Source organism: Chiloscyllium plagiosum, unplaced genomic scaffold, assembly GCF_037043375.1.
Source record: "Chiloscyllium plagiosum isolate Xiang-an unplaced genomic scaffold, Cpla_swu_hap1 HiC_scaffold_35, whole genome shotgun sequence".
Taxonomy (NCBI): Eukaryota; Metazoa; Chordata; class Chondrichthyes; order Orectolobiformes; family Hemiscylliidae; genus Chiloscyllium; species Chiloscyllium plagiosum.
In genome coordinates this window covers 41,054,864-41,126,952 of record NW_028270173.1, presented here as the reverse complement: position 1 = coordinate 41,126,952, position 72,089 = coordinate 41,054,864, and the positions used below count along the sequence as shown (strand labels likewise).

At 39.1% G+C, this 72,089-nt stretch overlaps 1 protein-coding gene and 1 pseudogene across 1 annotated transcript; both read right to left on the bottom strand.

Moving 5' to 3' along the window:
• Positions 1 to 37,386: 37,386 nt before the first annotated feature.
• LOC148140700 (putative G protein-coupled receptor 139) lies at positions 37,387 to 41,986 on the bottom strand. Its single transcript, XM_087979010.1, has 2 exons — positions 41,917 to 41,986; positions 37,387 to 38,333 (listed from the first exon to the last, which is right to left on the bottom strand). Exons 1-2 carry the CDS (start codon positions 41,984 to 41,986, stop codon positions 37,387 to 37,389), a joined length of 1,017 nt encoding a protein of 338 aa, XP_087835136.1.
• Positions 41,987 to 63,042: 21,056 nt separating this feature from the next.
• On the bottom strand, positions 63,043 to 64,258 carry LOC148140699 (putative G protein-coupled receptor 139; annotated as a pseudogene).
• Between the last annotated feature and the right edge of the window lie 7,831 nt (positions 64,259 to 72,089).

Here is a 72,089-nt window from a genome sequence, read left to right as displayed (position 1 = left end):
ATGGCCACAACATCATAGCACCAGGTACTGATCCATGCTCTAAGTTCATCACTTTTATTCTTGATACTCCTTGCGTTAAAGCAAACACAGTTTAACTGATACCTTGGTTCCTTGCCTGGAAAATCCTTCCCACTAGTTGGTCTCCCTCTTGCTATTGCCTCATCTGCATACAGCTCAGGTTTCCACCCCCCGTGCCGTACTAGTTTAAACCCTCTCAAACTGCTCGAGCAAACCGTCCACCCAGGACATTGGTCCCCTTCCAGTTCAGATGCAACCAGTCCTTCTTTTACATGTCCCACCTTCCCCGGAAGGCATCTCAATTATCGACATATCTGAAGCCCTCCCTCCGACACCAGCTGCACAGCCACATATTAAGCTGCGCCCGCTCCCTGTTCCTCGCCTCGCTATCTCGTGGCACCGGTAGTAAACTAGATAACACTACTCTGTTCGTCCTGCTTTGCAGCTTCCATCCTAACTCCCTGAAATCACTTTTTATATCTTCGATACTTTTCCTGGCTATATCACTCGTGCCAATATGAAACAAGATTTCTGGCTGTTCGCCCTCCCCTTTTCGAACCTTATTCACCCGATTGGAGACGTCCCGGACCCTCGGACCAGGGAGGCAACATACCTTCCGGGAATCCCGATCCTGACCACAAAATCTCCTGTCGATTCCCCTAACTATCGAGTCCCCTACCACTCGTACTTTTCTAATCTGCCTCCTTCCCTTCTTTGCCACAGTGTCAGGCTCAGTGCCAGAGAACTGACAGCGATGGCTTTCCTCTGGTAGGTCATCCTCCCCAGCAGTATCCAAAACGGTATACTTATTGCTGAGGAGAATGTCCACAGGGGATCTCTGCACTGTCTGACTGTCCCCTTTCCTCCCCGAACTGTAACCCATTTATCCTTGTCCTGAGCCTTAGGTGTGACCAACTCCCGGTAACTCGTCTCAATTACCCCCTCAGCCTCCCGAATGATCCGTAGTTCATCCAGTTCCTGCTCCAATTCCCTAACACGGTTTTCAAGGAGCTGGAGTTGGGTGCACTTCCCACAGATGTAGCCAGCGGAGAGGTGTGCCATGTCTTTCACCTGCCACATTCTGCAGGAGGACCAAGCAACTGCCCTAGCATCCATACCCGACTTATCTGAACACGCACTCAGTACTAAAGTAGAAAGCTTAGTTCAAGTTGCTATAAAATCAATAACAAACTTGTATTCAATAGAGGAAGTTTAGAATGAACATTACCTTATTAACTAGGTTACAGGAGGAGGGCGGGTGGGAGACTCTACAGTTGTCGAGTCTTGGGTTTCGCCGCCTTGCTGATATATATGGTCACTGCTTTCCTTCCCGGCTGCCGCTCTGGTCCTCGTCACTTCCTCCGCCGCTCCCGCTCCTTCTGTGAAAGGGAAAACACTGCTGTCCGCTACAGGTAAGTAATTTTAAAAGAAAACTGCCTTACCTTAGATGCAGTCTTCCGGGTTCGTCTGTTTTTAATAATAGAATTTTTTCACCAAATCACCATTGCACTTTCGAAATGTTTGAATTTTAAAAATACGCATTTGATAATCTAATGACAGATGTAATCAAACCACATCACAAGAATTTTACCTGGATTTCTCAGCAATATATACCAACGCTATCGTGTACATTGAGACATAACATTTCATTGAACCTTGACCTTATTCGCGTTGGATTTCTAATGTTCTCGCCTTGGAACTCCCTCAAAAATCTTGAAACTCGAACTGCCTCAAAGCCTGTTCTCATCAAAGTGAATTGATTTTGAAACCTGAACGTCCACTTGACTTGGTCAATAAAACATGCACTGAATGATTACCAGTTGTTTGAGAAACAAAAGTTGCCAACTGGTTTCTCTTCCAAATGTTGGTCACATCGATCCACATATGTTTAGTTACAGAAGAATTCTTCTCAGCCTCAGAGTATTGAAACAATGCCAACGCTTCTCCGAATGTATTCATACTCAGAGAAGCATCATATAGAAACATAGAATATTGAGCAAGGGTACACGATTGAACAATGAGACCGGCTATGACAGATCAGCTAAGCTTGAAGGATTTCTCGGCACGAGAACTGCCCAGAAGCTTCGAACAACAATAATGTTGCATATTGGATCACCTTTACCAGCTCTCGAGAACATCTGGTCACATTGATTTCCTTTCTGTCCCACATCCTACCACCACTTATCAACCAGAACCCCACAGCAAGACTTGTCGCTACATTACGTAGGGTAGAAGACAGCTTATCTTTGACCTCAGAGCTACCCAACAAATACACCGAAATACAGCAATTAAAATAGTGGGCGGCACGGTGGCACAGTGGTTAGCACTGCTGCCTCGCAGCGCCGGAGACCCGGGTTCAATTCCCGACTCAAGCGACTGACTGTGTGGAGTTTGCACGTTCTCCCCGTGTCTGCGTGGGTTTCCTCCGGGGCTCCGGTTTCCTCCCACAGTCCAAAGATGTGCAAGTCAGGTGAATTGGCCATGCTAAATTGCCCGTAGTGTTAGGTAAAGGGGTAAATGTTGGGGTATGGGTGGGTTACGCTTCGGCGGGTCGGTGTGGACTTGTTGGGCCGAAGGGCCTGTTTCCACACTGTAAGTAATCTAATCTAAAATGCTGTAAAACTCGTCACAAGTACAGACTGCAGTCTCATCGATGTAAAAGTAATGAAGCATCTCCAACAAAATGTTCCTTTGTGATTTCTGTGTACTGAAGTGACATGCACTAACTTCGAAAGGTGTGGTACTGGAAAAGCACATCAGGTCAGGAAACATCCTAGGAGCAGGAGAGTCGACTTTTTGGCCATAAACCCTTGATCCGGAATGAATGGTTCGTCAGAATAGTGGGATTATGGGACACTTTATGCATAAATGTTAAAAAGGACTGCGCATGTACGAGCTCAGTGGATCACATTGTTCGAAAAATAGAATGTGCATTTAAGAATTAACAGGGGAGAGTTTTTCAATGGAAGTGCTGTGCAGTTTTCCCATCCGCAAACCATGGCAATGCACGTGCACCAATATTTTGCTAGTAATTAAGAAAAAAAACATAGCCAGTTTATTTCATTTCACGTTTAATATGTGGTTAGTGGTGTAGTGCAAGAATCAGAATGGTTTCAATTACTTACAATATCTACAAATAAATTGCTGGTTTGTAATTATTATTTCGTAGTCACCTTTGGTGAACATACAGAGGACGATAACAAAGGAAGGTTTTAGACGGCTACAAAATGTTGCCAAAGAGATTGAAAATGCAAAGTGATTTGTTATATTGTGGTAAATGGTATATATTGGAATATGTCAGTTTATCTATCTGAGCAGGAAGAATAGTAAGGATGCAAGATGGCAAGTTTTGTCGACCCACGGCACTAATTTACAAGATTCTAAATCTTTTCATTTAGTTCAATGAGGAATTTAACTTACGTAAATGTGTTACAACAGTAAAGGGATGAATGATCATTAGTTTGAGCTCATTTCTGAATTTCCGCTGGAAAACTACATATATAAAGGTGTTTGTGCAGCAGCTCAATGTTCTGAGAATATATCCTGATTGTTCCAGAATAATAAATGGGTCGTTGTAATTTGTTACTAAAAATTCAGCATTCGTAAATTGTACAGAAATATAAGATGCAAAGGATGCACTCCATAAAAGTATAAAATTGGCAGATATGGCCAGCAATATAATCATTGATTTTCTTCTGCTCTCCACCTCCGGATCGTCCAGGTTCTCACCATTGTTCTTTCGTTGCAGTCCTCTTCTGATGGTGTTTGCCTGCATTATATGTCTGATAGTTACAGCATTTAACAGTAATATCAAAACAAAGGGAAGAAATGGGGTTAAAAGCGTTTCCAACCACCAATACGCTATCCATATTGGTAGGATGTGAAAGCTTGTTTTCACAGCACAGGACCACGGTAAATTATCAATTATTTCACGAGGTTTGAATATAAAATACAGTGGAATAGTCTGCAAGATGCTCAAAATAATTATCACTGCTATAACTGCATTTGCACTTTTAACATTACAATAGCTTTTTCGGAGCTTTTGACAGCAAATAGCAACACATCGATCAAAGGTGAATGCGACAGTAAACCAAACAGACAAGTCAATGGAAACCAAACACAGAGTGATGTTAAGGCTGCAAATTGGGGTGTAGTTAAGGAATGAATATGGAAAATAAGAATCCTTAATCTCATAGAGTATTGCGTTAAATAGCAGCAATGATAAATCAGCTGTTGACATGCAGACCAGGTATCGAGTGACACATTTGGAGAGGTCACAACGACCACGCGAAAGAATTAGAATTGTTAGCACATTAGCTGAAACGAAACAAAGACAAAAATGGTCATTCTTAACATAGTGAGTTATTGGTCAGTAAACGTAATTTGTTTGAAATCGAGTGTGGTTAGTCCTGGTGCATACATTTCTTTGAGACCTTCAAAACAATGAAATCAAGTGAAATAGTTTAGTTCTCTGCTAAGACGATTCCCATGAACTTATACAACTAAACAGGCCAACGTGTAAATTTTGATCTATAATGTGTCTAAAGCCATGGATGTTCAATGATTTCTAATTGCATTGTATTGCTCTGGTAAAGGTACCTGGCGCTCGATCATTTGTTTCTGAGTTTATTGAAATTGTTTCGATTTCCATTGTTGAACGTGGAATATATAAAATAATCTAGAAGCTTTTCCATTTAAAAAAAAAAGTGTTTCTAAGCGACTCAACAAACAAACCAGTCTTCGGAATCAGAACTGCCCCACTTTCAGGTTTTGAGAAAGAGATACGCAATTTTGATGATATGCCTTAAAAAAGATAGATTGGAAAACTTGAAAAACGTAAAGGCATTTAATCGACCTGAAGACACGCCATAAAAACGGTAAATGAAAACCATTACTTTATACGTGTGATTTAGCGCACAATGTTCGGATTAAGTGAGCTAAAATTTTCCTTTTTATTCTGAAATTCTACACCAGACTTTTCAGGATTCTCCAGATATATAAGAGACCCCAGTGAAAACTGAAGACCTGACTGTGTAAAATCGTAAAACAGACAGCTATTTTCTGCGCAACATTGGAGCAGCTGCTTATCAGACAAATAGAATTCATTTCGAACCTATCTATACGGCGTAACAGACAGATTTGGTTGTTGTTGTAGTACAGAGCTCGCTGAAGAACTCTTAATTATAAAAATGCACTGAAGTATACGTGGCCTCATTTCAGCAGGGCTGAAATAAATAGAAAAACGTTAGATCGAAATTATACAATGTTTCGTTCAGGCTACAATTGAATGGCTGTCAATACACCCGCCAAACTGTATAGGTTACACCTGCAGTCAGATTTTCTAACATAGTATTAGACCCCTACTTCTAAGTCAGTTCATAACATTTTAATTTCACCTGTACCTGAGGTGCGTGTTAACATGATCAAAAGATTAATTGAAAGCAAAACTATTAAGTTCAAACAGGTTTCAAGATTGTGGCTTTTATTTATAAGTTCCAAAAGTGACACCAGAATGGAATGCTCATACCTTTAGAAAGCATTAAGCAAGCTGTTTACAATTTGATCAGAAAAAAATAATACAGATGCGCCATCCCTTAGGATCTATAAGACAACTAAGTAATCAAAATCGTCCAAATACAAGACACATAACAAACTGTGCCTGAGACAAAGTGTGCACCTTAAAATTTACAGTCAAAAATAAATTAAATGCGAAGCTATGAGAAGTATTGTTACCAGAGACGACTGCATATATAAATTGAACTTGTCCCAGAAAATCAGCTAAAGCGAATAGCAACGATTCATTCAAGGTGAAAATGTGTAAATACGTCGCTGACCAAAGTGGAATTTGTGAATCTCATCCTTCTGGTCATGTGCTCGAAATATGTGGTGCATTTCTTATAAAATGTGCATTTTTTAAAAAAATCACAGCACCACTTGCAGCTTCTCTGAGGAGTGGATCAAAATTCAGATATCTGACAATTGCTCTTTTAATCCTTCTCCCCTGGCACATACTTAAGGGCACACTGAGTATTCGTAGCAGGCTAAAGGTTTCATTTCCACTTCAAAAATTCAAGGTATATTGGATGCGGCAACTTCTGTCTGCAACCAAAAATATACTGCAGGTGTCATACGAACATTTCAATGGTTATATTGCTTGTCAAACCATTCTACTGAGAAAAATTCAGAGCAAAGTGGTTGCTGCTGTTTGATGGATGATTGAATTAATTATTTTCTGCAAATTGAGCATCTTAAGAATGGAACATTTGACCGTTAGCAAGAGCTGTGATCACATTAATAGAATTTACAATTATTAATTGATTTTCAGAAACATACCTGGGATGCCAACGGCTGCAAGAATAGGGTAGTAAATACGTTCTATGTGTATGATAATCGGCTGTTCCATGTTTGCACAGGAAGTAGCTGTCGCTTTATGATTCTACGCAGGCATGTCTTCAGTTTACACTAGGGTCTCTAATATGTCTGGAGAATCCTCAAAGGACAACTGATTGACATTAGTTTCTGTGTTTTGTATAATCGTTGTTAGCATGAGTCATTTTTAATTCTTGGGACTATTTACTTCATCATATCACCTTCAAATGCGAGAAATTATAATATTATTTTTGTTGTATTTTTAATGTATTGCATTTTAATTCCTGCGCTTGAAAACCTGTGTTAGAGAGGTTTCGATCTGAAAATTAGTTTGATATTAAAGCACGACAAAATGTCGGAAAAACATGGAGGGCCGAACGGCCTGGACTGTACTGTTATATGTTCTAAGTTGAATAACATTTTCATGTGCTTACTTGACGAAATAAGCATTAGATTTATGTAGGGTGAGCGGAAATTGGATGCATAAATATAATGAGGATATTCTGTTCAATTAAATACGAAATAAATCAATTTGAGGAGATAAGAGTCGGATGTGAGATCAAGGCTTCCAGATCAATAGACAAAGGGTACTATACAGTCTTTAAACAGTGTGACAAAGGTGAACTGCCATATTGAAATATTCCAGACGTTGACAAGTTGAAGTGTAGGACGTGGTCGACAATTATGAATGTTCCAGACAATTACTATTAGATTGGAATATTAGATTTAAGAAACTCCTGGAAACCTCGACAGATCTTTGGTAACTTCCATAATTGCCAAATAAATTTGATGAGAACACTATGTACGTCCTTGAAGCTATGTGATCCATTGCATTATTGCATCACATTACTTCTTTTTGAACTACAGAAGAAAAAAATGTAATTCTCATGTCGCTTGAAATTCAATTTCGTGGCAGTCTTACTGTGTTTTGCAATTTGCATTGCACGATTGCTTTTGCAAACAGAAACTATCAATTGTGAATTCAACCTAGTTGTTGCACACTTCTGAGTTAATTTGCTGTACTGCTAGCAATAATGGCCATTGTGGATGTTGCCACTCAGGCAAGCAAAACAATCAGATTCACTGAATGTTTCCATGTCGTGTTCTGACAGTTTTTGTTTTATTTAGAAATCAATTGCCGATGTGATGATGTTCTCGTGCATTGGTCAACTTAATTTTGAGGAGAAATTGATGCGTATTATCGAGTTAAATCATTTAATCTTATTTTTAAGTCATGTAGTAGATCATAAACCTGGAACTCGTGGAATAGAGGAACAGGAGTAGATTATATTCAGCAGCCGAGCATGTTTACCGTTCAATTCCATCACTGATATCAAATCTGTATATTGTAGCAATGTATTATGTATTCATAAAATTGATATCAACCATTTTAGTACTTTATCATATTAATTATACTTCTAAATGCATTAATAAGATGGGGGGAGGGGAGCAATCGCCTTGCCATCTTCTCGCTGACTATTAATCCAGAGATCCAAGAAATGTCCTCGGGGATTAGGCTAAAATCTCGCCATGGCAGAAAGTAGAATTTGAATTCAATAGATATGTGGAACTAAAGATGATCAAGAACGACCTTTTCGATTTCTGGAAACACTCGCTTGATTTACTAATGTCCTTTAGGGAAGAAAGCTGTCCTCCTTCCCTGTTCTGGTGTACATATGACTCAGATCCTGACTTCTTTTCTGGGCAATTAGGGCTGGCAGTTGGTCTAGCTAGTGACAGTCACATTTCGTGAATGAATAAAAAAGTAAATGTCTGTTTCAATGATTAAAACAATTTATTACATAATTATGAAACAGGATAAGCAGTGATGGCGAAATAAATTTTCCTGAACGTCGCTGGACCTTGCCTACAATAACTTATTCCAAAGGATGCTTTATGATAGCTTAGGGCATTTTACCTTGAGCAAAGTGTTACGAATTTTGCTGGAATGTGTGTTGAGTCGAGTTTGGTGGAGTGCTGTTGTCAGTGATGCCGAGCACATTTCTGTCATACAGGAACAAACTCCCAGATTACCTGCAACTTGAGCCCAGATAGGAAGATCACGCTCTGTTTACACCTCGTCTTGCCATGTTGTGTTTCCTAAATAACTGGCAAATCAATGCAGATCGCAGAACTGAATAGAATCCCTGGTGCTGTCATTATTTTTAATAGGCTGCTGTGCAGATGGACAAGCAACATCAATCTGGAGCGGCAGAGAGAGGAATATGGTTTTCCTACTTTGGTTTATGGGCCTGGAGATCCTGCTGAAGTGGATGGTGTACAGTTGGACTTACCCATGAGAAGCAGTAGAGGAGATGGCTTAATATTATGATAGCCTATTAGAGGATTGTTACACATGCAAACTTTTCTCAGCCGTTGGAAGAATGCCCAATACTTCAGAAAGAAGCTCAATGTCATTTTGCACTCTGCCAAAATACTATCATGTCTCTCTGATAACTCACACTCCATCTGTCTCTTGTATTGCAACAAGTTCTCACCGAGTCTCGTTCTTTGCTACTGTCACTAATCTATCCAGCATACTCCCCACATATGCTAACCAATCCAAATCTGCAATGCCACTCATTCTGCACACTTACTGCTCGACTCACTTGGTAAACCTTCCCAACTGTACCAACAACAATAACTAAACCACCTGATTTAATCTTCCGTATTGCTGATTGATTCTTATTCCAAGAGGATTAAAGCCAATAATAGGACAACGAGTGTCAAAATGGATTATGGGCTGACCAGCATTCACATTCTGACATTGACTGGCCCTAGCAGAAGCTGCACTTCACCTGATGTAGCAGGAATACCTTAGCAAATGCTGCGTACTCATCACTGGACAAAGTTCTGCTGGCAACCAAAACAAGCTGCAATATTTTCCAATTATGCGAACGTCAAAAAAAGCCGGTAATGAGGTGAGCCTGATATCTCTGAGTGAGTGAGGAAAATGAAAAAAGCCAAGGCAGTGATGCCAGGACCATCCAGTGAGATTTTGAATCGGTGAAAACTCTGCCATCAAGATGTAGCCTGGTCCAGTCCATGATTTTATTGCATGCGCATGAGTGCAAAGTGCTATTGCCAGAGGATTAAAATTGTAAATGTCGATGCAGACGAGGTGGAGCATTGAAGAGCAAAACCATCTTGCAATATGTTCCACATGTGCCATGAGGGGTCTTGTTGGTTGGCATATGTTGGGAATCAATGTCTGTGGAGGAGTGGTGTATGTGGGTGGCCCATGAATGCTCCCTCTTGAATGGATATTATTTGGAAGAAGTGCGGATTAGAATCCAAAAACAACCCACTCTACTTTCCATGTCGACTTATCCAGATAGAGAGTTTATATCACAAGTTTGGTAAAATGTGTGATCTGGACTGTTTGGTAGCAATTGCTAACAATACGTGCATCAATTAGGAAACCATTGATCAAAGGTTTTAATCCCATGCTTGTGCAAAGTGAACGTGGTACTACGAGATGATATTGTGCACAATTCTACAACTCAGCTCACCATAACCTACGTTGCAGAGAGTTTAGTGCGTTTCTGCATGATACATGTTCATAACAAGAGAGAGAGATTGCACCATTGAGATACTCAGACCAGATACAAGTAATGCAGATTTTTCGGTAAACCAAAGCAATTGCACTCATTGTCTACCAAAAAACATGATATCATATTGATGACTCACTCTGGGGGGAAAATTGGCCGTGCATTTAAAGTGCAACAATATGACCAGTTCTAGTAAGGAACTGCTTGTATTGTTTTTAGTGGATCTGGAGAATATTTAGAAGAAAGTTGCAGATTTGACAGTCAAAGCACATGACAGAGAGTTATCGACTGGACTGTTTTTCATGTAATTGCGACTGAAAACGATTCTGTTTATTTGTTCACTTCAGAGAGTCGTAATCACTTCCTTTAAGTGATTTCTAAACTTTGTCACTGCGAAAATTCCTGCGTTTGTGCAAGAACTGAAAAGCTGACTCACTTTATTCGAAAGGATTACAGTAATTGTTGTTAATTATTTTTCCGCGTAATTTGAACAGATATCTCCAAGAAAATACTTTTGCAAGATTAAAATCTTTGCCGTATTTCAATAGGTCTTCTATGGCTCGTTAGCTCTGGACCTTTGTTTTTTTTTTCTGGCAGTAATTAATAATACCATATGACTGTTCGCAGAGGTAACCATCCCAGTGGGCGCACTGCACAATGTAGGCTTTAAAAAAGAAAACCAGGTGCATCATAAATTCCTTTTACTGATTTATTGACACAATAAAATGAAATGTGACGTAAAACAAGCAACCCACAAACCGCTGCTATGTTCATGACTGTGCATTTCTTTTTTTCCTGTGAATTATTTATTTCTTGGCTTCAGGAATCACATGAAAACAGGCAATCAAACCTGAAAGCGATTGAACTTAGGGTGAACTTAAGGTAATACAGCAAACTGTAAACCAAAACTTAATTAGGGAAAATGATTTTCTTTTTTGAAGAAAAATTATTTGTAATAAATGGAGGAGTAGGTCAGTTGCTGCCAAAGGCCACTACGTAATTCTTGCAACTTTTGTAAAGACCACGATTCTGACAGGTATAGATACAAATTGGCAATTCATCAGCTGCAATAAACATGAAATAAGAAAAAGCCATAATTGTCTTCATAATAAGGCGGTCAATTAATTGAAACACGACGCAGCCAAGAAAAGCGTGAAAACATTTTTTGAAGTAACACTTGTGATGTTTTCAGAGATGCATTAATTTCAATCAATTAGAGTAATGATTATGAAAATAACGGCGCACGTTAGCAGAGCACATGCAAAATCAATATTCTGCAACCATTCATGGGATGATAACATCACTGGCGATGTCAACATATATTGCCTATCACTTATTTTCCAGAGCGTAGTTTAAGAGTAACCCATTTTTCAGTGGATTTGCCCTCAACTGTACTCCAAGCCCAATTGAATTCAAACTCCACGATCTGCCATGACGAGGTCCAAATATGATGCCTAACGCATTACCTTAATCGCTGAATTAGCAGTTCAGCAATCATGCTATTAGACTATCATGGGTTACATAGGATAAGTGAGATGGGTGGTAGAAACGGGCGAGTATTGTTCGATGAAGGTCATTTTGATGTCGAGATCATCTCGTCACATGATGTGCACCTTTCTGAAGAGGTTGTTTAGAGTTTCCAATTGATGCAGATTATTCCTATTTAAACGCTTTACTTGCAATTGAACTCACCATGGGTTGGATCTTAGCAAACTCACTACACAGCTATACATTGGAAAGGCTTTTGTGGCATGGAGAAAATGTCTCTAACTTACAGCCAAAGGGTTCTGGATCAATTACCACAAACGTCAGAGGCGTGCCAAATCGTATATGTGTAGATTGATAAAAATATGCAGACCAGCTGTCGGTAAAACTCGACATGGAAACCAGGGTAGGTTCTTGGCGTGTTCAAATCGTCATTTGCTCGAGAAGACCGAAACATTGGCCACCAAGATTTTGGCACGCTACTTGACCGCCAGTCACATGTCATCCACATCCATGAAGATTGGCATGCCTTTCTGAACTAGCCTTTATAAACCCTTATGGGTTACAGGGCTTTTCTGGACTTCAAACATTGAACTTTGATGTGCACAAGCAACTAGCAGTGCAATCATGTAGCAAGGAAACTTAGTGCACAAGGAAAAGTATCCAGCTCAATAACTCGACGAGACTGCATCCCTGAGTTGTTTGTTCACTGTACAATACTCTCTTTCAGCCTGACGAGATACGTGTAGAATTCCCACCTTGCATTGCTTTCTCTTACCTTTCAGAGCATTTCCCCATTCTGTTCAAACAATAGACTAACATTGCTAGAATATTCCTCTGCTACTTAGTGCACAAACAAAACAGGGATGCTTGCATCAACCGTCAGCAAACCTGAGTCGAATCAAAGGCAATATCATTCACTAAAGTAATCTGGCACAATAAGACAAAGATAGTCTCAGATATCAGTCCAGCACCTGTTCAGGCGCTAAGAGTCTGTATAACTTTCGAAAAAGGTGTGAGGATTTGAATGGTGGTCAGGAAACCACACATCTTCACTCCTTCAGTTCAATTTAAGCTATTTTGCTCATGGAACGAGAGACAGAAAGTATAATGGAAGATGAAAGTGGGTAACACAAGTCACATAATTTGCATGCCGGGTGAATAGAATCACAGATTGGGATGGGTAAAGGCATTTTAGAAATACGAAAAATGCACTTGCAAGAGCAGTAGACAATCACACTACGTGCCAAACGTGTCCTGCAGAAGGGATAGAAAGGGTGAGAGGTTTCAGACTGAATATGATGAAAGGTACGCTTCTGGAGTGGGGAAAAACATTGAACTTCTTCCACAGCACAGGTCATTAATTCAGGTGGTTAATACTGCTGTAGCTTGTGTGGAAATCTTGGAACAGTCAACACAGACTGATGTTATGGATTCCAATAACACTACTGTAGGAAGAAGAAGCCTCACCATTGCATCAACCCATCTCCGTGAACATAGCCACAAAGTGGGGTGCAGACTTTCTACTGTCTGATTTTCGAGGGCAAATATAAGGCACTCCAAAGTGCATTTGCAGAGAGGCAATCCTTTTTCAACTACCGAATGGTTGATTCAATATTGTTCTGTTGCCTGGAATGTTGCTGGTTAATGTCGGGATTTCTCGTGAATATCAGTTGGCTCTTGACAATTGCTTGCGGTAAATGGGATAGGATTCAATATGATTATCGCTGTTAAGGCTCAGACTCCAGTTATTGCGATGAGTTTCGCAAAAATGTAGCAAGATAACTTGCCTGCTCTTTCGATAAGAAGTACTCTATTGAACCCGGCAACTAAAACTCTAGCAAAAGATGCAAAGTTTCAGCTCACTCTTCCAACTAGTAACACGTGCAAAACAATAGGCAAATACCTCCCAATCGGAGTCACAATTGTTCCTAAGCTCACAGAAATTCTCTCAGAAAATCGTGACGCTCTTTGACAGACATAATCCTTCAATACTTATCTCACGTCAATATAGTTGTGCAATGGAGAATGTGTGTACGAAAAAAGTCATTTTGGACAGCAAGTGGTTCAATTTCTAAGAGTAAACAACACTAAGTTGTGCTAAGGGGTGGGTTTTATTCGGATTTATGTGTGGAGAAACAGGATGCAAGGAGGTCGAACTTATGTGCCTTAATCAAGGTACTGGTGAGGAGACACCCGAAATGGTCCTTTTGCTTAGGAGCAAAATACTTAGGGAAAAGCACATCATATATAAAGTTTCTGAAAAGATTCTGGTTATTAATGTTCCAGCTAGACGTCAAGTTCTAAATTACGACTGATGACAATAATAGCTGTTACTATGCTCCTGATCTTTTCAATATTCAAGAGTGATTCAGCAAATACGTCAGATTTGCGTGCAGGTGGAGCACCACTGGAACTGTGTCCACATAAGTGTGGAAGCTGTGAAACATGAGTATGAAAAAGGAAAGACTGTAAAACTAGAAATTCAGAACATCTAAAAGTCATTCTTTACATGAGTATGTGAATATCATCAAACTTCGACTGTGGACGAAACATTGCTTTTTTTGTGAAACGATTTAAAATGAGCCAGGCCCTAATCTGTCGATCCAGAGCCAGGACACGTTGGAGTTAGTGTCCTGAGTGGGCGGAGGTGCGTCTTGCGTGCAGTATGACATTCTCCAGTTCGAGGCGTCTGACATCGAAGTGAAGGCGTCAGGGATGTCAAACGAAGCGCACATTGCCATCATTCTGGGGATGAATTCCAACATCATCGACCAGAGGAACCGGGGCGGGGGGGGGGAGTGGGGGGGGGGGGGGGGGGGGGGTTGGCGTAGATGGGGGGAGATATCTACGAGGAGGGAAAGCTTAACTTTTGAATCTATTCAGTTTTAGTAGTATCAATTTAATATTAATTTATTCAGTAATTTATTTGTTATTCAAAGATGATGCTGGAACTTGGTGATACTATTCACTTTTCACTGTACCTAGGGATAAGCGTAATAAACAAAATAAGTTATTAAGGTAACCCGAATGTCATAAGTAAGAATAAAATAGTGCTGCTAAATTGTTTAAATGGGAATATAATTTTTACAGCTCTCAAGTGGGCAGAGGATGCAGGAGGATAAACCCTCAACTTAGCGGGATGAGCGGTGTGGAAGCGAGAATAAGGGGCAAAACTCTCACAATTAAAAGGAATGCTATTTAAGGTTGATATGTGCTGATATTTCTTCAATCGGGGTCTTGGAATTCTTCAGAGATTGAGCTTTTGCCCGAAATATTGATTTTACTTCTCCTCGGATGCTGCCTGAACTGCTGTGCTTTTCCAGCACCATTCTAATCTAGACTCTGTTTCCATCATCTGCCGTCATTGTTTTTACCCAATCTGTATAGATTGTCATTCAGTTTATTCATGGCAGAGCTCAACAAATTTGTAGATATTGGAGATATTAGTAAACATGCAGCATTTTACTTAACTGGCATTGAAGTAGGAGATCAATCAAGATTGAGATGAAAGGTGCAGCTGGATTGGGAGACTACACAGCATGATGCTGCTTTGATTTCGAATATGACTGCATCCTCAGAAAACGAATGGAAATATCGTGATTGTGTTTAGACATGAGCAATATATAATTTAGGAGTGTGAAGGGCTGTAGTGGTCGTGAATGTGTACTTTGAGATTTGCTTACTCCTCAGTCAGGGAGTGCAAAATCCAAGTTTGCCTAAGTATAAAACTGGACGGGAATGTAAATTCTCAGAAGGACACAAAGAGATTTTCGTGAGTCACCAACATATTACGGCAACAATAGTGAATGATAGAGTATCACAGAATTATTATTTTCTTATTTGGCTCATCCAACCTACATCACGTCTCAGCTAAATTTGACTCGATGTTGAAATCCTCCTGTGATGATTCCACATAACTCTGCATTTCATTCTCAGTCTCGACACGCAAATGATGTGGATGAGAATATGCCGAGTCAACATGTTGAGTAGCTTGGAGGGAAACTTGCAGGTTGTCTTGATAAACTGAAGTGGTTGAGGGCTCAGAGAATTCTGTCTGAGTATATTGAATGAATTTGTGAGTGCATCTTATTAATTCTGTGCACTACAGCTACTGAGCATCAGTAATAAATGAACTAAATGCTTCCTACCAATCGAGTGGACTACTTTGTCCTGGATGGTGTCTAAATTCTTGACTGTTTTTGGAGATATGTCCATCCGTCCAAGTGGGGAGAAATCTTTCATATTCCTCACTTTCACCTTGTAGCTTATAGACAAAGTTGGAGAGTCAGGGCGCGAGTTAGCTGCTTCAAAATCTTTGCTCCTCTGCTGCTCTTGTTGCGTTTGTGTTTATGTGATAAGTCAAGCTGAGTTTGATCAATGGTAACCCTGAGAATGTTGATAGTGTTGGATGCAGTTAGGAGAAGCATGTTGATCATTGATTATCATTGTTTGCATGCAGTGCCAGAGACCTGAAATTGATTCCATCTTGGGTAACTGTCTGTGTGGAGTTTGTACATTCTCAATGTATCTGTGAGGTTTTCCATCGGGTGGTCCGGTTTCTTGTCATATTTCAAATTCACGCAGATTAGTTAAATTGTCTAGGCTAAGTTGCTGTGTTCTGTCCACGAATGTGCCAGTGACATGGGTTAAACATGGTAAATTTGGCATTACAGAGATTAGGCTTTTCCGAAAGATCTCATGATTCAGTGATGGTTACACCATTGACTGTCAAGAGTGGCGGTCAGATTGACTATTATTGGCGATTACCTGGCGTTTATGTGGCTATAATATTACATGCCACTTGTCTAGAATATTATCCATATCTTGTTGCGTTTCACCATGGATTGCTTCAACGTCTGAACAGTCTTGAATGATGATAAAGCTTATCCAACCTTTGGTGATCATCCCCAATTCAGATGACATGATGCAGGTTTTATGAAGACGATTAAGCAAAAGATACTGCCCTGAGTTACTCCTGGTCGGGAACAGAGAACGCTGACCTCCAATAAGAACAACCATCTGCTATGTGTCTTGGATAATTATAACTTGTGGAGAGTTAGCTATCTGATATCTATTAACTCCAGTGTCTTCTTGCTGCCATACTCGTTTCAATGTGGCCTTGATGTAAAAGGCCATCACTCTCACCTCACTACTGGAATTCAAATGATTTGTCAATGTTTGAACAAAGGCTCTAATGAGATCTGGAGTTGAGTGGCCTCAGTGGAACCAGATTGTGCAGTCAATGACCATGTGTTACTTGATAGGACTGTTGATTACACCTTCCATCACATTTCAGATAATTAATAGTAGACTGATGGGACAATAATTGTCTAGGTTGAATTTGATATGGGGTTTTGCATGCAGGTCATACCTGGGCAACTTGTCACATTGTCAGGTAGACATCATGTTTTCAGTGCTTTGGAAGTATTTGGTGATGGAAATGTCACGTTTGGGAGCACAAAGTATCAGTATTATTGACGGAACGTTGGCTTGAGTAGAACCTTCACAGGATCCTGTGTCTCCAAAGGTTTCTTGGTATCATTTGGAGAGAATTGAATTGGCAGAATCCTGCTACCTGTAGGAACCTATGGAGGAGGTCGAGTTGGATTATCCACTCGTCATTTCTAGCTGAAGATTTCTCCAAATGCGTATGCCTTATATTTTGCACTGATGTATTGGGTTGTTCCATCATTGAACAAATGGATATTTCTGACCCTTTTACTGAAGAGAAATGTTTAATTTTCAACAACTAGATGTGGCAGGACTTCTGGACTTACATTTGATGCATTATTTGTGGAATCTCTTAGATAGGTCTCTCTATCTCTGCTGTTTTATATGGAAACAGGTTCAGATGGCCAACGGGCCTACTTTTCCAAGGCTCCCCGAGAAAATAGCATTAGAAGCAAATCTCATCATTACAGTTGAGAATGTATTCAGGTATCTTACATGTGTGCTCATGATGGCAGGGCAGTCCTCTTGTCGACAACATCTGGTCTGCGACTTCAAACATCGCATCCTGCTTTAACAGTTTATATAAATGCAATTTCTCTTGATTCATTCGTACTGGTTAAACAATAATCAGCAAAAGCAAGGAACGTTCGGGTGAACGTACAAGCAGGAAAACGGTTCATTGACATGAATTGAATGGCACAATTTCCAGTGCAGATTGTGCTGCATATTTATCATTTTAACTAACGTACTTTTGATACATTAGAAGTAATAGAATTTTGGGGCACGTTCACCTTTGAACTATCATTCACAATACGTGATAACAAAAGAATTGTGAATTGAATAGTATGTCTGATCTTGCGTTCCTGCAAATGAAAAGGATAGGAAAATTAGTTCGGTTACACCATGGCATGCAAGTCGTTACATTCCCATTTTCTAAAATTGTCAAGATTAAATGTACAGTCGTTATTTAGTTTGGGGATGTAAATTATTTTATGTTACAGAAGTGGGGTAAATTTGAAACAAGCTCGAATTTGTCAACATTTTTCACCTTGCACTCAACGGAGTAATTCGTAAGAAATAATAAAATAAAATTGAAAATTCGCACGTATGATTTATAAGAGGAGCGTGTCAGTTGGCTGGAAAGTGGACATTCAATGGTAGTGGTGTTTCCATCAACCGTGATGCAATTCATTTTTGTGCACTGGAAGCAGCATATAAGAATAAACAGGGCCCTGTTATTTGCAGAGAAACATTGTGTCGTTTTCGTCTGCCTGTTTTTCTGCAAAGAAAAGGACAAAGACATTCAGTCTTCATGACACTGAATTGACCAAATCTATGTAATCTTGCCTGGTTTAAGATGCAAACATGTCTTAACAGTTAATTATGGTTATCGTCAACTAGTGCATTGCCCATGCTAATATGTCTACCAAATAAAGTCTGCCTGAACAAGTCTCCACTCACACTGTACAAATGTCGGTTTCGCATCAGTTTAATTTTTCCTGAAAATTACACTGATGAGACAAAGATGGAATGCTTCAAAAATATCTCTTTTTATCAGTAATGATTCATTTAAACTACTTTACTTGAATCCATGAGTAGATTCAAGGGAGTTTTAATGATGGTCTTTATTTCTTTCCCTGAATTTGCGCTGGACAAAATCATAAATATACGTGTTGATGCAGCAACTCATAGAGGAAAAAATGTATTCAGATTTTTCGAGATTAATAAATGGATCATTGTAATTTGTTTCCAAAAACGATATATCAGCAAATTCTACCCAAAGGTGAGATACGAGTGTTACAGTGCACAAAAGCAAAACGCTGCCAAATGTAGTGAGAAATGGAATAATTAATATTCTTCATTTCTCTATCACTGGATCATTGTGATCCTGACATTGTTTTTTTTTCCCACCGACACCACTTCTTACTCTATTTGAATGTAAAATTCTCCTGGTGGTCAATGCGTTGAACAAAAATATCACAAATGGAACAGTTGGGGTTAGAATATTTTCAAGCCAGAAACACGTGACTTATACTGTTGTAAAAGCTGGTCGTTACAGTACAAGACCATGAGTGTAATTATTTCACGAGGTTCGTGTATAAAATTCATGTGAGCGCTCTGCAAACTGCTGACATAACACACAACAGCTGTAATTACTATTGAAGTTGTAGTGATGCAGTAGTTTTTTCGTAGCTTCTGACAGCAAACAGCAACAAATCTATCAATGGTGAATGAGACAGTCAACCACACAGACCAATCAATGCAAACAAAAATAAAAACGATGTTGAGATGGGAAAACGGGAGTGCAGTTAAGGGATGTCCGTGGAAAAAAAAATTAATCTCAAAGGGCAATGTGCCAAATTTCAGTACAGATAAATCTGCCACTGCCATCGCCACGAGGTATATGGTGATGCATTTGGAGAGTTCACAGCGTCCACAGAAGAGAATTACAATTGTCACCAAATTTGCTGCAAAGAATCAAAAAGAGGAAGTAACTTAATAGTTTGAGGATGATCAGTCAGCATGCAATTTTCGGCTCAAAACATTGTGCATTGTTTATGTTGGCATTTGCCAAATTGGAAGAGTTGAAAAACTAGTAACTTGCATTATTGGCCATAATGTCAGCATGGTTTATGACTGGTGCACTCGAAAATAAATGATCGACTAATCATATCAGTCTCCCGTAAGCTGGAGTGTTCAAATTTCTATCACATCCGGGAGGTTCACTGATGCATTGGAATGAATTTCTGTTCCAAAACGTTGCTGAAACAAAAGGTTGCCCTTTCGTTTGTTTTATACATTTAAAAGGAAAAATTAATTGCAAATTTCAAACAAACTTTTTTTCTGATACACGCGTTATTAATCATTTGCATATGCAATCAATCAAAATTTGGAGGTTGCAATAAATTGTGGGTATATTCCATACAAGGCAGAAATCAAATGGTTGCTTTAATAAACTTAGAGAATGGGCAGGAATATTAAACTTGCATAAAAATGTGTGCAACTTAGTACTTATTGACAGACAAAAATAAACTCGCAATTTGCGTTTTAGAAATTAAATGTCTACACTGTGTGCAGGACAAATAGATATAGGCTTAGGGATGCAAAGTTCACTAAACGAGCTGCCCAAGTTAACAAGGCCGAAAATATCCCAAAAAATTCCAAGGTTTCATTAACATATTTATATAGGTATGAACTTTATAACAAAGATTTTTTAATGCCAAATTAACACAATCTTAATGTCAATCTCGGCATATTGTAAACAGTGGTTGCTTCATTAATTTGTTAAAACAAAAGAGGCATCGCAGACACATGCATTGTTATTCGTAGAATATTACTGAGCATGGAGATTAAATGTCTGATGGCAAATTTATCAGGTCAGCAAGAAATTTGCAACCTCACCCACAAAGTGAGCTACAAATCTTTTCTAAAACCACAGAATGAAACTGAATTAACAGTTTTTATCGATCAGTACATATTACTCGGATTTTTTCCAAATGGAAATCAAGGAACGATGTCAGACTGGTAACAGTTCAGCGTTTCATGGATTCATCACTAAGGTGCACACATGTAATAAAAAATCCAATTCAAGCTGTTATAATTGACCATAAAAGTACCAAATGTCCTAGAATTCAAGGCAAACAATGTTAGCCAAAGCATATTCAGAATGTGGAATTAGTTTTGGTAAGAATTTGCTGAAGAGAATATCATGAAAGTATCCAATCGAATATTAATGACCACATGACTGAGAAAGAAATATACGTGCCAAACTCAATTTCCTGGTTCTATGACGGAAATATTTATATTACTTTGTAAAAATCTCAACAATATCTATGCACAGTAAAATATATTTATTTTTCAGTGTCTTCATCTTTCATACAGATTGACAACTGCAATTGTTTCATGAATCTGTCTTCGCAGAATTTATGAATGATGCTAGCAATTAGGCTTCCGCATTGAATATCTATTATTATCTCTAGTTGTTTGTCAAAATGCAAAAGAAACATACAAATGAAACTAAGGGAGTATGCATGCATTTCTGGAGGTGAAGGAGGAAATGTGTTGCCAGTCAAATTATTCTATTTATAACTTTCCATCTGTGGGGTGCATACTTACTCTTTGATGCACATTGTCAATTAATGTATAAGTATCGACAGCATCTAAGCCAACAAAATATAGCAGCGACAGAAATAAAAGTACACTAGTTTAGTAGAGCTGACCATTAATATTAGCTGATGATAAAATTATTAACAGTAGTAACAAACATTGCCAGAATAGGATGCTAAATGTTTTCTATTTGATTGACTGCTGGTTGAGGCATATTCAGATAGCGATAATCGCAGTTTGTGTTCTCTGAAACAAAATGCTGTATTATCAAAGCAAGCTCACCTTTAACTTTACCTCACGAGACTGCTCAGGTGTTACACAATGATTGGCAACAGTTTCAGTCTTTTGAATAAACATTACCAGAAACCATATTTCCATCTGCTACTGGAGGAGCATGAATACGTGAAATGTTTTGTCAATTAAAAAGACGAATCCTGGATAGGTGCTGTGTCCGTAGGTCTGAAATACAGCATTGTAATCCTGGCACTCCAAAAAGCAATGACACCGACTCTCGAATCCAAAAGTACCAATTAGTCGGTTAATAATTGTTAAATAACTTAATGAATATATGTGTTTTAGAGGTCGACAGACACCCGCAATTTCTGATAAATTTGTCCACAATAATACATACTCAATGAGTAACCTGATTCTTGCCATCAAAGGGTCCTCACAAACTTTAAAGATACGATGGTACGTAATCAGCTGCATGTTGCAAAGAGGGAAAACCAAGAGCGCAGTTTTCGTTATTTCCTGGCAATAGACAGGGCAAGGAAGAGATAACTGTTTTCAAATACATCGAGTGTCAAGAAACTTATTTCGATTTAATTGCTAACATTAGTCTCAAAGGTTGATGAAAGTTCATTGATCTGCAGTGATATCTTCTAAACGTTTTACACATTCTTCGTACTATGGGAAGAGATTGAAAACGGAAAGAGATGCAGAAGAAGCAAATAGTTCAATGCATGCCCTCTTCCTCGACAATGTTGCATTAAACGGTATCTGGTTTTCTCCACAAGTTAATGTAAGCAATGCTTCCGAAAAGTGGAATACTTGGGGCATTTTGCAAGCTCTGTTTGTCATAACTGGCTCAAAAAAATTAACGTGACAAGAGAAGAACCAGGACCATGAGTAGGCCATCTGGCCCTTCGAGCTTTCTCCGCCATTCAGTAGGAACTTGACTGATCTTTCGTGGGCCCACCGGAACTTATCTGCTCTCTCACTATAACTCTAATTCGTCCATTATAAATAAACAAAAACACTGTCTTAATTTAAAAAAAAAACATTTACAGAAGTAGCGCCAAGTATTTTGCTGGGCAGGGATTTCCAAATAAATTACAAAGATCTGGGTTAAGATGTTCATAGAACATAGAACATTACATCGCAGTACAGGCCCTTCGGCCCTCGATGTTTCGCCGACCTGTCATTACCAATCTGAAGCCCATCTAACCTATACTATTCCATGTACGTCCATATGCTTGTTTAATGAGGAGTTAATGTACTTAAAGTTGTTGAATCTACTACCGTTGCAGGCAAAGCATTCCATACCCTTACTACTCTCTGAGTAAAGATACTACCTCTGACATCTGTCCTGTATCTATCACCACTCAATTTAAAGCTATGCCCCCTCGTGCTCGCCGTCACCATTCTTGGAAAAAGCTTATCCATGTCCACCCGATCTAACCCTCTGATTATCTTATATGTCTCTATTAAATCACCACGCAACCTTCTTCTCTCAAACGAAAACAGCCTCAAGTCCCTCAGCCTTTCCTCGTAAGACCTTCCCTCCATACCAGGCAATATCCTAGTAAATCTCCTCTGCACCCTTTCCAAAGCTTCCGTCCTTCTTATAATGTATTCGTGTCGTCTGCAAATTTACTAACCCACCCTTCATCCAATTCGCTGATAAAAATGACGCGCAGCAGTGGACCCAACACCGAACCTTGCGGTACACCACTAGTAATTAGACTCCAGGATGAACATTTCCCATCAACTACCACCCTTTGTCTTCTTTCAGCAAGCCAGTTACTGATCCAAACTGCTACATCTCACACAAACCCACTCCTCCGCATTTTGTACAATAGCCTTCTCTGGGGAGCCTTATCGAACGCCTTGCTGAAATCCATATACAACACATCAACTAGTTTACTCTAATCTACCTGTTTGGTCACCTTCTCAAAGAACTCAATAAGGTTTGTGAGGCACGACCTACCCTTGACAAAACCGTGCTGACTATCACTAATCAAATTATTATTTTCTAGATTATCATAAATCCTATCTCTTATAACATTTTCCAACACTTTACCAACAACTGAAGTAAGGCTTACTGGTCTATAATTACCAGGATTGTCTCTACTCCCTTTCTTGAATAGGGGAACCACATTTGCTATCCTCCAGTCTTCTGGCACTATTCCTGTAGACAATGACAAATTAAAGATCAATGCCAAAGGCTCGGCAATCTCCTCCCTGGCTTCCCAGAGGATCCTAAGATAATTCCCATCCGGCCCAGGGGACTTACCTATTTTAACACTCTGCAGGATTTCTAATACCTCTTCCTTGTGAAAATCAATCACACCTTGTCGAGTAGCCTGTATCTCAGTATTCTCCTCGACAACATTGTCATTTTCTGGAGTGAAAACTGTTGAAAACTATTCATTTGGTGCTTCCCCTATCTTCCCTGACTCCACACACAACTTCCCACTACTATCCTTGATTGGCGCTAATCTTACTCTTTACATTCTTTTATTCCTTAAGTGCCTATAGAAAGCCTTAGGGTTTACACTGATCCTATCCGCTAACAGCTTTTTTTAGATTAGATTAGATTACTTACAGTGTGGAAACAGGCCCTTCGGCCCAACAAGTCCACACGGACCCGCCGAAGTGCAACCCACCCATACCCCTACATTTACCCCTTACCTAACACTACTGGCAATTTAGCATGGCCAATTCACCTGACCTGCACATCTTTGGACTGTGGGAGGAAACCGGAGCACCCGGGGGAAACCCACGCAGACACGGGGAGAACGTGCAAACTCCACACAGTAAGTCGCCTAAGGCGGGAATTGAACCCGGGTCTCAGGCGCTGCGAGGCAGCAGTGCTAACCACTGTGCCACCGTGCCGCCCAGCTTCTCCTGTCTCCTCCTGGCTCTTCTGAGCACTCTCTTTTGGTCTTTCCTGGCTACCTTGTAACCATCAAGCGCCCGAACTGAGCCTTCACATCTCATCCGAACATAAGCCTTCTTCTTCCTCTTGCCCAGAGATTCCAATTCCTTCGTAAACCACAGCTTCCGTGCTCTCCAACTTCCTCTCTGCCTGACAAGTACATACTTATCTAGGACACACGTAGCTTTTCCTTGAATAAGCTCCACATTTCTAATGTTCTTATCCCCTGCAGTTTCCTTCCCCATCCTATGCTTCCTACATCTTGATTAATGGCATCGTAATTGCCTTTCCCCCAGCTGTAACTCTTGCCCAGTGGTATACACCAATCCCTTTCTATCACTAAAGTAAACATAACAGAATTGTGATCGTTATCACCAAAGTGCTGATTTACTTCCAAGTCTAACACCTGGCCGGGCTCATTACCCAGTGCCAAATCTAATGTGGCTTCGCCCCTTGTTGCCTGTCTACATACTGTGTCAGGAAACCCTCCTGCACACACTGGACACAAACTGGCACATCTATATTACTTGTACTATAGTGTTCCTAGTGGAAAGTTGAAGTCCCCCATGACAACTACTCTGTCTCTCTCACTCCTGGCGAGAATCATCTTTGCTATCCTTTCCTCTACATCTCTGAAACTATTCGGAGGCCGATAGAAAACTCCCAACAGGGTGACCTCTCTTTTCGTGTTTCTAACTTCAGCCCATACTACCTCAGTCGACGAGTCTCAAACATCCTTTCTGCAACTGTAATCCTGTCCTTGACCAACAATGCCACACCTCTCCCTCTTTTACAATCTCCTCTGTTCTTACTGAAACATCTAAATCCTGGAACCTGCAACAACCCTTTCTGTCCCTGCTCTAACCATGTCTCCAAAATGACCACAACATCGAAGTCCCAGGTACCAACCCATGCTGCAAGTTCAACCACCTTATTCTGGTAGCTCCTGATATTGAAGTATACACACTTTAAACCAACTTCTTGTTTGCCGGTGCCATCTTGTGTACCTGAAACTTGAATTTGGACCTCCCTCCTCTCAACCTTTTCTATACTTGAACTACAATTTTAGTTCCCATCCCCCTGTTGGATTAGTTTAAACCCGCCCTAATAGCTTTCGCGAATATCCCCCCAGGATATTGGTACCCCTCTGGTTCAGATGAAGACCATCCTTCATGTAGAGGTCCCACCTACCCCAGAAAGAGCACCAATTATCCAAGGATCCGAAACCCTCCGTCCTGCACCATCCACGTAGCCACGTGTTCAACTCCTCTCTCTACTATTCCTTGCCTCACTAGCACGTGGCACGGGCAACAAACCAGAGACAACAACTCTGTTCATCCTAGCTCTAAACTTCCATCCTAGTTCTCTGAAATTCTGCCTTCACTCCCCATCTCTCTTCCTACATATGTCTTTGGTGCCTATGTGGACCACGACTTGGGGCTGCTCCCCCTCCCCCTTAAGGATACCAAAAACACGATCAGAGACATCATGAACCCTGGCACCTGGAAGGCAACACACCAACCGTGAGTCTTTCTCTTCCCCACAGAACCTCCTATCTGTCCCTCTAACAATGCAGTCCCCAGTGACTACTGCTCTGCTCCTCTTCCCCTTTCCCTTCTGAGCAGCAGGGACAGACTCTGTGCCAGAATCCTGTACCTCACTGCTTTCCCCTGGTAAGTCGTCCCCCCAACAGTATCCAAAACGGTATACTTATTGTTGAGGGAGATGGCCACAGGGGATCCTGCACTGCCTGCGGTTCCCTTTCCGTCCCCTGACTGTAAACCATTTGCCTTTTTCTTGTACGTTACGAGTGACTACCGCCCTGAAACTCCTCTCAATAACGCCCTCTGCCTCCCGAATGATCCAAAGTTCAACCAGCTCCAGCTCCAGTTCCCTAACACGGTTTTCGAGGAGCTGGAGTTGGGTGCACTTCTCACAGATGTAGTCAGCACGGACACTAGTGGCAACCCTTACCTCCCACATTCTGCAGGAGGAACACTCAACTGCACAAACCTGCTTTCCCACTATTCTAAATTCCCAAAGAGACTGTTGAAAAAATAAGGAATAAAAAGAACTCGTTACCTTACCAATCTGGCGAACAGGTCCTTTTTTTTCTTTTGGTTACAGGAGGAGGATGCGTGTGAGACACTACCCGTGTAGTGTTTCGGGTAACGCAACAACACAACCACACAAATATATGACTCCCCAGAAGTCCTTCGCTCTTCCCTCGCACCTCTCGGCAAATGGAGGCCCGACTCCCCAGGTAAGTCCCTTTTCATGTGGGAAAACTCACTCTTCCCAGTAGTCCTCCCTTCATCTCTCCTTCTCTCCTCTCCTTCTACTAACAGCGGTAAATCTGCTACCTGTAATTTTGAGGCTATACACTCATGTCCTAGTTTTACCTGGCAGTGGAAACGTCCTCTCTATGTCTATCTTTTCTATTTCTTTCATAATTTATGTGTTTCTATAAGATCATCCTTCCTTCTTCTAAATTCCAATGAATATAATTCAAGTCTACTCAGTTTCTTCTCATAAGCCAAACCGCTTAACTCCGGAACCAGTCTCGTGAACCTCTTCTGCACCAACTCTAGTGCCTCCATGCTTTTGAACTAGAACCATTTAGCAATGAATATGAGTGACATTTTCTTCTTCGAATTTCTATTTTCCACACAAATTGATTTAACCTTTTTTCTCCATAGAACCTATACCCTCTCACAGCACAGTCTTTTTATTGCCCTTGAAAAGTAGATGTACAGCACCTCCCTTCCCTTCCTGCTTGTCCTTGCAAATCGTCTGACACACCTGGATATTTAACTCCCAATCGTAACTACCCTGCAACCATGTCTCTGTAATGGCTGTTAAGTCATATTTTTTTCATGATGATTCTTGCCGTTAACTCATCAAGCTTGTTACAAATGCTATGAGCATTCAGGTAAAGTGCTCTTATGCTAGTTTTCATACGCTCATGATTTCCAACATCTCTCATAATATTTCCTAAGTTATCCTTCCATTTTACTTCTGTCAGAGTCTGCTCTGCACTTAAACACGTCTGAGTACGTGCTTACCTGTTGCTTACCTTTTTAATTAACGACATGCTTCCTGTCTTTTTCCCGTTCCCATCCCCCACCCCCGACTCGCTAGTTTATAGTGACACCCTTACTTATCCGTTTCAAGAGAACCCTTGTTCCAGACCGATTCAGGTGATGGCCGTCCCATCAGTATACATACCTCATGTTCCAAAACTGATGTCATGCCCCATACAATGGAACCTATGTTTCCCACACCAGTCCCTTAGCCAAATGTTTACTTCCTTCACTTTCTTATCCTTAAACCAGTTTGCACGTGGCTTGGCTGATAATACGGAGATTTGAGCCTTGAGGATCTATTCCTTAACTTCATGCCTGGTGCCTGATAACCCCCAGCCTTGACTATGCTGTTTAAACCAACATGGGCCACATCTACTGGATCCTCCCTCACCGACTCCATATCTTTTCAAGCCAGTCAGAGATGTTTCTGCACCCTGGCACCGACCAGGCAACTAAATATGTGGGTCTCCTGATTTAGCGTGCAAAGGATATAATCTATCCCACTAATCATGCCTTTCCCTCTAACTGCCACTTGTACGTTAGCTGCCCCCACCCACCCCCCCCCCCCCCACCCCTTGAATGGCCTCCTTAGCCGTGGTACCGTGGTCAGCTGGACCATCTTCACCACAGCCCTATTCCTCATCTACACAGGGAATAAATAGCCTCATACTTGTTGAACAAAGTCCATTGGTGAGTTTACTCCGTTCCTGAACTCAGTATTCCCCTGCCTGCCTTATTTGCAGTTACACTGTTTGAGATAGATTTGCATTTATCCTTAATTATTTAAAACAGAAAATTTAAATTTAACTTATTTTAGAATGCTGAGATCCTAAGTAAGTTACAACATTACATGGGAATTACTCAAACATTTCTTTAATACTGGTAATTCATCTGTTGCTACACGAGTGTCAACTTTGATTGTTTGAGCACTCAGGCTGATCGACAGGAAAAATTGAATTTGTACAGTTCTTCAATGTTTTATTCTGGGAGCAATCAAAGGAAAGTTGTGCTAATGAAAAGAACTTTGTAGTTATAAATTAGAGGATAGTTAACAAGGAACCAAGTTAATTGAAAAAAAATACTCGATCTAACCATCGCTTAAGTTTGATACTTTTGTCATGAAATATCCAGTGTGGACAGAATATCAGACGTCAGAAATGAATAGGACAAGAGCTATATTAATTTTTTGCTATCAAAGATATGGTTAATATAGTTTGTATGTAAATTGCAAAATCATAACTTGAGCTGGTTGGATCTTTACGTTCTCGAGTTCCCCAATTCAGTCTAAATTTGAATTATTCAGTTTGTAGAAGGTGATTAAATATTTTCATTTCATCAAAGGGAAAATGACTTAATGACTTCAATACATTGCTCTGGGTTAGTAGTTTATATTATCCATTTGTTCATTAATGTGACTTCCTGAATCTTATTTTATAACAGTTTGTCTTCTTTCGTCCACATACTTAGCTCCAAAATAAACTTTGAACATTAAGTTTTACTACGTGTATTTACCTGGAGCTGTCCAGTTTCCCCTCTCTTAAGTTATGGTAGGAAAGAACATACAAATTTCTTGATAACCATTGCTTTTTTAATGTTTGATCAGTAAGCAAAGTAATTGTGCATTTTTAGCTTCAGGTTAATGTCGAGTAGAAGTAATGCTTGTGCAAAATCAAAAGTGGGCGCTACTTCAAAATGATAGGAATATGGGACAATGTAGTCTAGAATCTGAAAGTCGATCAGCATGCATTTCAGCATGTGAGTTAATCAGACAACAAGAGTTAGTCAGAAACGTAACAACAAGAGACAATATTCGCTCCTAATGTGTTCCTGGCGTCATGAAGGTTGATGACTGCTTGATGAAAGACTTGAAGATCACGTGCAAGCTCAGTTCTGCACTGACTGAGGTTTGTTGGCGAGTGTGAAAACAGTGAATGCCAATCAAATGAAATAGGAAAGATTTCCAGACTTGAAACTCGGAACAGACATCTAAGAGCCTCTTGTTTCATCAGGATAAGAAGATCATCGCCCTTTGACTATGGATGAAAAATATTTGTTGATCAAAGCTTTCAGATGAGCCAGGACCCTGTCTATCAGCATGATGTGTTACCGTCAGCCATATGCATCCCACATGTACAAACATTGGCATGCCTCGATGCACTAGCCTCTCTGAACCGTCAACGAGTACTAATTATTTCTGGCCTTCAGTCATTTCACATTGAAGGACACAATCAACTGTGAGTATGATACTGCAGCAATTACATTTTGTGCACAATGGAATGTGTACGGCTCAAGCACTGGGCCAGACTGTATTGCTGCAGTCTTCATTTGCTGTGATCGCACTCTATAACTCTTACCCTGAGTAGATCCTCACAGAAGTTTCGTTTTGACTTGTTTTCTCTTGCCTTTAAGAGCATTGTCCCGTCAATCAGGGAAACATATTCATATTACTATAGCTTTACCATATCAATTCATGGCAAAAACAAAACAAGGATGAATCCCTTAACGGACAGCAAACCTGAATCCAAACAAAGGGAATAATATTTACACAAGGAATCTGGCACAGTAAGACAATGTCAGCCTTTTATGTCAGTGCAAAACCTACTCAGACTGTCAGAGTAAGCATTCTTGTGGAAATAGATTCAGGATTTGAATGAAAGTCAGCACATCACTCACCTTGACTCCTTCAGAACCATTCTTGGCTAATTTGTTCGTGGAATAATAAAGGCAAGCTATTATGTTAGATGAAAGTCGTCAGCAAGGCCTATTCCGAGTGGTAAGTGTGTTTAGGTCACCGAATGGGCAGGCAGGATAAATTTAGTCACAGATTGGGATGAGTAAAGGAAAGTCGGAAAGAAGTAACATGCATATATAAGTGTATCAGACTTGCTGCCACGCGTCTCCTGTAGCAGAAATAGAAGAAGTGTAAGGTGTGAAAAAGGATATGATGAACAGTACGAATATGGACCAGGGAAGAAACTTGAGATTCTTCCTGAGTGGAGAGCACTGCTCTCGATAGCTATGTTTGCTCCAGCCTGCGTGACAACGTCGGAAAAGTCTACGGAGACTGGTATCATGGATTCCAGTAATACTTCTGAGGGGGCGAAGAAATCTCGCCTTTATATTGCCCCACCCAGCAGGATTTCCATGATCTGATACTTCGAGGGCAAACATAAGGAACTATATTGGGCAGCTACAGACTGTCATTGCTCTTTCATGAACTCAATAGCTGATTCAATCTGATGCTGGCCAATGTCAGCATCTCTAATACATATCATGTGGCCCTCAAAATTGCATGTCGAAATGGGGGACGAGACGGGTGATGAAATGTACTTATCGCTGCTAACACTCAGACATCATATATTGTGAAAAGTTTTGTGAAGATGTCGCAAGAACACTTGCCTGTTCTGTCGGCAAGAATCAGTCCACCAAACCCAGCAAATCGCACTTTGTTAAATGACTGTTCAGCTTATTGCCAAAAAAAGACAAATGCACAACGACAGGAAAATATTTTTCTTCCTGTCCTTAACATGTTCTGAACAGCCATCAGTGCTCCCTAATATACCTCACCATCACAATTGTTCCTCAACTCAACATAATTCTCTGGCACAGGAGGTTCGCTCTGTGGTACACAAATTTGCCTCAACATCACAAATGTTGCTATACTCACAGTCGTTGTCTCACAAAATAGGGTTGCTCTGTGGGAGACATAATCCTTTCAAATGTACCTTACTTCGACATAGTTGTGCGATGGAAGATAGAAGTATGAAAGGAATCAATCTGGGCAAGAAAAATGCGCACTAACTTGCACGGAGAATGGTCTTTCCTTGCTTTGTCCATGGAGACACAAAACTCAATGAGATCAAGTTTATGGCGATTATTCAAGGGATTCGTGAGATAACACATAAACAATTTTTTTATCTTAGTTATAAATTATCATGGTTTTAAAAGTCTATGAATATTGTTTCTATGAAAGGAAAGTTATCACAGAAATTCAAGCTTTAGATTGTGTTGGATGAAAATGTTAGCTGCTATTGCATTCTTGACCCATTCAAAAATCAAGGCTGTTTCATCAAAGAATTCCAGTTCACATGCGAGTTCAGTTCCGCTCTGACTCAGGTATCCGGGTGAGTGTGGGAGCTGCTAAAACTGAGCAGATGTAAGATCAAAGCTTTGTTTCATCAGGATATTAATATCCCCAAACTTTGAAAATAGATTAAAATAGTTTATTGGGAATAGTTTTCAGACGAGCCAGTACTCCATCAGTCAGTTGAGAACCAGGATGTCTCAAAGTCATTGTCCAGCGTCAGAAGCGGAGGCGTACGTGAAAACATGTTATTTTCTTCCTTGGTGTTTGCGAGCGTGAATGTGGCGATAATGCCAGCAGCAGAAAAGGAACAAATTCCCAAATAACTGAAAAGAACTGTAGGAGGAGAGAGGATGAATTCTACAGAGACGGGAAAAAAATGAAATTCTCAAGCTGTTTCAATTTGAAAACTACCAATTTGCTAATCATATTTTCACCGTTTTAGCACATATATAATAGAGTCAATAATTCATTCTGGGATCCATGATAACACTGGAACTTGGTGACACTGGTTGATGATTGATTGTCACGTGCACCTAAAATTAGTTAAAAGCTTTGTTTATAAACAATGTTGGCAGGGCAGATTAAGCAAGGATTTACAGATCATAGGGTGAAAAAAGTAGACTAAGTCAGGTTGAAGCGCAGAGAGCGTAGACTAGGCAAGACAAGCATTAGCAAGATCATCATTTTTTCACATTCAGGATTCTTTGCATTGGTGTAAAAAAATGGCGGGATGAAGTTATCCTGAACCTTCTACTGTGTGATTTCAAGCGTCTGTACTTTTTGTCTGATGGAACTGCTTGTACAAATTCGTACAATTGCTTTTCGATCATGTTGGCAGCCTTTCCACAGCTACGAGGCATGAAAAAGGAGGAGCTTGATGGAAAGTTCGCCTCCATGATGATCTGGGCTGTACACACAAATGTTTGTAATCTCTTCTGGTCCTAGGCAAAGCAGTTGCCATTCCTGACCTTTATGAACTCAGCCTTCGTGTTTTCAATAATACATCTTTCAATGTTGGTGAGGGTGTTCATGGATATGCTAACCTTTCCGAGCCGTCTGAGAAAGAAGAGTTGTTATTGTGCCTTCTTAAATGTCGGATCGATGTGAGAAGTCTCAGGACAGGTTGTCAGTTATAATCACAATACATTCGATAAACAAACCAAACATGCTTTTAGGTTGACTTGATATTGTCAGTAAGGAGAAACTAATGCTGCTATATTGTGTATCTGGGAATATAATTCACACAGCTCTCAGTGTATTGAGGATGCGCAAGGAGAGACCCTCAGATTTGGTGGGAGAGAGTTGTGGAATGAACAATAAGGGACAAGTGTCTCGAATTAAAAGGGAAAACACTGAAGACGGAGATGAGGTGGTATTTCTTCAATCAGAAACTTTGGAATTCATTGAAGAAAGTCATTGAGTGCGTTCAAAGCAGAGATCAAATATTTGTAGATATTGAAGGCCTTAATAGATACGAGGACGGTGTAAGTAAATGGAATTGAGGTACGAGATCAAGCATGATTGGCTTGAGCCTAACTTGGGACACTGCATGATAAAGGTCCAATGTTCCAAGATCCAAAGAAACTGAAAGGCTAGATCCTGATTGGGTTTAAACACTGGACAAGAATAATTCAGGTGCGAGGTGCAAGTTTGAGACTTTATTTCTCTTCGAAACAGACAGTGTAGAATGCAAGTGTGCCAAACTACTGAGCGAGACGAGAATGTTCTGAGGAAGCCATAACGAGATGTCTAAGCCAGGCCACTCGTTGGGTATTTTTTACATTTTTTTAAAAACAGAAATAAGGCCATGATCATTTGACCCAAACCTCTTCTCCTACCATCAGTTCAGTCACCTGCCCTGTCTTATTAAACAATAAAAGTGCAAGATTTGTTTGTTTTTATAGGAGTATTTACAGATTGATAAAGAAAATGTTCTTAAACACATTTAACAAATTCTTCACCACCCTAATAATAAGGTTGTCCCAGACATTGTTCTGAAAAACAAAATCACAGACTATTACAACATTGATATTCTGAAACATATCTAAGATTTCTCCACGTCTTTCTTCCTCAAATTACCTTGAATATTCGGAGGTCTATCGTAAACCCCATCGAGATTATCATTTGTTTCTTAGGTGTAATTTCAAACAGTTTGTTGTCACTGGGCAATTTTTCAGAAATATCTTCGCAAGGTGGAGCAGCATGTTTTCTTTAATCAAAAATGCCGATGCTACTCATCCTTATTATCTTTCGCTATCATTTCGAAACCATCTGAAACACGCAACATTGAATGGCCAGTTCTGTTTACACCTCAACCAAGTTTAAATGAATCCTTAGGAATTCCTAAAGAGAGTCAGAGCATTCTTTGTGACAGCTTGAGTATGCAACGCCTGGATACTCGGTAGCCTTGGCAAATACCAGTAAGGATAATACAAACAGATTTCACAAATACATAAGAGCGAGACAAGAGCCAGAGAGAAAGTAGGGCCTCTTAAAAAATCAACGAGGTCGACTTTGTGTTGAGATTCGAGAGACAGGAGAAATGTTAAATGAATATTTTGTCCTAGTGTTTACTGTGAAGAAAGACATGTAAGCTAGAGAACGCGGCAGTCTTATCAAATAAAAAGATGGATAGATTTCTGGGATCAAACCCCCTGTATCCCAAGACTTTGTGGGATGTTAGAGTAACGTGGTGGCATTCTTTTCAGAGGTATTTGTATCATTCATAAATATGGTTGAGATGCCAAATGACTGCAGTGTGGCTAATGTTATGCGTTTGTTAAAGAAGGGTAGTAAGATGAAGCCTGTGAGCTATAAATCTGTGCGTTTGACTTCGGTGCTGGGTAAGTTGTTAGAAATGATTCTGAAAATGGTTTACATGTTTTTGAAGAGGCAAGGAATGATTAAGGATAGTCAGCATGACCTGCTGCGATGCAAATCGTGTATCACAAAGTTAAGTGTTTTCTGCGAAAGTAACTAAAATATATTGATGAGAACAGAACGGGAGATATTGTTTATTTAAACTATAGTAAAGGTTTTGAAACGGTTCTGCCTGCTGGCATGGTGTTGATTGCATTCTTTGAACCATTGCTCTCTACTTATGTTCAAGAATCAGCAATTTGCCTGACCAAGTGCACATAAGCCATTGCTGCGACACTTGTTCAAACATTGTTAACCGGAGGTTTATGAGCTCTGTATCCTCCCATAACATGTTTCATTCACACTGTAAACATTTTGCAATTCTATTAGTGTTCTATCAGTCTTCAAACATCGCAACGCTATCACAAAAATCAGATTAGACTTCTGAATCCTGAAAGGCCCAAGATATCTCCTAAGAATGCTATCAGATTGATGGATTTCCAGGTGCTGAGTATCTCAATTTCATTTTCCCATTGGAGCAATACCAATAGACCAATCTAACAGTTAAATAGCGACAGGGAGCATATTGCTAAAAGAAGAGTGTTGTCATTTGAGACATGCACATTTTTTATTACTGTTACCATAAAAATCTTGACCATACATCCGGCTAATAAATGCAAATATTAAGCCCCATTACCAACTGTCGAAATTCAAGTCCGTTCATCAAATTTGAAGCCTGGAACCTCGTTGACAAGTGAACTGCAACACAGTCAGGAACGCCTTGCATTATTATTTCGGCCCTTTGATTGCTCCGAATCCAGTAGATGCCAAGACCGACTTGTTCTTCATCGTATCTACTAATTCGACTTACCAAACAGAGAAATGCATATCAACTCTTCAGTCAAACCCGTCCATGCCGCCTAGATATCCCGACATAATGTAGTTGTGTTTGCGAGCACTTGGTCCATATCGTTCTAAACCATTCTTATTCATATACCCATTCAGATGCCTTTTAAATATTGCAATTTACAAGCATCTACCACTTGCTCTGGCAACTTATTCCATACCCGCAACATCGTGTGTGTGTGTGCAATATCTTCACTATCAACAAAGTTCCAACCCAGTGTTACAGACAAACATCTTGTTGTTGATAAAGTCAAAATGGATGATATCGTTGCTCGAGTTATTAGAAAGTATATCTTTAATTTTATCTGAATCATCTATTGCAGTGGAACTCTCATGAATCTTTCCATACTATTCCTGTTATTCATTGCACTGCAACATTTCTGTACATGTAACCAAAAGTGTTGACATATGGATGGATAAAAACAAAGTGGCAGAAGTTATAGCTCACTTATTGAAATAATTCTTCAGACCACATATCACAGCATTATATTATAATCAGTATTCCATACACTTGAACACTGACACATTGGAAATAGTGCACTGAAGATAAATAGATGTGAAATCTTAAATTCTAAGGAGTTCATTATGTAGGTTTGTATTAATTCCAAAGTATAAAACTGGAGCTGATCAAAGTCTTCGGTTGTTCAGAGGAACTGGTAAGATTAGATTAGCAAAATAAAAGAAAATTTATCTTTATTATTTTGTATGTTCAGGACGCCGGTACAGGTAGAAAATGTAATGACTCATCAGAAGTAGGTACATATAATATTACAGCAGAAAACGTCTTATAATGCATGGATTCTCGACATAAAATGAAGTTTGATTTTACAGCAATCGTCAACTTCAAATTTATCACTCATTAACATCTCCAATTTAAAGATTAGACACGTATCTGTGATAAATCCGACATGGGGATTTTCACAACATGGCAACATTTTACTTAATAAATTGATAAGAAGGTTTGACCCACTGAGCGACCTAAGAATCCACTTCTAATTATCTGTTGAAATGTTCCGATGCACACTTCTGAAAACCTGAATATTTTCATCGTCTTACGTTCCTGGAGTTGGGCATTGGGTCAATGTTGAAGTCCCATCATTGGAAATTGACACGAGAGGTTGATATGTCCAATAAATGATAACCCAGCGGATGAAGCCATTTGAAATTATCCCTAGCTCTGAAATGATTTCGGAAGGCTGGGAATGATCTAACTGTTTAGTTTTAACAGTTACCCAAGTATGTTTACAGGAACATAATGTCTGTCGCCTCAAGATGTTTTATACTGATAAATTGGTGAAGTATGTATACCACTAAACCCCCGGAATTGCCTTTACATTTCCTCCTTATTTAATCTTCCAATGAACAAGACATAAAGAATTTGGTGACCAAAGAGGCATGTGACTTTTTAACGATAGTGAACACATTTTGTTGGCAACCTGGTCAGACATGACATTGTATGTCATTGGACTAGGTGTAAATTTAATTCGATTCTACTGACTCAGCAGTAGGGGCACGACTACACGACGAAAAGGTCTCCTCTCAAATGATGTTCATCAAATCAACAAGTGATTTATTTTTTTCCCTGAGAATTTAACATATCCTGCATAGTCAATTATAATGAAAAGGAAAGAAAAGGTTTTGGTTGATGTGTTGCTGTTTCATTGTAATTATATCTGCAGAATATCTGTTTTCTCTTCAAGAATTTACTTTTTAAACTATTGACAGTATGTGTTAATTGATATGTAAGTCACCACCCTAAGGTAGGCCAAGTTAGTGGAAGCAGAATTTCTCATAATGCATCGTTATCACAATTTGTTTACTGTGGCTTTACACAAATTATCAGCATCAATATGGTATTTGCTATTTAAATTCCAGATTTAAATTTTTTCAATGAATGCCAGTAGATCCAGGGATTATACTGACAATTCAATGCTGAAGCTTGTCTCTGAATTGGAAGCAGTATACCATCTGGGAGATACACTGGAGTAACCCATTTAGGCTTGAAATAACAACCTTATAACTGAGAAAAAAAGAACATGTCGCAACATGCCACATTTAATTCAAATGCGTATGAACAATGAAAAAGATGTACATTTCTGTGTCTGACCTATGTTAACAAAACATTTCTGATAGTTTTTCTGGGAATGTCTTGGGGAAAGAATTGTATTTTACTTAAAGCCAAAATACAACACAGGTGAAAGCAAGAGAATAAGCATTTTTAGAGCACTTATCAACTGGTCTTGTCAATACTTCACACCAACAGAAATCTGGTACCAGTGTATAATGAAGTGCGATTTGATATCATCAGAGTTTGTTAAGATTATGACTTAGTTTTATCATCTGATTTCTGTGAAGTGAAAATGGCGTTGCAGCCAAAGGACATTTAAGCATACTCTTAAGCTCTTCTTTGAATTTACGCTGGGAAACAGCGTAGATAAACGTATTTGTGCAACAACTCAAAGTTCTAAGTATATATCCAGATTGTTCAAGAATAGTAAATGGGTCGTTGTAATCTGCCACCAGTAATTTTTCATCTGTAAATTGTACAGATACATAAGATACCATTGTTACAATCCATAAAATTACGAAGTTGCCAGATATGGCCAGCAATATAATCATTGACTTTCTGCGGGTTTCCATTTCTGGATCATTGCAATTCTGACCACCAGATTTACCTCGGAGAGCACGTCGGACTCTATTAGCTTGCAGAATATGCTTGATGGTCACTGCATTAAACAATATTACCAAAACAAATGGGACAAATGGAGTTAAAATCGTGTCCAGCCACCAATATGCCATCCATATGGGTAATGTATAGAAGCTCGCTTTGACAGAGCAGGACCATGGTAGATTGTCAATAATTTCCCGGGGTTCAACTGCAAAATAGGCCGGAACAGACTGTAAACTGCTCAGAGAGCAAACTACTGCTATGACCACAGTTGTTGTTTTAATGGTACAGTACGTGGTTCGCAGCTTTTGACAACAAATCGCCACAAATCGATCGAAGGTGAATGCGACAGTTAACCAGACAGAACAATCAATTGACGCCATAATCAGGGCAATGTTCAGGCAGCAAATTGGTGTGTAGTTAAAGAACGAATATGGAAAATACGAATCCTTAATCTCATACAATATGATGTTGAATACCATTACAGATAAATCCGCCACTGCCATGGCAACTAAGTACTGGGTGATGCATTTGGAGAGATTGCAATGTCCACGGGAAAGAATCACAATTGTTACAATGTTAGCTGCAAACAAGTACAGAACTATGTGTTAACTACGATTGTACAAAGAAAAAAAAAATCAATCGATATTTACTTTGAATGAAAAAGCATGTGCAGCTCGCATTGGACTGAATGCACTTAAGCTATCCATTTGAAGAATTATGCTGGTCAAACATTGACATTATTCAACATCAATACCATAATGAAAATAAATCAAGTATACACTAACAACGCTGAAATATTAAACTAGATTTTCACTTGATAGTGTTTGGACTCAACAAACTTAAAAATTCTAAAGTTCTCTGCACAGTCTGGCAATATACCTGATGAGTCAAGAATAAAATGCTTTCCAAGATTTCTGCAGCCCGCATTATAGGATGATAGGATTCCACTGGAATGCCGCAGATGAGGTTTACTGGGATATTTTTATTGGCAGAAAAATATTAGTTATGAAGAGAGATTGCATAGGAGCTATCAATGGTAAGAATACAGTTATATGTAAAGACACAGGAGCTGCAGAAGGGTCTTCAGTATTTTTTGGTGCCAGAGATAAATGAGAATTAGAAGTTGAGATTAAAGATTGATTACCAACGTACTTCGCAAAATTGCAATGATTATAAGTTACAATACTTCCATAGAATCGGAGATTGCACGTTTCTGGTATCTTTCGTGAAATGTTGCTCTCACTCAAGGCTCTGCACTGTCGTTAATTTCCCTTAATGCTAACAGATTAATAACACTGCTTAAATGTTATTGGCATGGGTGTTTTAATCTCATGCATTCAATTGTATTCACGAGCTCAAGGAATTGGATTTTACATGATATATTTGATAAGCTGCAACAAGAAACTCTCTTGTTAAAAATAAAAGTCTGTGTTATAAGTGATAACATAATTACATTCATAGCAGATTGGCTAGCTGGCCAAAAACAGAGTTAATACATAAGTTGGTATTTATCGAATTGGTGGATATGACAAGGGAGGTCCTGTAGAAATCTATGCTGGGATGTCAAATTTGTACTGAGCACATCAAGGACTTAAGTAATGGAAGACAGGATATTATAGCTTTGATGTCATTACGCTAGAACAGGAATGCTGTCTTTTTGGTGGTTATGTGTATTTCGAGCTCTCCTCTTCGAGTGCCGAGCACGAAATGACATAGCTTTAATTTGAAGGGTGATAGATAGAGGACAGGATGTCAGAGGTAGTTTCTGTAGTCAAAGAATAGTAAGGGCGTGGAGCGCACTGCCTGCACCAGCATCAGAATCGCCAAATTTACGGGAATTAAATGCTCATTGGATAGACATATGAATGAAAATGGAATAGTGTAAGATAGAAAGGTTTCGGATTGCTTCCACAGGTCAGCTCATCGATGGCTGAAGGGCCTGTCGAGCGTTGTAAAGGGAAGTTCGAAATGAACGCAAAGGAGCTCATTGAATGTAACTTGCAGATGATAAGTAAGTAGATCAAATAATTTCAGTTATTTTTAGGATTGTGGAATTCAAACAGGAATCACATCTGTCAAGATCATTCAAAAATGTAGCAGGTTCGGAGGATGGAATGGTTGACATCTCCTGTTGATTATGTCTGTCTGATGTTCCACTCTGATACCTGAAAGCTAATGATGACTCATCTAGATAGCAAGTTGGTTTTGAAATTGCAAGGCTGACATCACCCCTGAGACTTCGGATTTTTTTTATCTAAGAGAATTTGTACAATGCACTGAAGGGCACCAGACCACTTATGCTCATTCGAGATAGTCCTCCTTTTCTGAAAGAACGGGCTTCTGTTTCTTGTTTCAATGAACAGTCTGTAAAATCTCATTTTAGCATTCTTCTGCCGTTATTGTTAGTCCTCTGAGATAAATTATGTGCACAGAATTCAAATATATTTAGAATATATTCAAGGAACTTGTCAACACCCAGTGAAATATAAAGTATAACTATGATTTCCTTCCCTTTTAACCAATATTATAAGACAAATCGATAATACCAGTGACTTTGTGAACCATTTTATGTCATACTTATTCTGTGCAGTTTCGTAAAAAAATTAGAAAACTTGAAGAAACATTTTAATTTATATATAGCATTTCCATTTTTAATCACCAAACTATTACTTTTAATGAATAAATCATTCTGAAGGTAGCCATACTCTATAATATATTATATAACATTCATAACTCATCATTCTCTCACAAGGGTTCATTTAGGTCAGGAAATCCATTTTTCTACCTATTAATATCAATTGTTTATCTGGTAGGGATCATCATCTCTTCGTATGTTGAAAAAATTAATATTCAATGAAAAAGTCGGAAATTCTTGTTATGAAATCATGACAGAAAAGAAAAAAAATAAAACGCGCATGAAGCTATTTACTGATGCATTTTAAATTAATACACTGGATGATATACAGCATCAATAGCAGACTCAAAGACTCTTTCTCCGCAATTAAATGTTTATTGTTACAAATTTAGCATACAAGAAATGTAACTGACAGGCCATTTTATCCCCACCTTGCCCTTAGGTATAACGTTGTTCGACATCACAGTTTTTGGTGTCGATAGCCAGTTGAAATGGTTTGGCATAGATTAGTGTCACAGAAATCATTGCAGTAGTCAGAGATTTTTTTAAAGTTATCAAAGACACTGTTTCTCAAATCATTGAATAGTTATGAGTCGCCCTTTCTTACAGCATTTAATAACTGATTGTTTGCATATTTATTGAAAAGCACATATGGGAATTGCTGCCTGTGTCAGCATTCTTGCCCATATCTAAATTCCTTTAAATTTTGCCTTCTTGGAGTGCTAAAATTCGTTTAGTGTCGGTAGATCGAAATGGCACCAGCCAGTGAGTTTCAGGATATTGATCCAGTGACATGGAAGTATTTCCAAGGCAGGATGATGAGTTATTTGTTGGCACACAGTTTTGGGACGGGCCAGGTATGTTCATTAATTATACTTGCAAAAAAGAAGAATTAAGAAATGCATAAGTTTGATAACTGAACAAATTGAGTTTCAGCAAATCTCGTGACTTAGACTTAAGATAGTTATTCACACATTGATAATGGATTTATGGACAAAATGTTGTAGCAGGCGTCCTGTCATATTGTAGAATTAGATATCGTAAGAATGAAATGAAAGAAAATGAGCTTTCAGAGCTCATTTCTGTGCTGGAAGAATACTTACAGCAGGACTGTGTTTTTTCCCTCCTGTGTTCACCACAAGAGCATAATTATTGATACAGGTCGATCATTGTTTTCTGCAAATGCGTACCTTTGTTGTTAATTATCACTCTTTCAATGGACAGGCAATCAGAGTTCTTGGAACATCTTACAGTTTAAACACACAGAAGCCACCGTTTCATTAATGCAAATATATCCCTACAAAGGCATTTAAACACAGATTCTTTCAAGCTCCTGCATAAGTTGTCTTGCAATTCAAATGACTCAATTGGCAACATGAGAGAGAAATGGAGAGTCGACAGTGTTTCCTTGATGATACAAATTAATATCATGTCATACAAAATAGAACTGAGCATCTCAACCACAGAAGGGTTTGTAATTCACTTAAAAGGTGACCATAATAATAATTAATTAAGGTTAACCACTTACCTGGAACACCAACTATTGCAAGAATGGGGTAATAAATGCTTTCTATCTGTATGATTATTGGATTTCCCATTTTCAGAGAGAATGTACTTCTCTGTCTTCTGACAATGCAGATCTCTTGTTTTCAAATTCTTGGCTCTTTTATGCTTCGCAGAAATCTCAAGTGAAAACACATGCTTTGGACAAGAAATGCAATTAGCTGATATTTTTGAACATACAGATGAAACCCAGCGGTGTTTGCTTCTGTAGCTTAAGCAGTTGTATTTTACAGAAGAATGCACATTCCGAAAATGCTTGAGGGTGTTATATTTTGAAGAAAATTATTTTTATATTTGCACTCGAAATTCGGTAGTACAATTGTTTAAATCTGACCAGGTTAAATGTCAGGTTTGTTAAGGGAGAAAGTCAAAATAAATTAACAGATCGCAGATGGTTTAAGGGCAATTATGTTAACGATTTTTATCCCTTTATTATCACAACGTAACACTACATATTTTCCAGTCAAATCCATGTATAATGTAACTATCATGTTTGAGTGAAATGTTGAAACAGAGCCCAAAGGCGCCATCAATTCTCACCTCTTGACAGAGCTCCTCATGACAATAAAATATTATGGGGGAACGAAACAAAGTACAATACAAAACAAGTCTTTCGTGGTGTGACGTCAACGGCTGTGAAAACTGATGGAGGCTGCTGCAGTAGGGAAACAAAGTAAATTACCACCACTGCAATGAAAACGTTTCAGGGGATACCCCTGGGGCACAAGCACCAACCAACCCCAATCAGCTGACCACTTCACCACCACCCCACACTCACACAACCCGGCACTCAGCAAATGACATGCAAGTACTGGGCCCCCATTGCCAAATCCAAGACACCCAACTCCTGGAAGAAAAACACCTCATCTTCTGCATTGTGATCCACCAACCATGCAGCATCAACGTCAACTTCACCAGTTTCCTCATCTCCCCTCCCCAACGTCATCCCAGGTCTAACCCTTCAACTTGGCATCGCACTCTTGAACTATCCTCCCTGTCCATCTTCCTTTGCACCTGACGGCTCCACCCTATCACTGTCAGCCCCCACCCGCATCTACCTATCACCGTCCCAGTTACCTCACCACCACCTCTACCCACACTCCGAGATATCTCCAAATCACTCATCCCCACATTCCTGATTTTTCAACCCCTCCGATGCTGCCTGACCTGCTGTGCTTTTCCAGAGCCACATTTTTCGACTCTGATCGCCAGCATCTGCAGTCCTCACTTTCTCCTGTAATTAGATCTACCTTCTGCGAAGGACAACATGTCTGCTGATCTGCAACAGCAACCCCCGTTTAAAGATAGCCTGCACAGGTGTTTACCTAGATTTTTTTTCAAAGCTGTTGTTGGGTTTGACCATAAGTATGAAAATCGATATGCAAAGTTGCAGAGGACTGGAAAACTTTTGATGTAAGCCACAAAAAAGACATTCTGCAGAAAGCGGTTCTCTGAGGTAAGTTGGTAACTGCATCCAAGTTCCAGCAGCAGTTAGGAACAATTAACAGAATGGCTACCAGATCTAGTGAAGACCAATTGGGGTGGGGTGGGGTGGGGGGGGTAAATAAAGGAAGGAGGATTTTCAGAAACCAACAGAACTGGACAATGTTGAGCTCTCGTAAAACGTTTGGGTATTGAACACGTTGTACCAACGATTCCAAGTACAGTAACCAGAATGCGAAGTTGGCATATCTGAACTGAAAACTTGTCAGCTCTGAAAAACAGCTTGGAAAAGGCCCATTTTCACGTTGACTCCATGACTAACAACAGTGAAGAAATACCCGAAGTTAGGAGGCGTGGTGACAGCACCAAGAAAACTTCCAGGTTAAAACAATGACTGCAGATGCTGAATACCAGATTCTGGAGTAGAGTGGTGCTGGAAAAGCACAGCAGTTCAGGCAGCATCCGAGGAGCAGGAAAATCGACTTTTCGGGCAAAAGCCCTTCATCAGGCCAGCTACCTACTCTCCCCAGTAATAACGCATGGGATTGATTGCAGAACACACGGAAGTAAAGGACAGTGATTGAGGTTTCACCAGTAGTTAAATCTGTGCATCATTTGCTTAAGATAATTATAAATTAATGGCAATTTTAGAGTTCTAAGAGCCTTTATTTAATCTTCATAACTCTTCCTCTCTCTCTCTCATTCCTTCTCTCTCTCTCATATGCACAGTGACAGTGTACAACTCAGCATAACTCTGTTCACCTTTGTTATGGAACTCACCAGACCACTAAAAACTGTTCAAGAATGTAGCCTGAACCCTAACGTTACGATTTTTTTAAGCAAGTGCAACGTAGATATTTCAGTAGTGATGTAGCTGGTCCAACCATTCAGTTAAAAAAAAACAGAATTTATTTGCAACATTGCCAAATGAAACACAAACAAAAGAGAATGGAATAGGGAAATGCTTAAACTAAAGGAAAACCCATCAGACTAATGATGCTGTTCCAAATTCTTGCAACAATCCCCATAAACACCGCTTGGCGAAATGAAGGTAAAATCAAATACAGGATCTAGCAGAGGAGGGTGGGGGGGGGGGGGGGGGGGGGGGGGGGAAGAGAGAGAGAGAGATAGAGGGATGTCAGAGATAGAGAGATGCCAGAGATATTCAGCATGATACATTTTCTTCCATAAAGCTCTTTCATTGAACAGCAGCCCCAAAGCTGTTTGACTGCTTGCTCTGAACAGTCAGACTGCGAAAACCCAAACCAAAAGAAACCAAACCAGAGAAAAGAAAGCTAGGAGAACTGCTCACTCATATTTCATTGTATAAGTTTTTTTTTAATTTGAAAGCCGTTAACCTGAGGCAGTATCTGGCAACTATAATCAAATTGGCTCGAAAACCGATTTACGACCACTCTGAAAAAAGTAAGGGCAACAACCTTGTGAAACGGGCAGCATTGTCACATTTTTATTTGGAAAGCGACTGGAATTAAAAATAATCTGTTACATCAGCAAACTTGCTAGTAAACTGCATCCAGCAGTCTGAAATGTAAAATCAAATTCAAATTCAATTTCGTTAACTGGAATGTACGAACGTTCATGGAGAAAATGAAGGTGTGCACGATGCCAGGCTCATGCATGCGCACCATCACCCTACTCAACCCGAGTATATTCAGGGATGGTTTTATTGTCATTGCATATAATTATTAATTTCTACCCTCATAATCTTTCAACGACATGACAAACAATAATCTACTTCCCTCTTCTTCAAAAGCATCCAAGTACATAGCATCAATATACTTCCACGTCCTTCAGGAAGAGTGTTCAAACGACTCACAGTAATCTCAGATAAAACAAAGTCGCCCTTGTATCCATTTTAAATGTATGATGATAGTGTTTTTTCAACAGTTATAACTGGTTTTCGTTTTTTTTTGTCACAAGAGGAAACATCCTCTTCATATATGTCTCGTAAAGAAAGAAAATAATCTTATATGTTAAATGGAATGACATTCTATTTTTCGAAATATTAGTGGCAACATACCAAGCCAGTCAGAACTGTCCAATAAGACAGCCACTGCTAATCCACCCGAATACAGATATTACTCTATTAGCCAATGCATTTCCATCCAGCTGAAAATAACATGAAGAATACAGTATGCAACATGCTAGGTGCCGTCTCACAAATAATTTGAAAATGAAAATAAAAGCAATTACCCTCATCATAAAAGCTAATATTGTGTGAGCTTTCATTATTGATATCTGTAGATGCATGTGGTCATGGAGAGAACACCTGTCAGATATTTTAATTAGATTTTAGATTTAGATGGAAATTTATTGTCAAGTCTACTCAAGTCGGGAACAAGATGACAGTGAAAAGTCGACAGAGTCGCCAGCCCCTGCACATATTAAGTACAAAGCAGCTTGGTACATAATATCCGTTGTAAAAGTAGAAATATAAAGAAATAAGTTTTTAAGAAGTTCAGCAATACAATCTTCTTGGCATAACAGTGGAAACAAAAGAGAAACACAAATTAAAGCGGCAAACATTATAGTCCATCCTCATTGTGGCAATCACCTGATGAAGGAGCAGCGCTCGGAAAGCTGGTGCTTCCAAATAAACCTGTTGGACTATTACCTGGCGTTGTGTGATTTTGAACTTAGTACACCCCAGTCTAATACCAGCGTCTGCAAATTTTGACATTAATTTTTGAGTATTTGTTACCATCAAATGGAACTGACCCCAATTCAAAGAAAATGATCAAGCTTTTTGGCAAAGTTGCCAAAGGAATGATATGTTTCGTCCAGAGACTTGAAACTGATGTAATTTCCCCTGGTTGTGCAGGTTGATTGATTCATGTCCAATTATTGAAGGAACAGTTCATATTTTCCTGAGTCAGTCTCAACACGAGAATAATAGAATTGCATTTTTAGAATTGAAACATCAGTCCGTCATAATTCTGTGAATGCTTATGAGAGAAAATTGATCGAAATACGAACGTCTGGTTAATTTAGACTGAAGCCATTCTTCGACTCAGGTTTGATATTGTTAATTTTGCTTCGGCATGGGCATCCATTGTGTTGACTTCTTTAATCTTCAGTGTGGTCAATCACGTGGCATTTTCTGCGTTTCATGCTAAAATTACAAGAAGCAAGCAAGGTTTGAATTTCTTTTGTAGCAAATTGAAAGCGGAATATAATATGTTCTTGCGCACATTTACAGCTAAAATTCAAGTTGCAAATTTATTTTCCAGTTGAAATAATGCATCACGCCATAGTGCACAAGTCAGCAAACAAAGAGTCAAATGATCATAGTTATTAATGGAAAGTTGATTCACATAGCTCACTGAGGAACGATTCGACTGAGATAGAAGCAATAACTTTCAAATAATTTCACCCAGCTAAAAAAATCAATTCATGTATTTCAGAGATCCACACAGAAATGATAAATTATTACACATTGAGCATGATGCTGCATTTCGAATATTTGAAATTATTGGGATACAGAAAACATCAACTAAATAAGACATTCATTCATGCTATATTTTGTTTGCCATGTTTCCTATCTCTTTCCCTCTCTCTTTCCCGCTAACCTTTATTGTCTTTCATAGTTAGCTTTAATTGAAAAAGCAGTTTCAATTCTACTTCCAGACAACTGATCTTGATATTGAAACGATGATGTTGATTTCACAAAGCATAACTTTTAGTTTAGTTTATTCCGAATAATCAAAACGTGAACCGTAATCGAAACAACATTTAGGTATATATAAACAGTTCAATTCCATCACACACCCTCCCTTCAGCAGTAATGAATCCTGCGTTATTTATATTTTTGAACGCATATCAAAAAGGGACAACTAAGGATAACCAACGGATGAATTGTGTGGAATTTCTAAATCATACTCAGGACGTTGGTATATAAGCAGGTTACTACACTAAATCAAGATTTTTTTTTAAAAAATGGGATGAACCATCTATGCATTTGCAGTATACTGGATATCAAACATGATGTGCAGAGTTTTTATAATGAGTCGTTTCACATTATAAAACCCTATCTAGAAAATTCTTCTCACTAAGTGCTGAGGCATCAACCACTGTCTATTTTAATGACAAGACAGCACCTGGAGTACACTTTGATTGCTTTCTGTAGGAGAAACATTCTTACAATGGAGCCAAGTCACAGATGATTCCCGAAACTTATACTGTTCGGAAGGAGTTTTCATAGGAAGAGAATTGAACAGGATAGACGGACAGTCATTGAAACATTGAGATATTGAGAAGATTTAGTCATCCCAAATCTTTAGCTTTCACTTGCAAGTTGAAATGTGATTTTTTTTATGTTTGTTAAACAGAGTACTGTTACTTCAGCAACAACTTTATTCTATATTTTTCACAAATATAAACCAGATTTTTAAACCATTCTTTGATCTTGGCTGAATATTTATATTTAACCATTTCTTCAGGGTTTTTTTTTAATTGACAATATTTGAGTGCAAACAATCTATGCTATAAAAACAGCCATCAAGCAGTCTAAACCTGAGAAGCTGAGAAGCGAGGCTAAAACAAAATATGGAGAACAGTATTGGTATTATATCATGAAGGAGGAAAATTCAACTCATAACTACAAAATAGTGTACTGATTTTTGTTCAACGACCAAAGAAACATCGACGGTTTTTCAGCCCATCTAGATTATCTGCTTTTCAACTGGATTATGACTGATCAGCTACAATAAACTAATTTTCAATATTGCCACTATTTCTGCGAACATTGTTAGTCTCCAGAAATCCAACTTTTTCTGTCTTTATCCAGCTCAATGACTCAACTTACACAGCTGTATCAGGTAGAGAATTCGAGAAATCCCTCCTCTTCTCAGTTTTGCACTAACCTGCCAAATCTCTTGAAGTTACGGCCTCTGGTGTTACACTGCCCAATCAGAGGACATATCAACAACTGTGCCTACAAGATATAGAGCAATGTTCTAAGTTCCATTGCAGTCATCGCTCCTGTTTCAGAATTCTAGGGACTGCAATGAAAATTCGTTAAACCCTAATGATAGGAACAATCCTGCCATCTCATGGATCAATTTGGTGAATTTCCTTTGATCTCCTTCTTTGGCAAGTGTACCACTCATTTTATCATAAAATAGAATGTGTGCACAGTACACCAGGATAAGCCCACTCATTCCTCATACCATCCCCTCCCCCCACCCGGGATGGATACGACTGCGGTAAGACATCTTTTTCCTAGTAGCATACCTTTCGGGATGCAGATGAACATCTTATTTGTCTTCTTGGTTAATTGTTGCACCTTCATGCGATATTGAATTTCACATAAATAAGAGCAGTCTGTTCTTCCTTAAAGCTAATGCATCCAAACTCTCATAATTAAACAAATTTTATGCATATCTGTAGTGTGTCATTTTTCCGAGTTGAATAGCGTCACATATTCCCATTCAATTCAATCTGACATTGTTTGGCCTTTTACACATCCAATCAATTGTTGTTGAAACTGTTTACAATCGCTATGATTCTAAGAAAATTGAAAACATCAATGCATTTGTAGTTATGACAAAAGGTCCACACATTCGAACAATTAATGCAGAATCTGTACAGCAACTAAATTTACGCTAATTGTGGAACACAAAGCTCTGAATGGCCACCCATTATCCTGAGAATAACGTTTGCTTTCTAACATTGACCAATAATGAATCTCTTTAAATTCTATTCAACATTTTTTCCTGACCTCCTAATTGAACCCTTTCCAAAACTTCTAAAGTCCAGATATATCCCATCCATTGTGTTCTTTTATCTGCACAGCAAGTAACACCATTAAACAGAAAACTGTAACATATTGTTTGTAAATGCATAACTTTGTTCATATTATGCGTCCAATTATTATGTCACTTAAAAGGTATTCCAACATTTCACTTCTTCTAACGTGAAGCAAACAAAGCTGTCGTTTTTTTTCACTTCCCTCCACCTCTATTCTTTAAGGTTCTATTATAATTGTTATTTAACAACCCCCAGGAAAGGTTCCAGGAGGGACAGAAATATAAATGTCATCATTAATGCATTTATCTTCTCTCAAGACACTTCTCCATCATGTTGGGTGAAGCTGATGTGTTGTAGGGTCCTTTCAAGAAATAAATCTTTACTTCATTCTTTCGTTTCTTCACTTCCACTGTCTTCTGCTTTCCATCTATTACCAGGATATTTTCTGTATCTTCTAATATGAAGATAGATACAAAGTAAATGTTTAATTTGACCTGTGTTTATCTGTTTTTCGTGTCGGTTTGCCCAACATCATCTGTGCTGAATCTACATCAGGTCCTAGTTTTTTTTTCTTTCCATATATCCAAATCTTTTCGCATCTTTTCTTTATGCTCCTCACTCGTTTGGATTCACGTTATATTTTGCATTTCTGATTCTGATCGTGTTCTTTTGTTATCTGGCTGCTATATTGTCCCTATTTCTTAGGTCTTTTTTTTTCATTTTCAACGTCTGTTTGAATAATTTCATTTCATAAACTCAATCTTTGACATGTTTTGGTAGTCAACTTAAATTTCATATTTAAAGTTCAGCCCTTTGAGGATTGGATATGCTCAGGCATGTCATTTCCTCGGCATGCATCTTGATAAAGTCAGTTGGGGCACGCGTCAGGGGCTCATGCTCTCCAGAGTTAGCACTCATTGTTAACTTTAGTTCGTATACAAACAGAAATATTTCTTTCACACATGATTAATGGCATTACATTCATGTCAAACACATTTGCAAAGAATAAAACTTTATCATCACAGTTTGCTTTCAAATAATTCCCACAAATCTCTCATGCCATTTATCGATTCTTAGCTCACACAAGTTTGTTCTACATCTTTAAAATGTTTTGTCATTATTGTACCAATAATTTCCCTTACCAAGAATACCAGCTAGATAGCTTAGTTTTTTTTTCCCCCACTTGATCATCCAAATTGCCGAAGATCCTTGGATGTTCAGTTCCATTTACTGCTTTCCCAGTGGACACGTCTCGATAACAACATTTAAACCATAGCATATTACTTACGTTGAACATTGAAATTATAAAGGAATTTCAGAGTTCTATGTGTAATTAGATAGTGCTTGCAATTCTGCTTAATGTACGTTATTCCCTATTTTTAATCATCATTGTTCCCTGTCAATGCTTTACAACATTTCTATTCTGCTTAAAAGTTTCCCACTTTTAAACAGCAGTGGAACCACCATTCTCTATCCTGGACGATCGAGGCTAAATCCTCCTGAATAAGAATAGCAAAACGCCTTCTGAATTCGTCAATCTCAGCCCATTTAGGCTCGAAATAGACTATCATGCAAATAATCCACCAAGCCCAGGACCAGAAACAATGGCTCACATCTCTCTTTCCCTACTACACACATTCTGAAATCACGTATTCAATCACGAAGACTTCTTTTCCTACTCTGATTCAAAAGACATACAAGAAAAAAACCCGGCAATTCTCGAGGTCTTGGTTTGCAAATCGTTTCATAGCTCTCTGAAAACAATGTATAGGCAATGTCATCACGACAATATCATAGGTAATTTATTTGAACCGTTTTATTGCTGTTCACCTTCGGTCAGCAGAAATTCTTGTGCTCCACTCTAATATTTTTTACCAGTTAACGGGTGGGAACCATACTAATTTGGAGTCGATGTCTACGGAAAGACCAGCGTTTTTTCTGGCATCACGAATCTTCTATAATTACAGTGCTTTCAATCTCCTTCTTCCCCTCTTGAACAGCTAAGCCAATCGTGCTTCAAGAGCATTGATCTGACTGCAACACTTCAAGGAACTAACACCATCAGCGGTATACGCAATGGAAAATCTTTCAGGGAGCAGGATGAGAGCGGATTCTTGAAGTACACAAATTACTTACTTGACAGCCTGCCATTTTAATTATAAAGAAAAAAAAGTTATGCAATACTTGGGATTTCTGAAAAACTGAGAATTGTATTGTGCCGTCATAGGCCTTATAGGAAAGAGGTGTGTTCTGTCGTCAAAGAGAGAGAGACGGAGGAACTGGCTCTGTTTAACTTGACGACGATCATGCGACTCAATCAAAGGGAAAGGTTGAGAATGAGAGGTTTTTTATGGTAAACTCAGCCAGTGATAGTAATTGAACCCGTGCTGTTGCATCATACTGTTTGGCAATCCGACCTCCTTGTTAGCATTTCATCAAGATTTACGTGATAATAACCAATCATAAAACAATACTGTGATGAAACGATCAAATGTTTCAGCACTGTGATCTCTTATAGCAAATGCTTGAAAAGAAGTGATCATTACAAAATAATCAATCAAACGCAAGAATATCCTTATATCAATTGTATCTTTAGTCATATTCTTTTGACATAAAGTAAAGATTTTATTCATTTCAAAACCAAGTCTATCTGCAGAACATTTGCCCCTTGATCCTTCCTTAAGAATAAAACCATCTGTCTTGTCACATAAATGATAGAATAAATATTATTATTGCGTGTTCAGAATCTGTTCAAATGCATTGGATGCTCGTGTATCAATTGGATTAATATTGCATATTGTGTTACAAAGTAAAGTAATTCTTTACTTGTTTCCTGAACAGGGTATTAATTTGCACATCTGTTGCCATTTTGCATGTAGCTCCAGGACTTATTATAACATTATAGAACATATATATATATATATATATTTCAAATCTTTTCAACATTCAAAACAATTTTCTTCTGTGCAATCTAGAACCAAAACACACCATACACTCCTTAAGAAGGACAGGGCCTTAAGAGTGATCACCAATGTTGTCTAGAATAGTGTATGTTTAAATATTTTATCACTGAATACCAGATACAAGTGTTTCCGCTGCAGGGTCATTATTGTCTCATGGAAGTTATAAACAAAAAAAGAAATCAATTGGGAATTTAATTTATTTTCTAACGCAGCCCATCGCTAATTTGTTTGGAAGATGGACTTTCTTGTGATTTGTAATTTAGATGTCACATACCAAGTTGCTTGGAAGAAAACATAGCAAAGTTTCAGATAATAGCAACAGTGGATGAATTCGCTGTTCGATAATGTTCTCAGCCAGCATTAACCAGCAGGTTTAATTCATTCAGTATTTTGTTTCTGTTTTTTAGCCATCCTAATATTTCTCCAATGTTTCAACAATTCATTAAACCAAGTGATATGTTTTGAAATATACCATGGAAAATGGAATTTGTTTTCTGACCGTTACCAAAATAATTTAGGAGAGTGCTCCAGAAATGGCTGTTGATAATTTGTGAAGAACCGTTTGAGAATGTTTTCAGCTTTGTCAGTATGCAATGAAGAACGTCGAGAAAGCAAGGTTAACATGTAGTATTAAATTTCAATCGCGACTCATATGCACTGATTGTGTTACCGAGCATACAAAATGTTCAGTTTGATGGATGACAGCACTTAAGTTATTAATATGAAAGTGTCTACGTCAAAGAAAAAAAAACCCTTCGTTCTTATAGGTTAAAAGTTAGGACCCACATACTTAACCGACCTTGTGATGAAATCCACTACCTTTTGATCCATCAGAACTGTCCAAGCCAGAAATCGTTGAAAAGTACGCATGAAAGTGCTTATCATATTTCTTCCTTGTAAATTATCAGTTGCCTTCACTACTACGGAGGTTTTGCAGCTTTCAATCGCTGATTCGATGTATTGAAGAGTCTCTAACATGTATTTCAATGGTGATATTCAGTTTCAAAAAACAAGCAGGCAAGAGAAAGACAGAGAGAAACATGGAGACAGAGAAGCCGAAACGACTCAGAACAGCTCTGTTCTTAAGATGTGCTGATGAGTAATGTATAGTTTTCTTTATAATTGATGCTCACTGCGAATCCCAAATTTCTTGGAGGTTTCTGCAATGTCAAGATTCAAATGGAGACTTAGGAGCCTGTAGATACAGTCAGGTGTTTGACTTTGGGGCGGGGCTCAAAACTCCAAGAAGCCATCAAGATCTTGGAGAAGTCTATGAGCGAGTCATACTTCAGATCAGCTCATGCTTCAACAACGACAACATCGAGATGGAAAGGAAAAGAGATGAGACTCTGAAGGGAGAATATCGGAAGATAGACAGGCATTCCTCGAGTTCCTCGAGTGCAGTAATATCAGCATGGCTGCCATTGCCACGACCAACTGAGGGCATTGAAGGTAGGAATAGGAAGATAGAACAGATGAACATGTGGCTGAGTCGCTGATGCAGGGGAAATGGTTCATGTTTTTTGGATCATTTGAACCACTTCTAGGGTAGAAATGATCTGTATGAGAAAAACGGATTGCAATTGAATTGGAAGGGGATAATAGGAAAGGAAGGTTTGCTAAAAGTGCTTGGCTCGATTAAAACTGGGACCCGAGGGCAGAGTGAGGACAGAGATAAATCTGACACTGTTACAGTTGGAAAAGGAGCAAGCTAAACAGTGAGGGCAGGCAGGAACAAAGCAGAGAACGAGCTAAATTGAACTGCATTTATTTCGATACAAGAGGGCTTACAGGGAAGGCGGTTGAACTAAGGGCATGGTCAAAAACGTGGGAGTCATATATCATAGCAAGTACAGACACGTGGTTCAGGGATGGACAGAACTGGCAACTTAATATTCCAGAGCACAAAAGCGATGACAAAGATAGAAAGGGGTGCAACAGATGAGGGAGAGTGGCGTTTTTGATAAGGGGTAACATTATGTTTGAACTTTGTGAGGAAATTAAGAGGAATAATTCCATGGAATTTATGTGGGAATAACTGAGAAATAAGCAAGTGATTATTACCACACTGTCATTGTACTATAGACCCTCAGTAGTCTGCGGGATATTGACAACAAATTTGCAATGAGATTTCAGTTATTTGTAACCATAATAAGGTCGTAATGATATTGGATTTTAACTTCCCAAACAAAGGCTCCGAATGCTCGACTGTTGACCGTTTGGATAGAGAGGAACTTGTAAAGTGTGTACTTTTTTGTATTCAGCCTATGTGTGCAACTGGAGATGAGGAACGTACTAAGCGTGCATTTAAAACCAGTGTTTACTGTAGAAAAGAACAGGGAAGGTAAAGAATGTGATAAAATAGGTGGTGAGGTCTTGAAAAATTTTGATATTACAAAGGAGGAGGTGTTGGATGTCTCAAAACGCAGAAAAATGGACAAATGCAAGGAACCTCATCATGTGTACCCTGGAACTCTCTGGGAGGCTCTGGACGTAATTGCTGGGATCACTGATGAGATATTTGGATCATTGATAGTCATAGATTAGGTGACAGAAGACTGGAGATTGGCTAACTTGGTGCCACTATTTATCAACGGTGATAAGGAGAAGCCAGAGAACTATAGACCAGTGAGCCTGATATCGATGGTGGCCAAGTTGTTGTATGGGAATCCTGAGGGAAAGAATTGATATTTATTTGGGTAGGGAAGGGCTGGTTAAGGATAGTCTACACGGCTTTGTGCGTGGGAAATCTTGTTTCAATAACTTAACAGAAAGTATTGAAAAACTAAGAAAATTGGCTGATGAGGGCAGAGCGGTGGACATGACTATAAAGCCTTCAGTAAGGCGTTCGACAAGATGCCTCATGGCAGACTCGTAAGCAAGTTTGCATCACTTGGAATACATGGAAATCAAGTAATGTTGATAGAGAACTGGCTCGAAGGAAGAAGAAATACGCTGGTGATGGAGGACTGCTTTTCAGACTGGAGGCCAGTGACCAGTGGTATGCCACAAGGATCGGTGCTGGGTCCACTGTTTTTCCTCATTTATATAAATGATTTGAATGTGAACATAGGAATTATAGTTGGTAAGTTTGCAGATGACACCAAAATTGGATGATTAGTGGACAACAAACAAGGTTACCTCAGAGTACATCGGGATCTTGATCAGATGGACCAATGCACCAAAGAGTGGCAGAGTGGGTTTAATTCAGATAAATGTAAAGTGCTGCATTTTAAAAATGCGAATCAGGGCAGAATTACATACTTAATTATAGATAGGACGACTAGAGTGGAAGCCATATATTATTTAGTACTAGGCAACTAGCCAGGTCAGGTGTCAGATCACTCAATGGGAGAGCATTTTGGCGATAGTGGTCACGACCCCCTGAACCTTACTGCAGTCATGGAGTTCGACAGTACAAGACAGTATGGGAAAATATTTAATTATGGGAGAGACAATTACAATACTCTTAGGCAGGAACTGTGGAACACAATTTGGGTACAGATATCCTCAGGGAAATGCATGACAGAAATGTGGAGGTTGTTTAGGAAGTACTTGCTCCGAGCGCTGAATAGGTTTTTCTCACTGAGGCAAGGAATGGATGGTCGGGTGAAGGAAATTTGGATGACAAAAGATGTGGAACATCTACTCAATAAGATGAAGGAAGCTTACTTATGGTTGAGGAAGCAAGGATCTGACGAGGTCAAGAACATTGCAAGGTAGAAAGGAAGGAACTGAACAATGGACTTAGGAGAGATGGAAAGGGACATGAAAAATACATTTCGGGGAGGATTAAGTAAAACACCAAGGCGTTTCACACTGATGGAAGATAAACTAGGGTGGCCAGCGTGAAGGTAGGACCGAGCAGAGATAGTGGAGGGAATTTGTGCCTGACGTTGGAGGAGGAAAGGGACGTCCATAATGAATATGTTGTTCCAGTATTCACTCGTGAGAGGGATCGTCGTTTATGAGGACAGCGGGAAGCAGACCATAATGCTTTAGCATGTTAATGTTCAGGAGGAGGATGTGCTGGGAATTTTAAAACACGTGAGGATGGGTACCAGATGGGGTGCACCCAAGGTTTGTACGGGAAGCGAGGGAAGAGATCTTTGCGCCTTTGGCGATAATCTTTGCATCCTCAGTGTTCACTGAATTAATAGAGACGATTGGAGAGTGGCAAATGTCATTGTGTTATTCAAGAATGGGAATAGTAATAACGTTGGGATTAAAGACAAATCAGTCTTACGTTGGTGGTAAGCAAATTGTTGGAGAGGAATTTGAGAGACAGATTATTTGGAAAAGCATAGTTTGAGTAGATAGTCAACAAGGCTTTGTGAGGGGCAGGTAATGTCTCACAAACCTTATTCAATTCATTGAGTTTGTGAAAAATAACATTAATGAAGCTTCATCAGTGGATGTGGTACATATGAATTTTGGCAAGGAGTTTGAATGGTTTCCCCATGGTAGGCTCATTCAGAAAGTAAGAAGGCATGGGATGCAGTGCAATGTGTTTGTCTGGATACAGAATTCGCTGTCCCAAAGAAAGCAGACGGTGATGGTCGATGAAAAGTATGCAGCCTAGAACATGGTGACCAGTGGTGTTTCACAGGGATATGTTCTCGGACCTCTGCTCTTCAAAAGACTAGGATGAGGAATTGGAAGAATATGTTCGTATGTTTGGCAATGGCACAGAGGCTGGTGGGGTTGTTGCAAGCTGTCTGTTGCAATGGGACATTGATACAGTGCAGAACTGGGATGGGAAGTGGTAGATGGAGCACAACCGAGAAAAAATGGGAAGTGATTCATTTTGGAAGGTCAACGTTGAATGCAGATTACAGTGTGGAAGGTGGATTTCTTCGCAATGTGGAGGAATATTGGGAGTATGGGCTGCATGTCCAATGTTCCCTCGAAGTTGCCATCCAACCTGATAGCGGTGAGGACAAGGCTTACAGTGTGTTTGCTTTCATTCACGGGACAATGAGTTTAAGGAACGCAGTATTGTGCCTCAGATCTATAACTCCCTGCTGAGACCACATTTGGAGCATTGTGTTCAGTTCTGGTCGCCTCATTATAGGAAGAATGTGGAAGCTTTAGAGAGGGTACAGAGGAGATTGACGAGGATGCTGCATGAATTGGAGGCCATGTCTTAATAAGAACGTTTGAGGAAGATGGGGATTTTCTTATTTGAGAAAGAAGGATGAACGGTGACTTGATAGCCTTGTGAAAGATCATGAGAGCCACATACAGATTGCATAGCCAGAGACGTTTTCCCAGGGCCAAAATGTCTATCATGAGGGGGCAATTTTAAAGTGATTTTTGGAAGTTTTAGGGAAGATGTCAGAGATATGTTCATTATATCAGAGATATGTTCATTACACAGAGTGCAGTGGATGCGTTGAATGCACTGCCAGCAGTGGTAGACGAGTCAGATACATTAGGGACATTTATGCTGTGCTTGATAGGTACAGAGATGGTTTTAAAATGCAGTGTATGCAAGTGTGTTAATCTTTAAGCAGGATCAAAGTGCGACACAACATCGATGGCAGAAGGACCTGGACTGTGCTGTACTGTTCTATGCTCTATGTTATTAATAGTAAGGCCCTGCTCAACCAAGAATCCTTGGCGTGCAGATTCATGATTCCTTGAAGTGGAGTCGCAGGTAGATACGAAATTGATGAAGGCGTTTTGTATGCTTTCATTTATTGTTCAGAGCATTAAAAGTAGGAATTGTGAACTGTACGGGACTTTGGTTCAGTCATTTTTGTAATATTGTGTGCAGTTCTGGTCAGTCTCCTACAAAAAAAGGATGCTGTGAAACTTTAAAGGGTTCAGAAAAGATTTACAAAGATGTTGCCAGTGTTGAAGGATTTGATTTATAGCGAGAGGATGAACAGTCTGGGGTTGTTTTCCAGGAGGGTTGAAAGTTGAGGGTAATCTTATGAAGGCTTATAAAATCGTGAGGAGCATCGATATGTTGAATAGACAAGGTGTTTCACCTGGGTTGGGCGAGTCCAGCTGTAAAGGTTTATCATGAGAGGGGAGATACTTAAAAGGACCTAAGGAGGATCTTTTTCACCCAATGTTTATGAATCATTGAATGAGCTGCTAGATGATGTCGTGAAGACTGGTACAATTACAATATTTAAAAAGGCATCTGGATGGGCACATTAGTAGGAAGGGTTTAGAGGGATTTGGGTCAATGGTGGAAAATGGAACTAGATTAATTTGGGATATATGGTCGGCATGGGCGAATTGGACTGAAGGGTTTGTTTCTATGCTGTACATCTCTATGGCTCTAAGAGTCAATGTTGCATTCAATTGGTGCAGGTGATTAAGGTTTGAACAGAGTACGTAAATAGACGGGGTGCATTACTCCTTGGTGGGGATGACTCTCTTTGAATTGCTAGAGTCCTGCCTAAAATTAACTGCAATATCTTCGAGAATGCAACGTACTGAAGGCAAATATGCCGAATTACCAGAATGGTTGGAATGGTTGATGTAGTTTATGAAATACAGATTTTAAGACAGTTCTGAAAATATGTATTCGAAATGGAAGAACGTAAATCCCTTGTTTCCTTTTTTATATCGTAATTGTGGCTATGTTCCTCGAGCTGGAAAGATGAATTGCAAACCTTTCGTCACTGACTGGGTGACACCTTCAGTGCTGCCATACTGTTTCTTCTGGAATGTATTTGGTTCCATTTCTGCTGCTTCCAGTTGAAGGTTCTGGTTGTTTGTTGCAGTGGCTGATATGTTGGGTCCAGGCCAATGTGCTTGTTGATAGAGCCTGTGGACAAGTGCCATGTTTGTAGGAGGTCACATTCAACAACCAACTATTTAAACAAATTCGTAGTCACCTAAGGGCTCACCTATCCGTGGGCTCATAGCAGAAGCAGAATAAACAGCTCTATCACAAATCCAGCCCGAATTGTGTATCATATACGTAGACGATACTTTTGTTATCATTAAGAGAACAGAAATCGAGAACACACACCGGATCATAAAGACAATATTCACAAGGATCATATTTACGAGAGAGGAGGGGAAAGCAACTCCCTTTCCTTGATGCGACGATACAAAGAACACAGAACAAATAATGCACCACAAAAGTGTACAGGAATGCCACACAGACTGATCAGGTGCTGAATTACAACAGTAACCACCCAAACGCAGTCATGAGAAGCTGCATTAGAACCCTGTTCAAAAGAGCACATTGCAGCACACCCAAACTATGAGGCAAAGAAGAAGAACACACAAACCAGCAACTTAATTTGTCAATGCCTAACACACAAATGACATGACGAGTACATGCCACGAACTAATTCACTAGCCAGCCTACCTTATAATTTAAAAAGTCTCAGAACTGGGAACCAGATTAGTCTGAACACGGGGATAATGATAGTCCATCAACAGACAGTAATTTTCAGAAAACAACTTATTAGGAAAAAAAGACTCGATACCTATCGTGTGCAATACCAAAGCAATTTACAGGATTTCATGCAAAAACTACATTAAATTCTATGTTGGGCAACCATGCAGACAATGAATAGTCCACATCCACGAACATCAACGAGCCACTAAACGCCACTAACTATCCCTAACATTGATACACACAGATGATAAGGATCACAGATTCGACTGGGATAAAAGATCATAGTACAAGCCAAACAGAGGACAGCAAAGGAATTCATCGAAACATCCATGCTCTCAATCAACAAGCACGTTGAACTGGACCCAATATATTGGCCCCTGCAATTAACAACCTGAACCTGCAACTGTAAGCAGTAGAAATGGAATTAAATGAATTCCAGAAGACTTAGTACAGCAGCTCTTCACAGGATTCTTCAACACACTGAAGATGTCACCAGACACGAGTCGAAACGTCTGCAAATCAAATTCCCAGTTTGGCGAACATAGCTGCAAACACGAAAACCGCACCTGAGTTCAAAACATTGACACTTTTTAAAAATTTCTACATTCACATTTACAGATGTATAGTAGCACTAATACCTGGGATGACGCATCAAATTCTGAAGGGTATGCCTTAAACACGCATGCTGTCTGATACTCGATGTTTGCCTGTTATCCATGTGTACTTCAGCTTAATCTTCAGCCAATGATGGAAAGGTTGGAAGTGCCATTGTTTATATCGAGGGCTATTGCAGGCTGCAGCGCATCATGGACAGGATGCAGAGCTGGGCTGAGAAATGGCAGATGGAGTTCAACCTGGATAAATGCAAAGTAATGCATTTTGGATGGTTAAACTTGAATGCTGAATAAAGGATTACAGACAAGATTCTTGGCAGTAGGAACAGAGGGATCTTGGTATTCAAGTGCATAGATGCCTCAAAATTGCCACATAAGTGGATAGGGTTGTTAAGAAAGCATTTGTTTTTTTGGCTTTCATTGACAAGGGGATCGAGTTTAAGAGCCGTGAGGTTTTGCTGAACTCTACAAGAACCTGGTGAGACCACGCTTTGAATATTGTGTCCAGTTCTGGACGCCCTATTATAGGAAAGATAACGACGCTTTGGAGAGGGTGCAAAGAAGGCTTACCAGGATGCTGCCTGGACTGGAGGGCCTGTCTTACGAAGTGAGGTTGACAAAGTGCGGAATTTCTTCGCGGGAGAGAAGGGGAAAAGAGGTGTCTTGATTGAGGTATACAAGGTAATGAGAGGCATAGATGGAGTCAATAGCCAGAGACTTTTTTTTTCTCCAGGGCAGGATTGACTGGCACGAGAGGTCATAGCTTTAAGATAATAGGAGGAAGGTGTAGAGGAGATGTCAGAGGTAGGTTCGTTATGCAGAGAGTTGCAAATGCATAGAATGCGTTGCCAGCAGTGGTGGGGCAAGTAGAGTCATTAGGCGCATTTAAGTGACTGCTGGACACGCACATGAACAGCAGTGAATTGAGGCGTGCGTTGGTTTGGTTCGGTTATGTTATTTTAGAGTATGAATCATCTTTGGGACAACATCGTGGGCCGAAGGGCCTGTTCTGTACTGTACGTTTCTATGTTCTATATAATATAATACAACATACTTAATCAAATGATGTAGTTTGCAATATTGTTGAAATTTGAATAATAATATTTATTATTCTTGTTTCTTCGAATTTCGCCAGTAAGTGTATAGTTGGAAGCTAACACATTGGCAACTTCGAATTAATGTTAGTAGCCCATAAAGCATAAATTAAGCTGGTGCATCCGAATTATAACAAATGAAACCTATCAGAAGTCATGTTTCCAAACTGTCCGGCATGGAAGGGATAATAGAACCTTGGCAATCGAGTCTAAAACTGTAAATTGACAAAAAGCAAACTGGAGCATTCAATTTCTTTTTTTGTTATTGCTCATGGATATGGCAAGATACAGGTAGCATTGAGTCGCACATCTGCAATGATCTCTGTCAGCATAAAAAGTATTTATGATAAAAGTTGAAAATAATGGTGAATCTCAACAGTTCAGGACTCAGAGTTAATAAGAAATATTAACTGAGCTTTTCTCCACACAGAAGCTTCCAACTCTGATGAGAATATCCGGTTTTCTTTTCTCATTGCTATTCTAGATTTCTGGCATGCACAGTATTTAAGTATCTGGAGCTTAATGATCCGCAAACGTCCTTTCTTTTCTGAGATGTAATGTTCAAATACGTGGCTACAATAAATGTAAATGGGAAATTCATCATTTTTCCTCGATGAGTACTTCTGACAGTTTTGGTTTTCAGGTCAAGCAGAATATCCAATCAGTAACACGAAAACCTGATTGAAATACTATGTTGAATTTTGATATTTAGTCTATGTGCTTAATTAGCATGATGAAAGAAAAACTTTTGACACAAACACAAATACCCAAATTGTCATCTAATTATGTTACATCTGGAAAATGGGACAGAAGATCCAAAGGCCATGAGATACAGTAACAAATTTAGCACATTCAGCCCACCGAGTCAAATATAGCATTTGATCATGCTGATGTTTCTCAACCAAAATCTTCGATTGTCTCTCATTAACCCTTGATTCCCCAAGAAAAATCAAGAATCTGTCTACCTCTGGCTTGCCTATGCTCCCAAAACCTTAGCTTCCACAGCCTTTGGTACCAATGAATTCTGCAAATTATTCATCCTCTGGTTAAAGAAAATCCTTCTCATCTCAATTCTAAACGATTGTCCTTTATTCTTTGCCTTTAGATCCTAGTTTCTCCAACTCGTGGAAACATAAACGCACGTCTGTTCTACCCAGAGCCCTCAGTATTGTATAACTTTCAACTATGACTTCCTCATCTTTCTAAACTGCATTGATTACAGACCCAGGATCCTTAACCGCTCTTTCATATGACAAGCCCGTCAACCCCATTATAAGTCTTCTAAACTTCCTTAAGATTTCATCCAGCATCAATTCAATCTTTGTTAGATACGGGGCCCACTACTACTTCCATTATTCCAAGCACAGTCTGATCAGAACCTTATTTAACTTCACCACTAAATATTTGCTCTTGTATTCCAGATTTCTGGAAATGAACGCTAACATTGTATTTGTCTTTCCCAAATCCTGATGGAACGTGCATGCTTAACTTTAGGAGTATTCTGAAGTATTATTTCAAAGTGTGTCTTCATGCTTCAGATTTCTGAAATAATTCGCCGTTTAGAAAATGATCTATGCCACTTTCTTCATGCCCAAACATTATTTTATCTGCGTCATTTTAACTGACGTTTTCCTGTGAAGTTAGGGTAGAAGGATTGACAATATTAATTTTTACATTATGAATGATTATGTCCCAGAAGGAAGCAAGATAAGCAAACACACAAGTCTTGACTTGTTGTCAATACAATGCAAGGAAATGTTGATGGAAGTCATAAAGCCGTGTTATTTTATATTGTGCTTTATCATAAAATGGTGAGAATAAACTTATACTTATTGTTTAGTTCACAGAGGTAAAAACTTTCTGAAAGAAATATGTTAGCAAAGAAATGGGACGCATAATCAAATTTTAAAGTTCATCTTTAAATTTACGTTGTGAAACAGCATAAATGAAGGTGTTTGTGCAGCAACTCAATGGCATTAGCATATAGCCTGTTTGTTCCAGAATTGTAAATGGATCGTTGTAATTTGGTAGTAATAATTTTACATTTGTAAATTGGACAAGTACGAAAGTTACCAATGTTACAGTCCACAAAATAATGAAATTTGCAGAAATAGTGATTAAGATAATCATTGACTTTCTCCTGTTTTCCATTTCTGGGTCATTGTGTTTCAGATCCTTGTTGATTCCTCTCAGTCTTCCTCTTATTCGGTTTGTCTGTACAATGCTCCTGATAGTCAGTGTATTGAAAAGTAACACCAAAACAAATGGAAGAAATGGAGTTAAAATAATTTCCGTCCACCAATACGCATTCCACATTCGTGATGTATACAAGCTGGCTTTCACAGAGCATGACCATGGTCGGTTGTTTATTACTTGACGAGGTTCAAATGCAAAGTAGATTGGAACAGTCTGTAAGGTGCACACGGAATAAACTATTCCTATAATCATGCTTGATGTTTTCACAGTGCAATACCTTATTTGCAGCTTTTTGCAACAAATAGCCATAAATTGATCAAAGGTCAATGCGACAGTTAACCAGATAGAACAGTCAACAGAAAGCATAACCAGGACAATGTTCAGAGAGCAAATTGGCGTATCATTGAAAAATAAATTTGGGAAATAATATTCTTTGATCTCATAGAATATTACAGCAAATAAACAGAACAGATAGATCTGCCACCGCCATTGTCATTAAATATCGAGTGACGCATTTGGAAAGGTCGCAACGTTCACAGTTTAGAATCACAATTGTCACCAGATTAGCTGCAAAAAACAAGACAAAAAAAAATAAATTGGTCGAACTCAGCATGCTGAAAACATGAAAATCATTATTTATTCGATTAAGCACGTGCAATAAATGCTACTAATTAGTCGAATAAGATAGTTCAGAATAAAATAATATCAAATGCAAGCATGTTGATTTTTTTCAATCTGTCAATATTATACTAAATATTTTGCACGTGTATTCAAACCACCAACGTTTAAAGCAAGAGCTGGTTCCATGCAGCCACTCAAGTTGAACATTTTCCCGGCTTGATGAATACTTTGCCATTTCGTCAAAGTGAATTTATTGTCTAAAATTATGCATGGGAACGTATTTGATGCCTGTATCAATTTCCAGTGTGGAAGAAAACACCGATTATACACATTGATTAACGCTCAGGCCCGGCACAAGTATTTTTTAGCATAATAATAATGTAAATGATTTCAATACATAGAAGAACGACTTCTGAATCCTTCCTAAAGCATGGCGACCAAAACTGCACACAATACTCCAGATGTCTTGAGGAAGTGGTGGATGTGAGTACAATTACAAGGTTAAAAACTGCATAGGTACATGGACAGGAAAAGGTTGGAGGGATGCAGGAGAAAGGACGTGGGACGAGTTTAGTTCGGGATTTTTGTATGTGGAATGTTTGGTCCCGCGGATCTGTTTGGTCCTGTATGACTCTATAACTCTATAATATGGATCATGTGCAGATAGATGAAATTAGTCTAGAATCGAATCTTGTCGGTACAGACATGGTGGGCTGAAAGGCCTGTTCCTGTCCTGCACTCTTCCATATCCTATATATAAGGCATTTCGTCGATTTGTTTCAGTTTTATTTTGTTGAATTACTCCATTAATAAACATGGAGATATTTGTAGAGTCTCCTCTTCCATTTCATCATTCATGTACCTACTTCTGCTTAGGTGTGCCATTAGAAGGGCTTTGATACAATTAATTGGTCGTGCTTTCCACTCAAGCTGCCTGGAATGCAATTAATTCTGTCTTGTGGCTCCATTAGACTGGCACCTCATTTCTAAGTGTGCCTATGCTGTGAAGGAGACATTAAAAGCTGAAAGGGGTAAGAATTGATCTAATTGCCAAAATGGAGTATTATTAATTTAGGTATGACATTGTCATTTCTGGAAGAATGAAAGAAAAAAATGTCATGCCGTCGAAATGATTCTCAGTTGCCGGGCTGTGAGGTACAGAATCATGCGTGTGTCCTACTACATCGATCAAAAAAGTTTGATATGAAGTCGTTACAAACAATCAGGAAAGTTATGGAATTTTGTAGGTTAATACTGGTCTTTGTACTTATGGAAGGAAATTAGTACATTGGAAACTGTTCTGAGAAAGTTTATTAGATTAATGCCTGGAGTAAATGGATTTTTTAATGAACAGAGCTTAAGCAGGTTTGACCTCTGCTATGTGGCATTTCAAATTCTCTAATGGGAATAAACTGAACAGAGATTAGGCATTAAACATTAAACAACGTTAAACAGTGGTCCGTCATCCCACAGAATGTGCAGTTAAAAATAACTTATAAACACGCAATCTTCAACTGTTAGATAACGTCAACTTCTATCCCACTTGTCATGTTGGTACAGCCACACCACCCAACTTTGTCTGCACTTAACTTACCTTTCTCTCATCAACAATAAATGTTGATTACATCCACTCACCAACCCAATCCTTCATTAATGCTGTCAATGTCAGATGTGTGTGCTGTATTGAGGTTGATGAATGTCAGGTCAGGCCGGTTAATGTCGAATTGTTGTTTCCCTCTTCACCTGTCACATCTCCAGTCATGTAACTACATCATTTAAAATGCTTTCAGCTCAGCTTTAGACGTATTCGTCTGTCAATATCGGTGATGAATGCTGAAGAGTGAATTACGTATCATTGTCACCTACTGACAGTGAGTACAGCTTCTTTAGTTAATTTCCTTCTTTATGCTTTGTAACAATTGAATGATTTGCTGAACAATGCTAGAAATAGCTTAAGAGGAAATCATATTTCTCAGGGGCAGGAGTTGTGTATAAGCTGGACAAGCTAAGAATGACATATAGCTTTCCATAAATAACATTCATAGCAGGAAATTATGAGTGTATTTGCATGCGCTGACGTGTGCGTACAGTAAAGAGTTTTTTTTTAGTAGAGAGCAGAGTGAATGTGAAGTGTGTTGCAAAAATTATATTGATTCAAATGTGAACCAACATGTGAATATCTGAATCAACAATAATAATAGACCTTATTGCCTGACAGGCACGATCTAATTACTTCTCATATCTGCCTATTTCTGATAACATTTCACCACCTCGCTTCTTAGGTATAAAGTTTTTTTGTAATTTTAATTGGAAGTTGAGAATAGAAAAAAAAAACTGCTTCAAAAATCTTGATTTGGTGAAGGATTACCGCACTTGTTGGAAGTTATTAACATGACAATTAACATAAGTTGCCGTAGGCGACTGTCTGTGTGGAGTTTGCACATTCTCCCCGTGTCTGCGTGGGTTTCCTCTCACAGGCCAAAAATGTGCAGCTTAGGTGAATTGGCCATGTTAAATTGCCCACAGTGTTAGGTGAAGTGGTAAATGTAGGGGAATGGGTCTGGGTGGATTGCGCTTCAGTGTGTCGGTGTGGACTTGTTGGGCTGAAAGACCTGTTTCCACACTGTAAGTAAGTAATCTAATCTAAGTGTTGATTATTCAGCTGCTTGTTCAAGCAAAAGTCCAAGGTGCAAACGAACGTGAACAGAGGGCTGTGTATAAATGGAGAAAGTGAGGTCTGCAGATGCTTCAGAGTGAGAGCAGAAAAATGTGGCGCTGGAAAAAGCACAGCAGGTCAGGCAACATCCAAGGAGCAGAAGAGTGGGCGTTTTGAACATTAGCTCTTCACCAGGAAAGCACGAAACATCGTCTGTCCTGCACCTCAGATGCTAACTGATCAGCTGTGCTTTATCCTGTGCCACACTTTTCGACTGTTTACAAATGGAGACTCGGTTGTTTGGTCTTTATGCTCCTGATCAGTTATCATTGACAAAGTTTATCAACCTGCCAACAGCGACAAAAATGGTTCCCAGTCAATGAACGAGTTCAGATGCCCACCAGCTCTGGATCCATTTGTGTTCACTGCAATAAATACACTTGAATACTGAAAAAAATCAATTTCAGTTTCTTCAACAGATGTTGGAGAAGTTTAATGAAGTTGAAGTTATGTTGACTACTGAGAGGAATTCATGAGTTCTAAAAATTTACCGAATTTTTCAGAATATTATAGAGCCATCGCAAAGATAAAAATGTCCGTCAGTCGATCCAGTTGTTGTCGTGTTGTTGTGCTTAGTCTCCAACATTGTTTGCCTTAGCATTGGAAGTTCATATGTGCGTACTTCTTAAAATATAGAAAGATTTGTGCTTGCCATACCTTTAAAGGCACTGAATTCCAAATACTCCCTGAGTGCAAAGAAGGTCTTTACATCCTTTCTCAGCATCCTACCCGTTAGCGAAAAAAAATTTCGAATCGTCATTGATCTCTCCACCTTTGGTTCACGTGTTTTCCTGCTTGTATTATGCATGGCTCTCACAAATCTACATATCTGAAGTATACATTATCCCTTCAATTCCCTCTACTTCAAGAAGAAAAAGGCCTAATCTATTAAGTCGCTCTCACAATTACAAGTCTCCAGCCTAAAAATTGTTTTGGTAAATCTCTTCACCGCAATCACATACTCCAATGACGTGCTTTCTTGGACAGCCCTCGACATTCCAGCTGTGGCCTAACTCATTTATTATGCATTTCCAGAATCAACTCCAAACTCCACGTCATGTCTAATAAAGGCAAATCGTGTATAACGTGTTAATCAATTAATGTCGTTCCTTTAAAAGAGCAGTGACGATGCCCAATGAGTTTTAACTATATTTTTGATGCTTCCCAGATGTTCCCTCATATTACTTGTCCTGCTTAATTCCATCACGTCACAGCAATCTGGATTGAATGCAATTCCCAACTGATCAGCTCATCTGATTAACTTATTATATCTTCATGTCACATATCACCCTAACGTTTGACCACCCCGTCAAGTGACCTGAAGTGTGCTACCACAGTGAGGCATTGCACGATGAATGTATCTATCTCATACTTAAATGCAGGCAATAAAATTGTTGTCACAGTTTCTTTAAATGAAATTGTGTCGAGAATCACTCCCTGAGACGTTTATTTTCTGCTTACCTTTATCTGAAATTACTCTTATTTCTTTTTAAAGAGTAACTCCAAATTCCACATTGTCGTACATGGGGAACCATGCTTCACATATTCACCCATCCACGGATTTATTTGTCCTTCATCAAATCACAGCTCACTCTTCAAAGTTCATGTGGATTCAAATTTCAGATGTCCAATCGTTTCTTCACAGTACAAAATTCAAGGTTCTACTGAGGTAAAAGCTATCTGCACTACATCCAATGCATTTGCAGGTTTCCTTAAAAAATGACCAATGCTGCCCTCTGTGTTCCAGACTCTATCACCTGAAGCTTTAGTAAATTAATCATTAATTGTCTAATTGTGTCAAACGTCCCTGTCAATAAGCAATAACATTCTATGAGCGTTCATAATTCCTTACTATTTTGCATGTGAAAATTCTGTGTTTAATGTACTGAGATGCACATTTGCTTTACAACTCAGAGCTCTGCCATCACTCATCATTGAATTCAATGCTAAGTAATTATTTTTCTCTGTCGTGAAAATGAACAATCTCCAGCTCACTCGTAATCATACCCTGTTTCCCAGACCTCTGTCACATTTGAAACAATGTATTTCCCTTCGTAAACATATTTAATTCCAGAATACTCTCGCTGTCTCATTAGACAGAGACTAAACCTGAGGGACACGACACCTAAGGCAAGGGGCACAATTGAAGAAATGGTACCTTCCTGGTGCCCAGACACGTGAATTGAACCGACACTGTTCGCGACACTCTGTGCTGCAAACCAGTCATTCAGTCAGCTGAGCTGAATAAATTCCCCTCCCCGTTATCATAAAGTTACTTTGGCATGATCGTTTCAGCTCCAAGCCATCTTTACGTCATGTACAAATATAGCAGTTTCACTCCATTCAACCAAGTTAATTCTGTAGATGAATAAACGTTTAATCATCAGCACTGATCTCACCATAAAATTTGTTATAACTTGCAAAATGAAAAATCATCCTTTCTATGTCTATCTTGTCCAGACATCTCAAAAATGAATATCTTTCAAGCATGTCACCTCTATCGCTTATCACAGGATAACTGATGTTGAACGTGGTTAAGCACCAGAATCTGAAACAAAAGGAAGTTATTTTGCATTCCATTGGGGAAAGAAAACCCGATTGTTTATAGCAACCAGAAAACCCACAACTGTTCTGTCATAATTTGATAGAGGGTATCGTTGTTGCTAAATCAAACTGCTTATTTCCCGAACACAGATCCGTACGAATATAGTTTTCTCGTCGTCGTCGTCTCTCTCTCTCTCTCTCTCTCTCTCTGTGTGTGAGTGTGTGTGGGTGTGGATCTCCCACTCTTTCGCTGTGCACTTTTCGAGTACTTAAAACAATTTGGTTTAAATTTAGAGAAGTGATCGTAGAAGATCTTGTTACCTGAAAATCATAATGTCTCCCTCTAAGTTACTAAAAACTGAATAGCATTAAACTTTCAGATTATACTGGCGGGGTGGAAATTCACCAGAGCGAATGTTAAAACTTGAACTTAATATGAAAGAAGCACGATGGCAAGGACGACATAGGTATTCTCTTTAAAATCGATAAGGTTGACTAACGTAGTTAACGGTAAGACATTAGCTATCTTTGTCTAGCCTGACCTACATGTGAATCTAGACACACAGAAATGCAGTTGACTCTTAACTACCCTTTGGGCAATTATGGATGAACCAATAATGCTGACTAAGTTGGTGGTTCTCAGGTCCTGTCAAGGAATATTAATAAAGATTCTCCAAACTGTCAAGTGCAGTTGCAAGAGAACTTTCATTATTTACAGCAATAAATGCATCAATCCAAATGAGTATTCCATTAAGATGATTCATTTTAACAGAATAAACTAAAACTGTTCAGTCATCTTCAGTGTATTACCCTGGAACACCAACAATTGCAAGAATGGGATAAAAAATATTTTCAATCTGCATGATTATCTGTGCCCCCATGTTCGCCCGACTGAGAAAGTCTCTCTTTGCCGTATCTTCACTCAGATGTTTTGCTTTCAAGCTGCTGTTTATTTAATACCAGTGAGAAACCACTAGTGGCTAGGCTAGTATTACATCATGAGTGGTTTCAGTTTCAGTCCATTGAACAGAATTAATCCCAAGCGAAATGCATGCTTCCTGTTCAAAAATTATGTTCAATTCAAAGGATACCTCATGGTGAAGTTAAAGAGACCTTTATTTTCAAAATGTATTGTCTGCGTTCCAAATCATGCTGCTGACTTTTAAATCAATGTATTTTGAAATTTATGCTCCTAGTGTTCCACTAAGGAAATAAATGCACCCTTTTGATTTTTCTAGGGGCAATTTTTCTATTTAAAGAAAAGTCCGTGTTTAACTTAAACCCAACATTGAATAAATTATTTAAGCAATATACATTGTACTTGCATTTGCAAGACACAAAGAGACACAGAAAAAAACAGTCAGTTATTGTGTGGAAAAATCTGAAATATTCACTATTGGCATTCAATTATTCAGTCCAGTGTTGGAAATGGGAACACGTTCTATATGATCAACAGTATTTAAGGAAAATGAATTCAAACATGCTTTTTTTTTCTTTGAAATTCTGAATATTCTGTATGCCATAAAGGCTGCAAAATGTTAACTTACAAAATTTTAAAACGCTCCTCATATCAAAATAACACCATGTATTGGAACTGAGTGTTTCATTCACTTCATGTGATTACTATCACATTCCAGAAATTCCATGGAGGTAGATTAAACTCTACTTGCCTCTTCACTTTGATTTTTCTTACCAACTCTAACAATTCTCGTTCTTCGGATTTTTCAATGAATTGGCTTGCTGTAGCACTTTTGTTTTTACAAATATTCTCTTTGAAATCTAAAATAGAAAAAGATGAATAACAACGTTGAAAGTTAGACTGTTCTTTACTGGTGCCCATAGAATTGGAAATAAATGCGGCAGAGCTCCGCCATGTCTGGCAATGCTATTGTTTGAAGAGGTGTATTTTGTCCAGGTTTCTTTTAAACGAGAGATTGGACGAGGGGTATCCATCAGTCTGTGGTAACGTAAGCAGCTTGTGAGGCCTTAGATGATTTTTAAGTTGGAGCAATTGAATGAGCGAGCATATACTGGTTTTGTTTCTCAGTTTAACCTTGAAGCAGTTTTTGCTGAAATTTGGATCGGGTTGGAAGTTGCAGCAAATGTCTGCAGGCTACTACTCTGAGTTTTCTCTCAACATTGTCTCTGTCTGTTTGTGCGTGTGTGTATATATATATATATATATATATATATATATATATATATATATATATATATACTCTCTCTCTCTCCGCCTTTCAACTTCCCCCACCCCTGCCCCTTTCTGTTGCTTCCAAATTGCTTACGATAATAAGTTTCTGACATTGCCTTTTTACTAAGTGTTGTCTTTACATGATGTTAACATGAAGGAACTTTTCATTAGTATAGTTACGGTGTGTATTACTCTGTTCAGCTTCGCAACAGGATTAAGTCATTCTAAGTTCTTCTTTCTTTTATTATATTTTAACCTGTGCATTCGTCAGCTAGGCAGCACAGAAGCTTAGTAGTCAGCACTGCAGTCTCACAGTGCCAGAGATGCGGGTTTAACTGCCTCGGGTGACTGTCATTATGGAGTTTGCACATTCTTCCCGTGTCTGCATGCGTTTCCTGCGGGTGCTCTGGTTTTATTCCACAAACCAAACATGTACAGGTCAGATGGATTGGCCTTTGTAAATTGCCCAGCGTATTAGCTGCATTACTCAGAAGGAAGTGGGTCTGAGTGGGTTACTCTTCGATGGTCAATGTCCACTTGCTGGGTCAAATGGCCTGTTTCCACACTGTGGGAAATGTAATTAATTAGAAATTGAATTGTGTTTTGCTTAACACT

Excerpts from the sequence above, each read along its gene's own strand:
- LOC148140700 (XM_087979010.1), bottom strand. The coding sequence starts at position 41,986 with ATGGGAAATCCAATAATCATACAGATAGAAAGCATTTATTACCCCATT. Across the intron at positions 38,334-41,916 it reads TGCAATAGTTGGTGTTCCAG|CTAACATTGTAACAATTGTG; the intron begins GTAAGTGGTTAA and ends ACTTGTTTGCAG.